The 72,089-nt window shown below is 44.7% G+C and overlaps 1 protein-coding gene and 1 pseudogene across 1 annotated transcript; one reads left to right on the top strand and one right to left on the bottom strand.

The window, feature by feature from the left end:
- Window positions 1–22,859: 22,859 nt before the first annotated feature.
- Window positions 22,860–36,521, bottom strand: LOC120975483 (acyl transferase 15-like). Its single transcript, XM_040402072.1, has 3 exons — window positions 36,431–36,521; window positions 35,688–36,076; window positions 22,860–23,117 (listed from the first exon to the last, which is right to left on the bottom strand). Exons 1-3 carry the CDS (start codon window positions 36,519–36,521, stop codon window positions 22,860–22,862), a joined length of 738 nt encoding a protein of 245 aa, XP_040258006.1.
- A 23,649-nt stretch (window positions 36,522–60,170) lies between these two features.
- LOC109771611 (uncharacterized) lies at window positions 60,171–69,695 on the top strand (annotated as a pseudogene).
- The last annotated feature ends 2,394 nt before the right edge of the window (window positions 69,696–72,089 follow it).

Raw genomic sequence — 72,089 nt, 5'->3', positions numbered from 1 at the left:
GCGTCCGCGCCTCGTGCCCCTACCCCTGCATCCGCTAGTCCCGCTCGCCGGCCGACCGCGCCACCCCCGCTTGACCTCGCTGGCCACCGCACCTGCCTCCTCTGCCTACCTGCAGCCCCTCTGCCGCCGTGGTCACCGCGCGCATCCCGCGCTCGTATCCGCCTGGGGATGTGCCCCCTGCTCCACGGTCTGCTCTGCTGCTGCTCGTCGGTGATGCCGCTCCCTCGCATCCGGCCTCCCCTGCCCGCGCTCCTCTCATTATCCTGCCGTCGCGTCCGTCGGGCCGCACCCGTGCCCCCACCGCTCGCTGTAGCCACCACCCGCCGTTGCTGCCCACCGCTGCTCCGGCTGCTGCCCCAGCCATGCTCCCGCGCGACCCTTGTCCGCCGGCGCTCGCGAGCCCCGTGGCTCTGCTCCGCTTCACCCCTGTTAACCCGCGCCCGTTAGCCCCTGGTGGCTCGGCTGAGCCACCGACAGATGGGGCCTGCTAAAAGAAACAACAACGACGACGAAACGAAGGAGGATTTATAAAAATATATATAATAAACTTAATTAATTAAGTTAATTAATCCTATTTAAATTAATCTAATTAACTATTTAGTTTAATTAAATAACAATTAGATTAGTTAACCCTAATTAGACTAAACAGTCATTGACGAACAGGACCCACACGTCAGTTGACCAGTCAACTCCCCTGTTGACTGCTGATGTCATGCTGACGTCAGCAAACACTATTCTGGATAATGTTGAATTAAAATAATTAAATTAATCCTAAAAATAATTTAAATCTTTTAAAATTAATATAAAATAAACCGTAGCTCAGATGAAAATACTTTGTACATGAAAGTTACTCAGAACGACGTGACGAATCCGCATACGCAGCCCGTTCGTCCGCCACGCATCCGTAGCATAGCAAACCTGTAACATTTCACCTCCGGTTCATCTGTCCGAAAACGTGAAACACCGGGGATACTTTCCCGGATGTTTCCCCCCTTCACCGGTATCACCTCATACCGCGTTAGAACACGTCTAGCTCTGCCTGTTGTCCTGTTATGCACTTGCTTGCTATGTATTTACTGTTTCTCCCCCCTCTTCTTTCCGGTAGACCCTGAGACTGCCGGCGACCCCCCAGTTCGACTACGGTGTTGACGACACGTCCTTCTTGCCAGAGCAATCAGGCAAGCCCCCCCCTTGATCACCAGATATCGCCTATTCATCTCTATACTGCTTGCATTAGAGTAGTGTAGCATGTTACCGCTTTCCGTTAATCCTATCCTGATGCATAGCCTGTCATTGTTGCTACAGTTGTTACCCTTACCTGCTATCCTACTGCTTAGTATAGGATGCTAGTGTTCCATCAGTGGCCCTACACTCTTGTCCGTCTGCCATGCTATACTACTGGGCCGTGATCACTTCGGGAGGTGATCACGGGTATATACTATATACCTTATATACATGACACATGTGGTGACTAAAGTCGGGTCGGCTCGTTGAGTACCCGCAAGTGATTCTGATGAGGGGGCTGAAAGGACAGGTGGCTCCACCCCGGTAGAGGTGGGCCTGGGTTCCTGACGGCCCCCGACTGTTACTTTGTGGCGGAGCGACAGGGCAGGTTGAGACCACCTAGGAGAGAGGTGGGCCTGGCCCTGGTCGGCGTTCGCAGATACATAACACGCTTAACGAGTTCTTGGTATTTGATCTGAGTCTGGCCATTTGGTCTATACGCACTAACCATCTACGCGGGAGTAGTTATGGGTATCCCGGCGTCGTGGTATCAGCCGAAGCCTTCGTGACGTCAGCGACTGAGTGGCGCGCGCCGGATTGGACTGGAACGCCACTAGGCTAGGTCTGCTTCCGGCCGCGTACGCAACGTGCAGGTGTGCATAGGGCGATGGGCCCAGACCCCTGCGCGCATAGGGTTAGACCGGCGTGCTGACCTCTCTGTTGTGCTTAGGTGGGGCTGCGACGTGTTGATCTTCCGAGGCCGGGCATGACCCAGAAAAGTGTGTCCGGCCAAATGGGATCGAGCGTGTTGGGTTATGTGGTGCACCCCTGCAGGGAAGTTTATCTATTCGAATAGTCGTGTCCCTCGGTAAAAGGACGACCCGGAGTTGTACCTTGACCTTATGACAACTAGAACTGGATACTTAATAAAACACACCCTTCCAAGTGCCAGATATAACCCGGTGATCGCTCTCTAACAGGGCGACGAGGAGGGGATCGCCGGGTAGGATTATGCTATACGATGCTACTTGGAGGACTTCAATCTACTCTCTTCTACATGCTGCAAGATGGAGGCTGCCAGAAGCGTAGTCTTCGACAGGACTAGCTATCCCCCTCTTATTCTGGCATTCTGCAGTTCAGTCCACTGATATGATCCTTTACACATATACCCATGCATATGTAGTGTAGCTCCTTGCTTGTGAGTACTTTGGATGAGTACTCACGGTTGCTTTTCTCCCTCTTTTCCCCTTTCTATACCGGATTGTCGCAACCAGATGCTGGAGCCAGGAGCTAGAGATCCCGAAGATGATTCTATGTGGAGTTCGGCTTCGAGGAGTAGTTAGGAGGTCCCAGGCAGGAGGCCTTGCCTTTTCGATCGTTGCTACTTTTGTGCTAGCCTTCTTAAGGCAAACTTGTTTAACTTATGTCTGTACTCAGATATTGTTACTTCTGCTGACTCGTCTATGATCGAGCAATTGTATTCGAGCCCTCGAGGCCCCTGGCTTGTATTATGATGCTTGTATGACTTATTTATGTTGTAGAGTTGTGTTGTGATATCTTCCCGTGAGTCCCTGATCTTGATCGTACACATTCGCGTGCATGATTAATGTACGGTCAAATCGGGGCGTCACAAGTTGGTATCAGAGCCAACTGCCTGTAGGAGTCCCCTTTCCAACTCCTTGGCCGAAGTTGAGTCTAGTCATTGCAAAACCTTTACTAACATGGCTGTGTGGCCTATGGGCCCACGTCGCCATTGGGTGGTATTAGGATCTTTTACTCCTTGTCTATACTCTGGGACTCTGATCTCTCTTCTATTCGGGTTAAGTGAATTTTGCTAAATCTAACATTAGGATCTCGTGATCACTTTCACCCAGAGAGCCCCTTATTACTGATGATCGTCTGCTGCACGTGAAGACCCTGAAGATACTCTCCGCCGATAATCCGAGAACTTGTGTTCATCGCTTTTGCAATTCCCTTCCATCGATAAACTCCTATGGATAACCACGTATACTCGCCATTCATACAATGTTTCCCCGTTGATCTTGTTATTACAAGATACCCCGAAATTGTCCCTGTTGTTCCGAGCATCCTTTGAGCTTACTGCCTTGCTGTTCCTTGTCACCTGAATACCCCTACGGATAATTCTCGCACTTACCGAGTATCCGCTCGTCCCCAGTTGATTCAAGTATTTCACAAAAGCCTTTGAAATACTATTTGAACTTCCGAAAATCCTGAGCAGCCTATTGCTTTTGAAATTCTTGCTTACTAGCATTATGATTAATCCCATAAGTCTCGAAATCTTATTGGCACCCTTTGTCATTATCTTTTTGAGTCCATTGATTCAATATGTTGCGAGTGCTCACAATCCTCAATCAGATCCTAGAATTCATCCTTCCGGCTCAGACATCTTTAACATGAGCTGGATCTCGACCAATCAAATCGTCATCGATTGTACCCCTAAGGCTATTCAACTTATCCATCCCTAATCAGAGCATTGCTTCTGATCCCTTGTCTTGGAATTCATAATTCCTTTGCATTTGAGCTTTTGAGTTAGTCAGTTGTTTCTATAATCAGATCTCCTTGCATTCTTCTTCCTCTGGTTGAGTACCGATGCTCACATCAAATCCCTTGTGGACCATCTGTTCCTTTGTTGGATTTTATCCGACAGTGTCCTCCATATTCAAATAACCTTGTGAGCCTTTCCACGGATATATAAAGCCTTTGGTAAATTGTATCCTCTGCTTTCTCAACCATGCTCTATTTTCGAGCTGGTGATATTTACTATTGAAGCTTGTGGTATATGTTTCCACTATACCCCGATGGGTTGAACATATGCCTTCCTTAATATGTGTGAACTCGAAAGTTTTCACGAGTCATACTCTTCTGGTATTTTGCCAGATAAAATTTCAACACTACAACTTCTTCGAAAATGAGAAGTGAATGAAAGGTTATGCATTGGAGAAGTGGGAGCCGACCTTGAACCTTTGTGTTCATGTCCATGGACACGATGTAGATCCTATCATGGAAGCTTATTATAATAATAACTATTTCCCTGGTATAATAGAACTAGTTAAACTAGTTTATTTTTAGTAAGAACTACTTTATTTTATATATTTATAGTAAGTGCTTAGTAGTTGAACTAGTTGATTAATTAATGAAACTACTTTATTAAATTTTACTATATATAGAAGTAGTTTATTTTTAGTAAGAACTACTTTATTTTATTTATTTATAGTAAGTGCTTAGTAGTTGAACTAGTTGATTAATTAATAAAACTACTTTATTTTATTTATAGTAAGTGCTTAATTAGTAGTTGAACTAGTTGATTTAACAAAACTAGTTTATTTTACTATAGAAGTAGTTTATTTTTAGCAAGAAAATTAATATAACTAGTTTGTTTTTTTAGTTAAAGCAATTATTCCCGCATCGACGTCGGCGATGCCTATCCCGCATCCTCGTCATCGACTCGGCGGAGGAGGCCGGCTTGATCAGAGGGGCCATGTCCGGGACTGGGCTCCGCCGGGCTGGTTTTGGGAGGTGCTACCTTCCGGTGGGCGTAGGTTGGTGAGGAGCCAGCCCGTCGTTGACCCGATCCTTGTTTGGTGGCGGTCGCGTGGGCCAGTGATGGTGCCGAGCCTTCCGGACACCGCGGAGGTGGTACGTCACCGTGTCAGCGAGGAGGACCAGCACGTCCGTCGCTACATGGTTGCGTTGGAGGGCAGGTTCGACAATACCTGGCAGGATCTTCAGGGATCTCACTGAAGCTATGATCCTGTGATGGTTTCGTCCCTTTGGGTATCCACCGCCCGCGCCGATATCCGTCGGGCGCTACAGTTCTAGCTGTACTAGCGATGCTATATGTATGATAGTATTCGAGGTGTATTAGTGATAATATTCGACGATGTACGGACGCATGGAGATGATGTAGTTTTGCTTATAATTGAATGCATCCTAATTTGAATACTACTTTATTTTGTGATTTGATTTTGCTTATTGAATGCTCAAAGTGGAAAACTACTCCTACTTTGAATGCTAAAATTGGAGAGCACTATGCAAGGCATATGCATATGATTAGTTGATAGCTTATAGGGTTTTTTTTCGCAGAAATCTAGGAGCCCCCGGCCCCTCCATCATCCCCGCCGTCGTCCCCGTCACCGCCCCCTCCGACATCGAGGTGAGACTAGCCAAATCCTCTTTTAGAAAGATAATTAAACGATATTTCGGGTTGACTATAAGTCTGTCAAGTCTCCACCATATATGAGAGGACGAAGAATCCCGACTGTTGTCGTGGGGGTAGCTTCTCCTTTGTTCCCGTGTGCTAGACAATTTGATGTAATGCACTCGAGAATGAAAGGAGGAGCTACCATCACCGACGGTCGCAAATGTCACAGAGGAATCAGTGAGGGAGAGTTCCACCATATATATATGAGAGGACGAAGAATCCCGACTGTTGTCGTGGGGGTCGCTTCTCCTTTGTTCCCGTGTGCTAGACATTTTGGTGTAATGCACTCGGGGACAAATGGAGGAGCGACCATCACCAACGGTCGAATGTATACACCACGTGAGCTGAGAGTTTTCAAGAAAAGACTCGACAAACCGATAGTCAACCCGTGATGAATAATAATGATCTAACTTAGGTTTTTTAGTACATATATTTAATTGTAGACGTTTAATATTTGAATTATGAACATAGGAAATGTCGTACTCGGACGACGAAAGTCTCCCGGGGGAGTGCGACTGGTGCCACGACGACCGAGGTCAGTGCGATAGGCCTCACCTGGACGAAGATCGGCGCTTCAGTATTAAGCTGGAAGAGACCTTCGATGTTGAAACGGTACGCAACGACGACAAGTGTTATTTTTTCGTAATTAAGCACGACTTCAACTATTTCAACGTGTACGTTTCATCTTTTACAATTCGGCTAGCTTATCCCATGCCATGCAAGACGCTACGTCTTGGAGAGGATGGGTTTTGAAGACCATGAAAGTATGGAAACAAAGAAAATTCACCTAAGGACCCATCATGATATAGATTTTGAAGTAAATCTGTATAATTCTGAGAGCGTAAACCCATTTTGGTTGCAAAAATTGGGAAGCATTTTGCAAGATGTATGGTTTTGATGAGGGTATGCTTGTCACCATGGATCTTGGTGATCCTGACATCGAGCAAGACAATATGGACATTTGGGTCCTTGTTGATACGCCTCCAATTCTACCGCTTTGTGAGTTTCTCAAACATCGTTATTAGCTAATTTATGTTGTTCATTTCAAAATAGTTGACAGCTTATTTTTATTGACAGCTTATTTTGATTGTTCAAACAATGTGCGGAATATGGTAGACAGAACCTACTATACCGATGGCTTTGAGTTAACTTATAAGGAGAAAACTCATCTGGTCGGATTTTGTACTGATCTTGAGAATTACAATATCTATTGTAAAACTCCTCCACATTATGGTCAATACGTGCCACTAGTGCACGTGTTGAACTACGGTAACTACTATGGAGATACCCTGGTAAGATTTCTTACTATTACGACATTCATGCATCTTTTGCATACTTCTAAACTAGTACATCATTGCTAACTATGAAGTTATTACTATGTTTTTCAACAGATAATCCCAGAGGATTGTGTGCCTCATTTGATGTATCAGAATGGTAGGCTTGATGTTTTGAACGTACAACCAGGTCATCCTACGAATCTCAACTGTCCATACCGGATTTCTAAAAGAAGTGGAGACATGCAAATCAAAGAATGGAAAAAATGTATGGACAGTCGCAAGGAGGTTCTTGGAAGCAAAAGGAAGTGAAGCGCAAGAATTGGAGACAGGATGATCTCCATTCTCCATAATGGAGAGTCGGGGTCTATATTGTTTTATGCTATTTTACCTTAAAGAGGGTATTTCGGTCCTACCTAATACTGATGATCATGTGCTAAGAACAATTAAGTAGGGTTGGTTCGATGACTATGAGGACGATGATCGTATGACTTGTTATTAATAAAGAGTAGAAGTTGTATGATGATGATTAGTAGGACTTGTTATTATATATGATGATGCATGATGCGCGCATGAAGAGTTATTATATATCAGCGGGTGAAATGAACATGGATTGGATCGAAGTGAAGGCAACATGCATGTGGTGCATGTCGAAAGTAGTACAATCCAAACTTGATCAAATTAGGATTAGTATTACTTTCGACATGCACCACATGTTGCCTTCACTTCAATCTAAGCCATGTTTAGGCATAGCAGTACGTAGCGTTGGTAAACCAAGCACGGAGATATAAGAGAGGACAATTCTCTCTAATAGCTACCTACCTAAATTAACCAGCAAAACCCCTAAATCAGCCCCTTTAAAAAAACAAAAACCTCAGCTCCAGCCAGATGCTGACGCATGGATGCCTATTGGTCCCGGTTGGTGTGACCAACCGGGACCAAAGGCCCCCCCCGGCCTGGGCTGGGCGCAGCGGCCACGTGGAGGCCCATCTGTCCCGGTTCGTGTAAGTACTGGGACTAAAGGGTTATGGCATTAGTAACGACCCTTTAGTCCCGGTTCAAAAACCGGGACAAAAGGCCCTCACGAACCGGGACAATAGACCCTTTTTTACTAGTGAAGGCCCTCCACGTGGCCGCTGCCTGGAGGTCCACCGGTACTAAAGAAAATTTTATGATTTTTTTAAACTTTTTTTGATTTTTTTAATTTTCAAATTTCTGAATTATTTTAACCTCTAATCTCTAATCACCCCTCATCACTGCTCAATTTAACCTCTAATCTCTAATCACCCCTCATCATTCTAAATCATCTAACTTCCCGGACGGTCACCCATCCTCACACTACTCCAGCCTGAGCACGCTTAACTTCCGGATTCTATTCTCCCTCGTTTCCAAGTCTGCACTTGTTGTTTTCCTGACAATAGTAAGATGTCAATCCTATTAACCTCAGGAATTTAGCTTGAGCATGAAGTCACACATTTCACTATTTGAGTTTGAAACTATTGTTCTAAAAAACAATAATTATTTAGTAACACTAATATTTCTTGAATAAGTAGTTTGACCACAGTTTGACCAGATTTGACCAAAATTCAAAAAACTAAAATAATTATTTAGTAACACTAATATTTCTTGAATAATTAGTTTGATCATTGTTTGACCACAGTTTGACCAGATTTGACCAAAATTCAAAAAAATTGAAATAATTATTTAGTAACACTAATATTCTTGAATAATTATTTAGTAACACTAATACTTCTTGAATAAGTAGTTTGACCATAGTTTGACCAGATTTAACAAAAAATCAAAAAAAAGAAATTTGAGCATAACTTTTTTTCCTTTTAGAATTTGAGAATTCTAAAAATTTGCAAACAGGCCGTAGGCGGTCAATATCGGATGCTGATTTTCGTGCTGAACATTTTGATATATTATACGTTTTTTCTGACATCGTATGCAAAAGTTATAGCCGTTTTACATTTTCCCTACACTTTTTGCAAAACATGTCCAAATTTAAGTTTTTAAATTTTCCTAACTAGTACATGTAGTAACATAACTACATCTGAAAGGATTTTAATTTTTAAAGTTTTTATAATTTTCTTTTGCTTTTTACAAAATTGAAAAGGTGAGGGGGGGGGGAGGGGGCTAGAGTTTGAAAATGGGACCTTTAGTACCGGTTCGTGCCATGAACCGGTACTAATGCCTCAAACCCCATTAGTACCGGTTGGTGCCACGAACCGGTACTAATGGGCATCGCACCCTTTAGTCCCGGTTCGTGGCACTAACCGGGATTAATGCTCTTTTCTGGCCGAACCAAAACCCTGTTTTTTACTAGTGAGCTCACCACACCACCAACTGCGTGTTACACGAGTAGTCCTTCCAAAGTAAATAATAGGGCACATTAGTTAGTGCCGGCACTACTAAGGACACTGCAAGATGTACATCCACCCATCCACTCGGAGAAAAAGCGTAGAAAATTGTCACCTTCGTGTTAGTATGTCACTATATATTCATTTTACCTTTTAATCCCTGATTGGGGGCTCACGTCATGAAGCTGATGTATGGTGCCACGGAAATCACGGACTAACTTAAGCTGGTGGACACTCTCCATTACCCGGCCCTATAAAACCGAGACCCACAACAACAGTCGTCTTAGTTAATTTAGACGGTGGTCATCGTCCACTTTCTTATGGATCGCACTCGTGATAGTGTGGTAATCCACGAAGCAACTAAACAATGTACAAGTTGGTTGTTTGGTAGGATAAAAACGATTCTCAAGTTGGGCACTTGGTTTGCGGGAATCCCACACTCTTCCTTCTGGCTATATCTCATCATGGGTGATGTGGAAAGACTAGAAAAATCTGGCGGATGATTCCCAGCTAGCCTGGCACTTGTGAAAACGAAATGGCCTTCTCGCGATTTCCTTTTTTTAGGGGGTGATTTCCGTTTTTGCCTAGCCGTCGACGGCCTTTATTGATCGAATAAAGTCATCACTCATCACAACATAAAAGAAGAAACCAGGCAAACGCTGGCGAAATGATCTTTTAATAATACCAAGAGTTACATCGAGATCATCTCTTAAACTGTAAATGGTTCACCAAACAACCAAAAGTAAAATCTGTTCACCAAATGATGCATTAGATAAATTGTATACTTTATACCTTGGAATTCATAGGGCACGCAACTCTAAAGCCCTTCCTGGCCACCCGATTGCCTCGCGATCAGCAAAATAGTTGGATCCCGCACGAGGGAACAGTATGTTTTAAGTTTTAATCTATGAAGCTTATGATTTTGCAACTAAAACTTTCGATTTTCTTGGTCGCTCGTACCAAATTTCAAAATTGAAACTTTAAGTGATCTGACTTCGTCGGTCGCTTGTACTAAGTTTCAAAGGTTGAAACTTAATGATTTTTTTAAAACTCCTCAAAATGTATTCAAAATGGATCTTATTTCAAAGCTCTCGTCAAGAGAAACACGAATATGAAACATAATTTGATCTAGACTTTTACTTAAAGATAGGAAAGATTGAAAATCGGAAGCCAAAAGAAAGGAGCACATGTGAAGGACTCGGTGCCCCTGCACCTGCGTGCCACAAATCCTTTCCCCTTCATACCCATGCTTTTACCTTTCACGATGATTTTCTAGGGGATATCTTCCATGAATGATTTTTTTTGAGGGGATATCTCTTCACGATGATGGACCTGCTTACATGATTATTATCATTTTGATTTTTATGTTTTGTTGGAATGGCAATATGTTTCAATAAAGCTTCCTTGTATATATTTTCGTAAAGCACCAACATGCAAATTGTTAGAAAACTAGATTGCTTAAAGGCGTAAACCGGCAAAAGGTTAGGCACACTAGATTGGTTAAAATCAATGTCGTTAGTTCTTTCAGTGAACATTATAGTTTGGTAAGTGTCGAAATCATGCTCTCTTTTTACACGACTTGACGACTACATGTCCTGTTCCTGGTGCATGCATGTTAAATCACGTTTCTACACATTTTGTCGATGCTTTGTTGACTTTGTTTGTACATATATTCCATATGTTTCGTGTCAAGAAAAAGAATTTAAAAAATATGCTCGACGATTGCATTGACATGGATTATGATCCCATCCATCCTTGAATGACTCCCCTCCCTGCCATCTTCACTCAGTGGTAGCTTGCAGGGAGGGAGTGGCAATTTAGGAGGTGAGGCGTTTCAGAGCTTACGATGCGACATGTAATATAAGCTCCTAAGTTTGTGGCAAAGGGTTTCAACTGTTGGTCGATCCATGTTATGCCAAATGAATGTTAGGAAATTTACAACAGAGACAAAACATGCTGCTAGGCAAGGGCGATAGAGGGGACACAGAAGCCTCGCCAAATTTGACGGGTCAGATTGAGATGGTGTATTTTATGTACAAATATGCTCTGCTTTTTCAAACTTGTTGTGCGCATATTCCATACACCCGGTTTCAAGAAATTAGCCGACTTTTGTTACTACGTCAAAACGTTGATGAGCCGGTTATGGCCCCACACATTCTTGGATGGCCCACACAAAGTTACACTCTCCCCTCGGTCTATCTCTTTCTCTGTGCTCGCTTGGAAGGATGGTGTCGAAAGAGAGTAAGAGGTGAGGCGTGCGAGATCATTCAAAGTTTCACGATTATGCCGATTCCATATAGATGGTTGGATCAATGTCATAGCCAATTGAAGGTGGGGAGAGTTGCTACAAGGACACATCATATGCCGATTCCATGTAGATGGTTGGATCAATGTCATAGCCAAGTGAAGGTGGTGTGAGTTGCTATGAGAACACATCACGCCACCGACCAAGGATGATTAAAGAAGAAAAGAGTTGGGCCGATTAATGAGCAACACCTGACCCGATAGCCATACATGGCACAATTGATTAAGGAAAAGTGGCGAAAACTACACACGCATCTATCTATCAAGGCACGTCGACCAAGCCGGATACAAGGGCGCCAAATCCCATGACCGTCGAAAGCACCTTGTATCCATGCAAGTCGACCTCCGCAACGCTCTTGCAACAACAGGAGGTGCACTGTCGATAACAAAACATTCTTCACTACCTTATTTTATTCTTTTTTTGTGTGAAACTATATTGTTTTATTCCATCGTGTAACTTTTTTTTTATAAAGCGAGGTGAAAGCATATTTCAAAAGAAGAGTTGCACCGGAGCCTCACGTTCTGAATATATGAGATGATGAAGGGCGGTTCAGAGGAAGACAGGCTTGTGGAGGTCTGAGTGAGACCTAGAGCAAGGACCAGCCCACACAAGTCGAATAGGAGAACGGGTCAGACGTTCAAAAATCAAGAGCCAGGCTCGCCATGTATGACATCACGCGCTCTTCCATACGGTGATGTCAGCCCGCTTTCGTGCCCCAAAGTCATCGCTGGCATCACTGGAATGGTGGGCCCACGGCTGGCGCATGAACATGTGACCTTGACTCGTTAGCCAGGTCAAGAAGGTCGGTCTCCTTCCCCGCAAAAAAAAAAAAAGAAGGTCGGTCTCCTTTAACAGCTAAAAAAATGGGTTCTTTTAACAGCCATGGGTCCGTGGCTTAACTAACGACACAGCATTAGCAATCGATCGATTTGGAGCATTATTCAGACAGAGTACAGAGCATTATTAGCACTGGCAGCATCTTTCTTTCTGCAGCATCCGGCATGACGGTACCAATTTGATTGGTGGCACTGTAGCTGTGCAGCGATTCGGGCATCTTAGCAGTGGACACGATGGTTATCTTGATGGGCCGTCCTGTACTGACCTCTATGTTTTGTTTGTTGGTTCTTGCCTTGCGCTGTCGACCGCTAAGTGGAAGACCATGTGTTAAGAGACAACCAACTTCTTACCTAAACATTAGCTACTATACATCACTTGCGAGAAATGTTTTGGTGTTTTCCTTTCTTGTTTACAAGGCTTGTGGTATTTATTCCATTTAGTTTATACTATGATCTTGTTGCTACGATGTTACCGGTGCGGACCCAACTAAGGCCACGTCTATTCCATACGCGATTGTGTACAAGCTTAAGGACTGAAAATTTGAAAATATTGCCTGGGTTTTGTGTAATAGCCTCGCTCTCTAACGCAGAGACGCTGTGGGGCGCTAAATCTCTCATTTGGAACCAGAAACTCGTCGACTAGACTGCTACTCCCTCCGTTCCTAAATATTTGTCTTTCTAAATATTTCAGCAAATGACTACATACGAAGCAAAATGAGTGAATCTACACTCTAAAATGTGTCTATATACATCCGTATGTGGTAGTCCATTTGAAATCTCTAAAAAGTCAAATATTTAGGAACGGAGGGAGTAAAAAATATCAAAGTCTCACTTACGTTTGATAATAAATGGATTATTTGTGCGTCTTAACTTTTTGACTCTTCTTTCTCCTTCTTGCATGAATACGACATGGCAAAGTTGACAGCTAACAAACGTCACATTATTGGAGATGTGTTTCGTGACGCAATAGCTAGTAATAATTGATCGACGACTCCATTCATCAGTAGGCGATGTATGACCGTGTGACGACACATGTGTACGTGTCTATGTGTTTTATTTTGAAAATAAACAAGAAACTGTGTTGCTGAGTTGCTCTATCAACAAGCATAGAAAAGGAGCAGAATTTACGAAAATCCTTTTCTGAGCCCGGGCTCATCTGCACCTATGTTGAATAAAAAAAACAAAACAAATACTAGAAAAATAATAAAAAAAAATTCCCATGGCAGACAATTTGATGCGTGAGGTGCGCCCCAATTTTTAAATCATTTGGATAACTGAGTAACTCTTGGCAAAAAAGACAAATTCAAGGTCTGTAAAACAAACTGTTCATGTACTGTTTTGACCCGATTTATCTTTTTTGCTGAAAGCTACTCAGATGCCGAAATGAGCTAATACTTGGAGCAAACCTCACGCAATAAATTGTCTACCATGGGAATAGAATTTGGAATTTTCTAGTATTTATTTTAAAAAAATTCTGATCGGGTGCAGATGAGCCGAATCGCTGCACTCCAGAATTTATAGCTTTGGATCAATCAGCAAAGGTCTGCTGACGTGGGACTCATAGTGATCCGTTGACATGGCATGACGAGCATCTTCGCCTCGTACAATGAGAAGAACAAAACTACTTTCCCTTTGTGCCAACTAAAGTCAGTCCGTGACAAATCCGAGGACACAAGTTGTACATGTAAAACAAGGGGTCATGTGTCCGTGTTTTTGTGTTTTTGCATGCTTCATGGTTTCCATGGTCGTAGTCACTTTTGCTCGCCTCAGGCTGAGCAATGCAATGCAATATAATTATGGCGCTAGCTCCCAACTCACGGATGGCTTAATGCATGAACAAAGTAGTGAGAGTTGCCATCAGCACAATGCAACGCATATTGGTGGTTCGGCAATTGTATCTTGAAGAGCCACTTGCAGTTCTCCACACCTTTTTTCCCCACAAGAAAAATCACACGCTACTTTCTCTAACCAGTTTTTTTCCTGGGGGAATCAGTTTTTAGTGGAGTATTTGTGACTCTAGATTATGAGCCCTTGTTGCAAGGAACATGATATTTACCCACCCAAAATCATTATAGTTCATGTTAGGGTAATAATTTGGTATTACATTTGAGTCGGGGCACAAGAAATCACTAACTCCGAACCTAACGAAAAACACATACTACTGATTGGCTGATAAGCTCAAGAAAACATCGGATCTGACTGGTTGGGTCCACTTGTCGGGCCGATGTGGCAAAGGCTGATCCAAGTCAATATTTGACCTGCTGAGATGGACGACGGACCTACCCGCCAGCCATTCATCTTCTTTCACCTTTTTATTCTTCCTCTTCGTCTCTTCCAGCGGCGGCTCATTCAGAGGCGAGCTTCCGTCGTCGACCTGCCGCACAATGGGAGTTGCGCCTCCAGCTCGTGGAGGCAGTGGCGGCCTCGGGCCCCGGGCCCCGGGCGCCACGGCGGAGTTCGTGCTAGAGCTGTTGTGCACGGCGGCGCTCATGGAGGTCATGCCCGCCCCGTTCTGACACGTGCGATGGAGGGCATGTCCAACCTAGTCCATCTACGGTAGGGAGGTCAAGGGCCCGTGGTGGGCATGCAACGTGTGTGAATGGCTCAAGGGCTCTCAAAGCACGCGACGGTGCAAGGTGACCCAGGAAGGCCGCGCAGATGACCGATGGCTAGTGAGGGAAGCGAGCGGCACGGCGGCGCGCGGTGCGTGGAGACCTAGGCTCATGAGGAAACGTAGCGGTACGGTGGTGCACTAGTCTTGGTGCCGGCCAACCTCGGTGGCACGCTGCCCACAGCTTGCTTGTTGCAATGCCTAGAAAAAATAGAGGAATAAGTAAAGCGAAAAAAAAAGAACCACTCTAGTCACTGAAAAATGGGTTCCTTGTCCACCTCAGCATTTTGTACACTTAGACACGCTACGCCAGCCTGACAGGTGGGACCAACTGGTCAGATCCGCTGTTTTCGCGAGCTTATCAGCCGATTAGTATGATGTGGTATTCGTTACTCGCAAAGTTGGTGGTTTCTTGTGCCTTGCCTCAAATGTGGTACCAAATTGTTACGCTAGCCCCAACCGTGGTGGTTTTGGGTAAATACTTCGCAGGGGACACATTTTTTGCGTTAACAATGAAATGTACCTGCCAGACTTGAGAAGAATAGTAAAAGAACAAAAGGAAAAAGAGTGCCGACAATTTGGTCCACCATGACGATATGTTGCTCGTGATGTCGTTCTTATTGTTTTGGTCTTGTTCGCCGCTGATGAATTCGGTTCGCAACGGCCTGGCTCCTCCCCAGGGTTTGAGTGGCGAGGCATAAGGCTTTGGGCAAAAGCCTTGTTCCTTGATGGGGGCCGTCTCCGGTGATGCTCCAAGGAGGCATAGTCGCTGAGTACTTCTTCTTACTAGGCGGTGACTGGTTAGAGGGGAAGCGACGTTGGAGGTTATTGGCTCGGCCGGACCTATCCCAAGTTCGGTGTGGCAGTTGTGTGTAGCTCTGGGCCCAAGCTTCTTGATCAACATGACTCCATGCCAGTGACGACAGCTTCCTGAGACGTTGTTTCCCTTCTTGAAGGCGTCTCCGAATATATTGCATATAATCGCAATGAGGACACGTTAGAGCATCTCCAACAGCTGCCTAGAAATTTGGTTCCCTAAAAATGGTTTAGGTGAGGAAAGGAAAGGATTTATGGTACGAGAAAAAGTTGTTTTTTGAGCAGCCCTAAAACTGGTGCCTTAAAATTGAAACATGAACTAAGAACATATATATTCATTGCCCATTTGGGAATTTAGTATGAAATGTTGCACATTAAACATGAAACTTCATAACTTTTGAACACTACTATGATAGACAAGCTCTTTGGTGGAGCATTACGCTGGAGGTACACGTTGAAGTCATCGTCGTCCTCATCGATATCCATCACCCCTCCTCCGGAGGGGCATGCCTCATGGTCATTGACAGTAAACCTACTCCGCGGCTTCACCTCCTTCCCCTCTTCCTCGTCGGAGAGCTCCATCTCGAGCTGGTCGAATAACTCATCCTCCTCATCCTCCTCCTACAAATTTCTTACGTAACAGTTTCCTCCTCTAAGAATGCAATGTTCTCGCTGAGGAGCTTCGGGCTGACCTAGCTTCGCCACATAGAGCTCATCGTTGGCCTCGGTCTTGCGTTGCGCCTTTTGCTTTTCAGAACATAGAATCTAAATGACAAGAGTAGTTAATCCGCGTACTCAGCATCCTCGGGCACTGGTACAGAATGGGGCTTTGGAGATAGTTTTGTTACATGGACCAGCAGCTGTTTCCAAATCCGCTTCAAAGACTACAACACAAATATTCCCCACGGCGGTGGCGGTTGTAGAAACCACCTCTAGTGTCGTAGACATCGTAGGTAGTTCGAACGCATAACAACTTCCAATGCTTTACATGCCACATGTGGTTTTGTACGAATAATCGTCTCCATTTGGTATGTCAGGGATCTAATTATTTCCTTCCTAAATAGTTTTAACATGCTCCTTCTTATCTTACCTCCGCTTTTCAAATGAGAGGCAAGAGTATATAATAGATCTGAGCCGTTGATCTCATCAAATAGTGGTCTGATTAACTCTTATCCTCTTACCTCACATGTAAAAAGAGGAGGTAATAGGGAGCATGTTAAAATTTACCTTCCTATTAAATACCTACCATGCTAATGATAGCCAGATGAAACACTATAATAAAAAAGTACAAAGACAACATATCTTTCATTGCGGTAGCCATAGTACAAAAGTTTTTCAAGTTCACATGATACTGTAACATTGAAATAGTACAAAAGTTATTGGAGGTTGAGAGTGGAGACCCTTTCATAAGGGATTCTCTTCTTCATGCTTTTGGAGTTTGAAAAAAGAAGTGATTTCGTGCACTCCTCCTTCGCTATCCGCCTCACGCGCACGTTGTGTTTCGTGAATAAGCCTCGCCGAACCGAGTCGAGCTCAGACCTACGTCATGCATACACTTAATTTTTGCCGGTCAAGAACGAATAATTGAGTCATTAACGGACGCACTAGACATCAGACCGTGGGCCGACTCGGTCATGGGTCCAGCCACACGTCTTCCTCCACGACGGCCTATATATTGAAGGCGTCGGCAAAACTGGCCCTCGCCCAGATCAGATCGCATCTACTCTACCTCCTTGCGCGCAACCCACTCCCGTCCCGCTCGCTGTTGTTGCTTCCGACAATTTCATCACGTCGACCGCTTGCACGGTTGTACCGGAGAGTAGGGCTCCGAAACCCCTTCCTTTGCGATCCTGCACTAGGAGAAGTGCGATTAAGTTTTCAAGGATCGTCTCCAACGTGACTGCTCGCTGCTATTTATCTTCATCCACTGCATTGACTACTTCCTTGACCTCTCAGACTTCGACATGGGTGAGAACTCCGAAGCCGCCAAAAAGAAGGCTATTGGAGATGCCGCTGTCGCCGCCGCGGCTGTGACCTGCCGACTGGAGGGTATAATCTGTTTATCCCTCTTCTAATGGTTTCTATGTTAGCCGTGGAGTCCTGTTCTATTTGTAGCACGTGCTCACATGCTTAAAAAAATATCAATATACGTTTAATACTGTTAATGTCATGTCCATGATGTATTTATGAATTAAATTAACCAGAAAATTGTTAATATATCCAACAAGAATGACCTGCAAAGGCCTACACCTCGCTTGCGGCGGCGTGCTACATGTCTCTTTGAATCGAGATCGGTCCTGTTCACAAAAAAAAATTGTTTCGAATCAAGATATTTGCAAGTATTGTCGGCGTATATATGGGCCCTTCTACAAAACATGCTTGATGTTTTTTTTTTTGCGGGTGAAAACATGCTTGATGTTGGCCCTGTCTCTCCCTGCCTCGACAGCTCATCTCCTCTGCGCGCGATGTTTCCGCGATGGTAACAGTGATTTCTCCGTGTGCCGTCGTCGTCGTCGTCTCAGAAGAAAATGACGCCGTTCCCGTCCTGGGATTTCACACTAAATGTCCATGTGCGGTGCACCGTCGGCCTACGCACACAGCATCCAGATCAGAATGTTCGTGGCCCCAGAAAAATCGAGCCAACGTGCTAGTAATTGTGGATTAATGGAGGGTTCGCTGTAGAAGAGATCTGGCATGAGACCGACGTGATTTAATGGATTGAAAACACACAACCGAAGGAAAACGATGGGGAGGAAGAGCACCAAAGATGTCATGGTCCGCTCACGGCTCCTGGCCATCGATGTGTCGGGAGAAGTTTTGTTTGGGTAGTACATATTCGATTTGGCTGTGTGCATCTCAGTTATGTAGAGGCCGGGTGTTACTCATAATGTTTTGTATCCCCTTGCTACATTCTGAGATAATAAAATCGCCCTTTATCGAAAAAACAACATTTTTTTATACTAGTGCAGTGTAAAAAACGCTCTTATATTATGAGACGAAGGGAGTACATATTTCTGATGGCCATTTTTCCGAGGCAAAGATTGAAGCCACTCAAGTTTATCTTTATTTTTCTTTCGGATCACTAAAGTTTACCTCGGAAGGGGCTATGTATCGCGGCGTTTCCTATTTGACGCTCGCGAGCGTCCAGGTGCTGTGCTTCCGCTGAAGAAGTGCTCGAGACAGCACCGCGAAACGGGCCGGCCCAATTCCTGCATCAAAGCAGGCAAACTGGTTTTTGGAACCTTCTAGAAGGTTCCCTCAACCGATTTTTTCTTTTTGTTTTTTCCTTTTGGCCGGTTTTCAGGTTTTCTCTGTTTCCTTTTTCTTTTTTGTTTGTGTTTTTTTTCTGTTTCTGCTTCTATTTCTTTCTTTTTTCCTTTCCTTTTTCGTTTTTATTTTATCCTCTGTTTTCAAAAACGTTTTTATTTTGTTCATGATTTCGAAAATTGTTCACAGTTTCAAATTTGGTTCACTTTTTTAAAAATTTGTTTGCAATTCAAAAAATTGTTCATCGTATATCACAAAATTATTCAACATGTATTTACATTTTGTTTAGCGTATATCACAAAAATGTTCAATGTGTAGTTAAAAATTGTTTAGCGTATATTACACAAAATGTCCAATGTATATTTAAAAGTTGTCCATCGTATATCACAAAAAGTTCAATGTGTTTTAATTATTGTGCAGTGTTTATCGCAAAAATGTTCAATGTGTAGTTAAAAGTTGTTCAGTGTATATTACAAAATTTCAATATATAACTAAAATTTGTTTATCCTACATAAAAGAATCAATAAATGTTTGGAATTTCATAATTGTACTCATGTTTTAATAATTGTTCACGTTTAAAAAAAATACGTTTTAAAGTTTTGTTCTAGTTTTGAAATTTGTTCAAGAAAACATTATTCATTTTTTTGAAGGAAGATTAAAAAAAGGGATGTGCGGTGCACATAGCACTTTAAGGGTGGCGCCGTAATTTAAGACATGCACAGTCGCCCCTAGATGCAGTGGTTGGCAACGTTGTTATCCAGAGTTTAGGTCGTGGGTTCGACTCCATCCTACGCTGGTAGTTTTCTGTTTTTATTACGTTCACTCGGCTCCTAGGAATGGGCCGGCCCGTTTGCACGAAACCTTCAGCGAAACCTCCTCTTTTTGACGCTAACGAGCGTCGAATAGGAGCTCTCATGTATCGCATGCTGCGTGTGTGCGTGGCCTACGTTAGCCCATTGTTCAGTTGTGCATGAAGACGCCGGCCCAACATAGGTTCCTGGGAGAGTGGTTTTAGGAAGCTTGTATGATCGATTATGACCGGTTTTAGAAGCTTTCGAGCGTTGTCTCGAAAAAAAGAAGAAGCTTTCGAGCGTTTTGACTTTTCTGGGTTTTATGTTGTTTTTTTTGCAATACATGTTTACTTTCTTCAATACACAGCATACTTTTTGGATCATTTTTATACACATTTAATATTTTTTATATACATGATGAACATTTTTTTTAAACATCTTGTGAACATTTTTTTTACATTGTCTAAATATTTTATAATAATTTGATAAATATATTTTCGTAAAGGCATAAAGTCAATTTTAGTTTCACACATATGTATTATTAGTGGAAAACATTTTTCTGATTATGTGAAAAATTGTACATTGTATAAGCATTTTAGAAGATATTATGATTTGTTTAGTGATTCTTTTTAAATGTCACAACCATTTGTTTGAATGCTGTTAACATTTTATAAAAGTTGTGTAAACATTTTCTTAACACCACATGATATATTTTAAGACATTTACGAATATATTTTTGAAACACGGGAACATTTTTTGAAGTTTCATGAAACATTGAAAAAATGTTATCATCATTTTAGAATAGTTGTACAAACTTATTTTTGCTCTACATTAATAATTTAAATGTAAAATAAATTAGGTTTTGTAACCTATATACTTAAAATATTTCAAATCATAAATAAAAGGAAAAAGGATTTTTTAACGAAACTAACTAAATAATGCTACTGGGCTGGCCCATTCTGCCTGGTCCCTAAGGCGAGGGGAAGCTTGGTCTCTCGCTAAGAGAGACAAAGCCGTGCCTAGAAGACATACCCTAATGCACTGATCTTGGACCAACCTGATGCACAAAATTCTTTTAGTTGTACTAGGACAATGCCCATGTATTGCAACGGGATATAAATATTCTACTATCTTTGCTTGTGATTTAGCTGCCCATATTAATGCGATTATCTCTACTCTTATAAAAATGCGAGTTGGTGACGATGGTGTGCCTGCCTTCGGGCTATATGTACCGTCCGATCTGAAATCTAAGGTTGAGACTGAGACTGAGATGTATTGTGCCCAACCAACCGCCAAAACACGAATAGTCTAGAGGTTTCTCCTTCTCTAGGGAAACAGATTATTCTAGAACCCCTCCAAACCTCTAGACTATTCATGATATATGCAATTATATACTGATTCATTGCAAGCGTGAGATTATTGACATTAACAATTTAACATGTATATATGGACGTATTAAAAGGTGGAAATTCTAGCCACGAGCAGGAGTCGTCCTGCCACTTCTCAGGAAGATGACAGTTTTAAGTCACCGCCTTATTATGCCACAGTGGCTCAACTCATCGACATCCATGACCGACACAAGAGGAGGGGGCTCGAAGACCGGTGTTTGCTCCGTAGTTAAGTATCAGTGACTAGATTATGCATACCCCGTTGCAACGTACGGGCTCTTTTGCTAGTATAAGTAAATGTTTATCAAATCTTGCCTTGATTTATATTATATGTTTATGAGAAGTTTGGCTGGTAATTTAAAGTGAAATTCGTTCAGGAAGAAAGTAAATTAAGATGATTGATTATCATATAGGGAAGTTTGGACAAAGTGGTGGTGGGAAGAAAAATGAAACATGGAGTAGGGCATTTTTGGAGACCGAGCTCCATAGAGGCCTTAATTTTGAAAAAAATAAATCAAAATTCAAACTTTCCAATTTCAAAAACTCTAAAAAATAATATACACATGTATACAAGGATGTAATGTGTATGTGTGTGAAAATTTAGGATGAAATGCCTTGTAATGCTAGCTGAACAAAAAAAAATCATGGACTTTGAGGATGAATGTATGCTAAAAAGCCATAGATTTGTCTTTTTTGTGAAGCCCTCATTTTTAATGTATTTCGACCTGAAAATTTACACACATGTACATTATGTCTCTAGGTATATGTGTATTTGTTTAAAAAAAATGAAACTGAAAAGTTTTCAAATTAAGGTCTTCATGGAGCTCGGCCTTCATTTGGCGTTTTCAAAACATGAAACTTTACATTCTTTTTAAGTAGTAGAGATAGAGAAGATGTAGTACTAATTCTTTTTTCCGGTATTCTTGTGCATCAAAGTCGGCCTAATAACACAACATAAAGTTTTAGTCAAGAGGTCAAGGATGTATGCAGCAAAATTATTGAACATGACATGATTCCGCACCCAGCATATATCTTCAAACTCAAACATCTCTCACCTACAAACATATGCATAATTAAACCAAACAAGTAGTACAAAAAAAGTGAACCAACTTCACATTTTTCTCGACAAAAGATGATATATTAACAAAAAAAAGGTTATATATTAGTCCACCAAAATAAGATACACCTAGACTCTACAACAACGTGACTAGTCCCGAGGTTTAGGATCTATGCCAAAAACAAATATTAGCCGAAACATGAATCTGTACTCAACAACAATCTTCGAACACAAACATGTTTGGCCTACAAACATAGGCATAATCAAACCAAACAAGTAGTATGAAAAATTCAACCAATTTCCACAATATATTTAGACAATATATTAATGCACAAAATAAGGTACATTTGATCCCCACAGCACCACGACTTACAAATCTAGTGCGGAGGTCAAGGATCTAGGCAACAAAATTATTAAGACAAAGATGAATCCACAACAATCACCAAAAACAACAAAACGATCAACTTAAAACAACGAAACGAGCAGAAGAATGGCAATCGAACCAGGGCTTGGTTCAGTGGAGCGTCGCCAATGCAGCGTGGAAACCGTCGACGTGCTCCTCCCTCACGCAGAACGCCAGCACATTCACGACGTCGCCGTCCTTCCTCGAGCACGGTAGGCACGGGACGCAGCCTGGCGTCCTCGTCATCTCCTTGTTGGCCATCACCCTGGCCAGCCTCCCGCCGCCGAAGTCGACGCCCTCCAGCCCTATGCCGCCCAGCTCGTCATGAACAGCGGCGTGTACCCGTTGAGCGCGCCAACGAGCTCCTCGCTGAACACCACGGGCTCGTAGTTCCCGAGGATGTTCCGTATCCGCCCCTTGCCGTGCTTGATCAGCTTCACCACCTCAGCGGTGTCGCCGTTCGCCACCGCGCCACACGTTGTCACCACCATCTGCAACGCCACGCAGTTGCCGTAGAAGCCGTCCTGGGCGCCCGCGTGCGGAAACACTAGTAGAAAACTGGGCTTTGGTCACAGGGCAATATTCACATTAGTCCCGGTTCAGTCACGAACTGGGACTAATGTGAGCATTGGTTCCGGTTCGTGCGGCCAGGGGCCTGCCGGGTCTCGTGGGGGCATTGGTTCCGGTTCGTTCGGACCCTTTGGTCCCGGTTGGTGGGACAAATTGGGACCAATGGGCCACGCTCCTGGCCCACCACCCTTTAGTCCCGGTTCATACCACAAACCGGGACTAAAGAGCTGGTCCTAGTTGCGGCCAGTGTTTAGTCCCACCTCGCCAACCGAAGGGCGCTCACACCAGTTTATAAGCCCGTCTCTCTCTGCCTTGTTGAGCTCCTCTTAAAGTGAAAATAGATGCCCTTATACAGGGAATTTGACCTAAATTCACAGTAAATTTCATAGAAATTTATTATGAATTTATGTTGAATTTCCTCTATAAGCGCATCTATGTTCATTTTTTATAGTAAATAAAATAAATAAACCTTAATAAAATAAATAAAAATAAATAAACCTTAATAAAATAAAATAAAATAAAATAAACTATAGTAACTAAAATAAATAAACATTAATAAATTAAATAAAAATAGCAGCAGTAAAATAAATAAAAATAAAATAATTAAAGTAAAATACATAAGTAATTAGAAATAAAATAAATAAGTTTTTTGTTGTAATTAGAAACAAAACAAAACAAATAAAGCAAAAGAGAAAACAAAAAACAGAGAAAAAAATTATGCCACCTACTGGGCCATCACGGCCTGAATACGACTTGAAACCCATCCGTGGGCCAGGATTCAGGCCCGCAGAAGGCCCAGTAGGCCCCACAGGCAAAGAGAACGGTTAGGCCCGAAAGCCTGCAGTTGAGAGGAGCTCGAGAGGGTGGGCGCAGCAGCGCTTATAAACCACTCTCGAGCCCTCTCAACTAGCGAGGTGGGACTAAACTTTTGACGCGGGGCAGCACAAAGCCTTTGGTCCGGTTGGTGCCACCAACCGGGACTAAAGGCCTTTGGTCTTGGTCCCGGTTCGTGGCACCAACCGGGACCAAAGGCCTTTAGTCCCGGTTGGTGCCACGAACCAGGACCAAAGAGTTCCCTATATATACCCCATCGCCACAGCAGAGCACTCCACAGTGCTCTGTTTTTTCTGGCCGGCGAGGGGAGGGCATTTGGGTGCTCTAGCTCACCTCCTATGCACATGAGGTGTTCGATGAAATGTCCGAGCCACACTAGTTAATCTTTCTCCTCTCGAAACTCGACCTCCGAGCTCCATTTTCCCCGAGATTTGTCTAGGTTTAGCGGTCCGTCACGTCCCGTCCCCGTCTTCACCGCCGTCGATCGCCCGCGCCGATCTCGTCGCCAGCACCACCGTGGTGAGCCTCTTGTTCTTATCTTCTTTCTGAAAGGAAAAAATTCTTACTTTAGATAGTTACTTGTCTAATTTTGTTACTTTTATTATTCCTTCTTATTACATAGTGCGATGGTTTTGGTATCCGCCCCCGTCGGCCCTCGTCCTGTCTATGATTCGGATGTGGTATATATTATCTTTTTATAACTATTTGGTTCATTTACTGTTTATGACAAATATACCGACCAACGTGACATAGATTTTATTTATCTAGGAGGTGGTTGAACCGGAAATTCTAACCGACCCTATTGACGAGAGGTTAAATTTAGTTGAAGAAGAAAACAATTACTTGAAGGAAGAAATAAAAAAAATTGAGGAGGAGAAGATGATATTGGAGTTGCATGTTGCGGATGTCGTTGATGATCACAAGATCAAGATGGATGCAATGCGCTTGAAGATTAGAAAGATTAGAAAATATGCCATTCATACCGAGGCTTGGTATCATTATGCTATTGGATCAATTGTTACCTTGTTTGCGATTATGATCGCATTTGTTTTCGCATTGAAATGTTTTACATAGTTTCAATGTATGGTTTAATTAATTAGATGCTCTAGAGAGCTATATATATGTTGTTAGATGAGAACTATGTATGTACTTTGGTTTTAATGTGATGATGAACTTCTATTAATTTGGTCACTTAATTATCTATTCATGATGTTCTGTAATGGTTTTTGACACACTTAATTATATATAATGCACGCAGATGAACTGGCAATGGATGTACGGTGACAGACAAACCTCCGAGTACATTAAGGGCGTGCATGATTTTCTCGAAGTGGCTGAGGCAAACAAGCAGAATGGTTTTATGTGTTGTCCATGCCCTATATGTGGGAATACGAAGTCTTACTCTGACCGGAAAATCCTTCACACCCACCTGCTTTACAAGGGTTTCATGCCACACTATAATGTTTGGACGAGGCACGAAGAAATAGGGGTTATGATGGAAGACGACGAAGAAGAAGAGGACGATGACAACTATGTGCCCCCTGAATACGGTGATGCTGCAACGGGGGAAGCTGCTGAAGATCAAGAGGAACCAGACGATGTGCCCAATGATGCTGCAAGGGGGGAAGCTGCTGAAGATCAAGAGGAACCAGTGCCCGATGATGATGATCTCCGCCGGGTGATTGTCGATGCAAGGACGCAATGCGAAAGTCAAAAGGAGAAGCTGAAGTTCGATCGCATGTTAGAGGATCACAAAAAAGGGTTGTACCCCAATTGCGAAGATGGCAACACAAAGCTCGGTACCGTACTGGAATTGCTGCAGTGGAAGGCAGAGAATGCTGTGCCTGACAAAGGATTTGAGAAGCTATTGAAAATATTGAAGAAGAAGCTTCCAAAGGATAACGAATTGCCCGACAGTACATACGCAGCAAAGAAGGTCGTATGCCCTCTAGGATTGGAGGTGCAGAAGATACATGCATGCCCTAATGACTGCATCCTCTACCGCGGTGCGTACAAGGATCTGAACGCATGCCCGGTATGCGGTGCATTGCGGTATAAGATCAGACGAGATGACCCTGGTGATGTTGACGGCGAGCCCCCCAGGAAGAGGGTTCCTGTGAAGGTGATGTGGTATGCTCCTATAATACCACGGTTGAAACGTCTGTTCAGAAACGAATAGCATGCCAAGTTGATGCGATGGCACAGTGAGGACCGTAAGAAAGACGGGAAGTTGAGAGCACCCGCTGACGGGTCGCAGTGGAGAAAAATCGAGAGAAAGTAATGGGCTGAGTTTGCAGCTGACCCAAGGAACGTATGGTTTGGTTTAAGCGCGGATGGCATTAATCCTTTCGGGGAGCAGAGCAGCAATCACAGCACCTGGCCCGTGACTCTATGTATGTATAACCTTCCTCCTTGGATGTGCATGAAGCGGAAGTTCATTATGATGCCAGTTCTCATCCAAGGCCCTAAGCAACCCGGCAACGACATTGATGTGTACCTAAGGCCATTAGTTGAAGAACTTTTACAGCTGTGGAATGCAAACGGTGTACGTATGTGGGATGAGCACAAACAGGAGGAATTTAACCTGCACGCGTTGCTGTTTGTAACCATCAACGATTGGCCCGCTCTCAGTAACCTTTCAGGACAGACAAACAAGGGATACCACGCATGCAGGCACTGTTTAGATGACACTGAAAGTATATACCTGGACAAATGCAGGAAGAATGTGTACCTGGGCCATCGTCAATTTCTTCCGACCAACAATCAATGTCGAAAGAAAGGCAAGCATTTCAAAGGCGAGGTAGATCACCGGAAGAAGCCCGCCATGCGTACCGGTGATAACGTACTTGGTATGGTCAATGATTTACACGTAATCTTTGGAAAGGGTCCCGGCGGACTAGCTATTCTGAATGACGCTGAGGGACACGCACCCATGTGGAAGAAGAAATCTATATTTTGGGACCTAGCCTATTGGAAAGACCTAGAGGTCCGCTCTTCAATCGACGTGATGCACGTGACGAAGAACCTTTGCGTGAACCTGCTAGGCTTCTTGGGCGTGTATGGAAAGACAAAAGATACACCTGAGGCACGGGAGGACCTGCAACGTTTGCACGAAAAGGACGGCTTGCCTCCGAAGCAGTGTGAAGGTCCTGCCAGCTACGCTCTTACGAAAGAAGAGAAAGAAATCTTCTTTGAATGCCTGCTCAGTATGAAGGTCCCGACTGGCTTCTCGTCGAATATAAAGGGAATAATAAATATGCCAGAGAAAAAGTTCCAGAACCTAAAGTCTCATGACTGCCACGTGATTATGACGCAACTGCTTCCGGTTGCATTGAGGGGGCTTCTACCGGAAAACGTCCGATTAGCCATTGTGAAGCTATGTGCATTCCTCAATGCAATCTCTCAGAAGGTGATCGATCCAGAAATCATACCAAGGCTAAGGAGTGATGTGGCGCAATGTCTTGTCAGTTTCGAGCTGGTGTTCCCACCATCCTTCTTCAATATCATGACGCACGTCCTAGTTCATCTAGTCGACGAGATTGTCATTCTGGGGCCCGTATTTTTACACAATGATGTGGCACAGGTTATCTATGTGAAGGACATGTCTACCAGACCGAGGAAAAGAAAAGATAAGGAAGCGAATACATCATACGATGAGCCAAAGCGCCACATAGTTCTTTCAGGAAAAAGGGACATTGTGGGAGTGGAGGGCAAGACAGACATGTCTGAAGATTATGAAAAGTTTCATGAAATTCCTCCCTTCAAAGTCAAGGCTGACCCAAGCATCCTGATAAACGATGAAGATTATCCATGGTTACGGCGCAATAAGCAAATGACACAAGCGAAGAAAAAGTGAAGACTTTCTCCCGCAACTATTATGATGATACCATGCCAACTTTGTAATAGACGAGTATGATACCATTGTCCGTTTTGTACAAGAAGTGCATCTAGTTTTTGCCGTAACCCTCTCAACTTTCTTGCACATGCTATGTGGATGAAATGATGATACCATGCCAACTTTCAACCTTCTGAGAGTTCATTTGAAATGCTTTTCAATTTTAGGGTCTTATAGCTCAAAGTAATTAGTAAATGCATGAAAAATAACAGGCCAAAAATTAAAATTATGCCACCTACTGGGCCACCACGGCCTGAATACGATTAGAAACCCATCCATGGGCCAGGATTCAGGCCCGCAGAAGGCCCAGTAGGCCCACAGGCATGTACAGAGAGGTTAGGCCCGTAAGCCTGCTTTAGAGAGGAGCTCGACAGCTCAGGCGCACCGCACCTTATAAACAGGTGCGGCTCTCTCTCAGCTAGCGAGGTGGGACGAAACTCACCACCACGCCGCTGTGCAAGGCCATTGGTCCCGGTTGGTGGCACGAACCGGGACCAATTCCACCCTTTGGTCCCTGTTGGTGCCACGAACCGGTACTAATGAGGCTGTGGCCCCACGAGCACCTTTAGTACCGGTTCGTGGCACGAACCGGTACTAGAGTTTCTTACTAAGCAGTTTTTTAGTCCCACCTCGCTAGCTGAGAGGCACTACGAGCGGTTTATAAGCCCTGAGTGCAGAGACTATGAAGAAGAGGCGCAATGCTCACGTTGCTTAGCTTCAAGCCTTGAGGAATAAGGTAGACTGCATGGAGCTATATGCAGTGCAGTCTACACTATTCCGAAAGGCTTGAAGCAAATCAACGAGCATTGCGCCTCTTTTTTATTTTTAATAACTTATTACAACTCCGGACTTCTTGTGTTCCGACAAAATAAAATAAACTTTAATAAAATTTATGAAACTAAAATTAACAAAGTATTTTCTGTTCAAAACATTATAAGAAACCTCTATTATTATTGAAACTAAAATCATATAAAATTGATGCAACTAAAATTATCGAAGTATTTTCTGTTCAAAATCATTAAAAGCAAAAAGAATTTTCATAAAGAACTTTTTTTGATAGAAACTTTAATAGCAAAAAGAATTATCATAAATTAAATAAATAACTAATTAGAAACAAAATAAAATAAAATAAATAAGTTTTTTGTTGTAAGTAGAAACAAAACAAAATAAATAAAGCAAAAAAGAAAACAAAAAAAATAAATACAACAAAAAGAATTTTCATAAAGAACTTTTTTTGATAGAAACTTTAATACCAAAAAGAATTATCATAAAGTAAAATAAATAAGTAATTAGAAACAAAATAAAATAAAATAAATAAGTTTTTTGTTGTAAGTAGAAACAAAACAAAATAAATAAAGCAAAAAAGAAAACAAAAAAACTAAATACAGCAAAAAAAAATGTTGGGGCGCTGTCCGCTGGGCCCTCCAACCCTTGGGTTTGCAAATACAGGCCCAGAAGGGCTAGAGGGCTCAACGGGCAGCGCGCCAAAGTTAGGCCCAGAAGCCTGCTATAGAGAGGAGTTCGAGACAGCCGCCGCAACGGGGCTTATAAACCACTCCGAGCCCTTCTCAACTAGCGAGGTGGGACTAAACTTTTGGCCGCGACGCAGGCAGCAAGAGGCCTTTGGTCCCGGTTGGTGCCACCAACCGGGACTAAAGGTGTGCATTGGTACCGGTTCGTGGCACCAACCGGGACCAATGCCCCCCCTTTAGTCCCGGTTGGTGCCACCAACCGGGACCAAAGGCCGCCGCTTCCCGCCCTTTGCGCTGCTGAAAAGAGGGCTTTGGTCCCGGTTGGTGGCACCAACCGGGACTAATGCCTACCTTTAGTCCCGGTTGGTGCCACGAACCGGAACTAAAGGCTTTGCTATATAAGTTCACACTTAGGAAATTTTCAGAGTTACCTAGCAGTTGCCGCCCCGACGCCGCCGACGCCGCCAGGCTGCCCGACGCCGCCCGCCGCCCCGACGCCGCCAGGCTGCCCCGACGCCGCCCGCCGCCCTGCCGTCGCCGTCGCCGTCGCCCGTGCCCGTCGTCGCCGTCACCGTTGCCCGCGCCCTCGCCGTCAGCCGCGCCCCTGCCCCGACGCGCGCCGCCCCAGTCCGTCCCCGTCGTCGCCGTCGCCCTGCCCCGCCCTTCGCCGCCGACGCCTCTGCCCCTGCCCCGACCACACCGCCGTCGCCTCTGCCCCTGCCCCGACGCGCCGCCGTCGCCTTGGTCAGGGCCGGCACTGCCCCCTAATTCCTCCCTGTTTTTTCTGCACATTTATATGCTTATATGTATATGTATGAGTATATGTATGTGTGTATATCTGTTTATATGTCCTTTTTTAGATCTTTTTTTTGCATTTTCTTTGTGTATATGTATGTACATATGTTCTCTGTGTATATATATGTTCATGTATATATGCAAAAGATAGATTTTTAGAAAAGTTAGGATTTTTTTTCTGTTCATAGATTTTTTTGGTGATATTAATTATTGTAGAATATGCAAATGTTTGTATATTCATATGAACAATGCATTAGGCAAAACCTTTACTTTTTTTTCGAATTTTCTATTTGAACATTTTTTTATGAATGAGAGGAAAAAGGAAAATAAGAAGAGGAAGAAAGGAGAAGAAGAGGAGAGGAAGAAGAGGAGAAATAAATAAGAAGAGGAAAAAAGAAGAAAAAGAAGAGGAGAAGAAGAAAGGAATAGAAGAGAAGAAGAAAAAATAGAAAAAATTCTATTTTTTCTTCTCCTCTCCTCTATTCCTTTCTTCTTCTCCTCTTTTTTTTTTCTTCTTTTTTTTCTTCGATCTTCTCCTCTATTCCTTTTCTTCTTCTCCTCTTTTTGTTTCTTCTTCGTTTTCTTATGTTTTATCGGGTCTGTCGTTGTCGATATACCCCTCTCCCGATAACTTCAACACGAGGGGGGGTCGATATACCCCCTCCCCGATAATATTATTTTCCCATGTACGTTCATTGTCGTTGTCGATATAACCCCCTCCCGATAACTTCAACACGTGGGGGGGGGGTCGATATACCCCCTCCCCGATAACATTATTTTCCCATGTATGTATGTCGTCGTTGTCGATATATATAACTCCCTCCCAGATAACTTCGACATGATGGACGGTCGATATTTATACCCCCTCTCGACCGTGATAACTTATACCACGGGAGCACCCCCCGTCCCTCTCGCTCGACCAAAACTCTCGATCACACCCAAACCATAGAAAAAAACGATGTCGGTCTCCTACCCCCTCCCGCCGCGCCCCTACCGTTGAAGCGTTGCTGAGGCCACCCCAAACCCGGAATAAGCTAGGTCTACGTTTGCACTAACCACCTGCTGTCATGTTTGTGTAATAATTGCCATGTTGTAATATTTGCAGAAACAATGGAGCACGGACGAGACGAGCAAGCAGAAGAGGTGTTGGGGGACATAATCTTAGCCGGAGGTGATATCTTGTCGTATCTTAACGACAATGATGGTCTGGAAGAACAGGGTGAAGAAGCAGGCTACGGTGATCGAAGAGTGGAGGAGGAAAGACATGATTATGATGGCTCCGGTGACCCAATGCTGGTGCAAGAAGGAGCCCGTGGTGACGGCTCCGGTGACCGAGCAGAGTCCGGCCAGGTAAATATATTAGTTAAGCCTGTGCTGACTAGCTAATTGATGCATTCATTGTTTTGGTATGTACACATATTAATTAACACTCGGCTTTCTTCTTTTTTCTAGCCCTCCGGATCGAGCACAACTGCGGTAAAGAGACGAGGCCCGAAGAGAAAGTTGCGCTCGGATGAAAGGTTTGAGATCACAGCAATCGCGCGCGACGGCCAACCGATTGAACCCATCCGGACAAAGGATGCATTTGCTGCTCAGTGCGGGGTTCTAGTTAGGGACAAGATCCCGATCAGCATCCACCAATGGTATAAGCCTAAGAAGGAAGACCCTGAGGTGTCTTATGTCAATGATATGCAGAAAGATGATCTTTGGACTGAGCTGAAGGCAAATTTCACCCTACCGCCAGAGGAGGATCCGGAGAAGCCAGTTAAAGAGCAATTAATCAAGTCTCATGCTCTTAAGAAGATGGCAGACCTATTCAGGAGGTGGAAGAATGAGCTGAAAACATTTGTCGACAAAGAAGAGACACCAGAATTCATCGGCCGGTATAAGAAGATCAGAGATCACTGGCCCGCACTTGTGGCCCACAAGACATCGGAAAAGACTAAGAAGATGTCAGCGACAAACAAGAAGAATGCTGCGAAGAAGAAGCTTCACCATCGCACGGGGTCAGGTGGCTACCTCAAAGCCCGGCCTAAGTGGGCCAAGGCTGAGAATGATCTGCTTGAAAAAGGGATCGAACCACAGACAATGAACTGGACAGACCGTTGCCGGACTTGGTTCTTCGGGGCTGGCGGAACCTTGGACCCTGTATCAGGGAGGTGCGTTTGGACGAACGAGCTTTTGAGAATACCAGTCAAGAAGATTCAGCAATATATCGATGCAGCGCAGGAAGGGACGTTCGTTCCAGACAGAGAGAACGACGAGCTCACAATGGCCCTCGGGAATCCTGAGCACCCTGGACGGACACGAGGCACGCCAGGCTCCGTTCCGTGGAAGGCTGGTTTTCCGGACGCAGGCGGTTACAAAAGCCAGGAGTGGAGGAAAAAATGGAGCAGACCCAAATTCAGAAGCTGCACGAAAGGGTTCAAGCGCGAGAGGAACGAGACAGCAATCAACATGCCGAAACTACCCCCGAAGCTACCCCGCCATCTCAGCGGAGAAGCAGCGTGGCTTCCACCGAGCTGCTTCAGCTGGAGCATGTCTTGACGGCTCCTGCTAGCTACCCCGTGGATGCTATCACGGAGTCTCAACATTGCCACCTTATGGCGCAATGGCAGAACTTCAAAGTCAAGGCGGCTGTTGGCTCTGTTTTACCTCCTGAACCCGGCGCAACCTACCATTGCCGGCCGATTCCAGAAAGATATGCTAGGGTGATGGTGGATGAAATAACGGAGGGATTTGAGGACCTCCAGCTTGACCACCCTACCGGTAAAGGGGAGACTCGGCTGGGTTTAGCTCTGAAGACTCCGTGCCTATGGCGGAAGGAGCTCATCAACCTTCCGAACTGGACGGCTCCGGCGAGTAAGGGCAGTCCGCCTCCTCCTCCGCCTCCTCCTCCGGCGAGTGATCAGGGCACTCAGCCTCCTTCTCCGGCGCGTGGCGGCACTCCGCCTCCTTCTCCGCCTGCACCGGCGCGCCAGAGCAGCCAGCCTCCTCCTTCTTCGCCTCGTCAGCAAGGGCGGAAGAGACCCGCCGCCGCTGCGGCTGCTCCGGTGCGTCGTAGTCCTTCTCCTCCGCCTCACAATCAAGGAAAGAAGACAGCCACAGCCACTCCATCTGCTCTGCCGGCGTCTAGCAGTATAGCTGCCAGAGGCGGGAGGCAATACAGATTCGGTCCTTCTCTGAAGACTCCAGAGAAGTTACCATACGAGAGGACCGAGGAGGAAACCAGGAAGATCGTGCGAGCCGAAGTGACTAACTTCTTTGAAGGGGTGAAAGCAAAGAAACATCCACCTCCGGAGGAGAAGGTAGATCCGGTGAAAGCAAAGCGCACTCTGGCTGCCCTGACAAAACCACCAAAGTCTCCGCCGAGAGGCAACTATGAGCGCATTCTTGCAAAGACATATGCCGAAGCGGAGCGGTCGGGAAGTACTGTCAGTGATCAAAGGTTAAAAGAACGACGAGCTAGGAAAAAAATTGCCCAGCTCGGCGAACAAGCGAACCAATCGTGCCCCCCGCTCAAGGTGTCAAAAGACATCGTCGCTAATGATCCGAGGATGGTGCCCGGTTATAGCAATCTTGGAGATTACCTGCCCGGCGATGTACATTATGAAATCATGGAGGTGGACGAACACAAATACCATTACGGGAAGCCTCTCGTCAAAGATGAAAAATCTCTAACAACGATGATACGAAGATTACATGATTGGTACATGAAAACCTGCAGAGAGTCTGATGGGATGAGTACTTTGACGCTGAGAGTTAAACCGGAGCATGACCTCGTTGGAATTGAACTGCTGAATGTTCCATTTGAGGATTTCTTCCAGTTTTACAATCAAAAGGCCCTCGATAAAACAACGATCACTTGCTACTGTCTGTAAGTAGTACCACTTCTGTCATTAAGTCTCTCTATATAGGTCAGCTCTTTCATTGCATGTATTTATAATTATCCTCACTATATTATGCAGATTGAAGATCGCCGAATTGAAGAAAAGACAAATCGGTGATATTGGGTTCATTAACACAAATCTCATAGATGCATATACGGTTGAAAAACATCCCAAAGAAGCCGAGACCAACTTGCTACAATCGTTGGTATTAAATCAAAACAAAGATATAATACTCTTTCCTTACAACTTCAAGTGAGTGTTACTGTCTTGTGCATATTCGGTTTCCCTTATTAGTCCAGGTTATGGTAATGTAATTGATGACTTATGCATGCATGCGCAGCTTCCACTATATTCTCCTAGAGATTAAGCTTGAGCAGGGAGTAGTAACCGTCTTAGACTCGAGACGAAAAGATCCCCAGGACTATGCGAACATGACTCAAATGCTCGAGAAGTAAGTTAAATCGATCATTATCCACCATATCAGCAACTTTGTTCATTTCCTGATATCAAGTAATTGTTTTCTTTGTCTGGCAGGGTTTGGAGAAAATTCACCACAAAAGCTCCGGGACTGCCGAAGAAGCTGCAATTTAAACACCCGAAAGTAAGTACTATAGTAGCATGTTCCGCGCATCTCCTCGTGATTCAAGCGCTAGTTTCATCAATACCATTTAGCATGCTTGCTTATCAGTTTGATTGACCTCTATTTCTTGTAAAGTGGTTGTGGCAGGAACCCGGGAATAATTACTGTGGATACTACGTTTGCGAGTCCATCCGTTACACGACCTGTGAGCGGGGCTACTCTGAAGAACAATATGAAGTGCGTAAGCAATAATATTAACAATTTTATTTTATTACCATCATTTGTGTTGAGTTTCATTTATTCATATATATATATATGTATTGACCCCCTTCTTCAAATTAGATGTTTCGGAAGCGGGATGAACTCCTAGCACCAGATCGTATGCGAGGAATTCAAGAGGAATTGGCGGCATTCTTCCTTGACCACGTGATCGCCGAAAACGGAGAATACTATGTGGACCCTGTGTTCTTACAATTTAATTAGGAGATTGTATTGTAAGAGATAATTATTGTATATATGTAGCCGGTAGTGTCGGATAGATATACGAGAACTTGTTGTTCGACCAATCTCTCGGAGAAGGAGAGGTGGTCGATATCACTTCTCTCTGTATGCATATGTTCATGACGATCTTCTGTTTCCTTCATTTGATTACTAGCTAGCGTGTCTAGTCCTCTTCATACGTATATAGTACGTAGCGTCGACCAAGCACGGAGATAAGAGAGGACACTTCTCTCTATTAATTAGCTAGCTAACACAATATATGAAACACCTAAATTAACCCCCCAACCCCCCCCCTTTCAAAAAAAAAACAAAAACCCCAGCCCCTGAAATGCTGACGCGTGGATGCCTATTGGTCCCGGTTGGTGACACCAACCGGGACAAAAGGCCCTGCCTATTGGTCCCGGTTGGTGGCACCAACCGGGACCAAAGGCCCCCCTGCCTGGGCTGGTAGCAGCGGCCACATGGAGGACCTTCTGTCCCGGTTCGTGTAAGAACCGGGACTAAAGGGTTAGGGCTTTAGTAACGACCCTTTAGTCCCGGTTTGAAAACCAGGACAAAAGGCCCTTACAAACCGGGGTAAAAGCCCCTTTTCCTACTAGTGTCCGCATGTTGGCCGTGAAAATCAGCGGCGCGGGGGAGCCTGGGTCGGCGTCGATCGCGCGGGTCCGGCACTGCCATATCGCGGCGGCGACAACCTCGAACGTCGAGCACCACTGTTCGACGCCCCGGAACTCGGCCTTGATGCGGTTGACGAAGCTCCAAGGGATGGTCACGTCGGTGTAGGCGAACTCGACAGGCTTCAAGTCCAGGGACGGCCCGAGGGCGGCGAGCAGCTGCGGTATCTCCGGGAGCGACGGGTCGTGCCTCACTGGAACGACGGACGGCGTGGACAGCCCGCGCGCGAGCTCGCCCACGGCTCCTAGGAACAAGTGGCCCGGCTGGTGGGCGTGGGCTCCGACGGGCCGACGAGCACCGGCGGCGAGGACTGGGTGACAAGGAAGTTCATCCTGCTCGTGAACTTGGTTTTCGATCTATGGGCTCTAATGGTCAGTTTCGATCGAGATTAGATCCGACACGATACTTAACTATGTCAAACCTTTGCGTAGGGCACTGACAATGGCCTGGTGGTGAAGTTTATTAACTGGGAAGAAACTCAAGAATCAAGATGCCAATGTCAGGCTTGACCTTAAAGAAAAGAAAGTGTGAACAGGCTTGGTAAGTGGACGGGATGTGAAAATATTATAAATAATGAGACCGCCTAGTCCTCAGTCTTCACATCCTCACAGGTCTGGAAAAAAACCCAGCATCTATCGATTTTCCAACCGTTGGATTTCCTCGCCATTTTCTTCATCTTCTTCCTCCTCCTGCCAATCCATGCACCACCAGCCGGACCGCTTGTTGTCGCCACCCATGGCCGGTGGTGCTACCATGTACGTCTAGCCTCCCCTCCACCCGCGACAGAGGGGAGTCTTGACGGTTCAGGTGATGGTGGTCCCGGGGTGGTGGTAGTACGATAGTGAAATATTCAGTCGCCTAACGTATAGTGAAACCTTTTTTTAGTATTTTTGAATTTGAAGCTGCCTACCATTATCGACATTGAGTGTGACATACCTGGATCTCTTATACCATGAATTATAATGCTTAGTCGTTGCTTGAACTTCATAGGTGCTCTGCATTTATGTTTTGCGGTCTCAGAAAGGGCTAGCGAGATACTATGTTATCATATTATATCATGATTGTTTTGACAAATTGTTGGCATCCGAGATATCTTATTATTGCTCGCTAGTTGGTTATGCCATTGGTATGAGTAAATGTGAGACCTAAATGTTATCATGAATAAGGTTAGTTTATAATCTTTGCTGAAAACTTGAACATTAGTTAAGCATATTCACAACAACAAGAACAAAAGGAGTTTGTAAAACTTTTTCTTTATCACTTTCAGTTAGTCAACTAAATTTCTTGAGGAGAAGCAATGTGTTAAACTTGGCGGAGATGATACATCCCAAATGTATATACTTTTTGCAAACACTTTTGCTTTTGTTTTGGACTCTAATTTGCATGATTTGAATGGAACTAACACGGACTGAAGATGTTTTCAGCGGAATTGCCATGGTGTTGTTTTTGTGCAGAAATAAAAGCTCTCGGATTGAACTGACAATTTACGAAGAATTATTTCAGAATATATAAAAAATATTGGCAAAGAGAAAGACCACAGGGGGCCACCAGGGCGCCAAAAGCCAGCCCCCCAGGGCGCGCCTGGCAGGCTTGTGGGCCCTTGGCAGCTCCTGCAACTCCATAAGTACCTATTTGTTCGAAAAAATCATCGCGTTTTACAATATGGAGCCGCCGCCAGCTCCCGTTCTTCATCGGGAGGGCCGATCTGGAGTCCGTTCGGGGCTCCAGAGAGGTGGATTCGACGTCGTCGTAATCATCAACCATCCTCCGTCACCAATTTCATGATGCTCACCACCAGGAGTGAGTAATTCCTTCGTAGGCTTGCTGGACGGTGACGGGTTGGATGCGATTTATCATGTAATCGAGTTAGTTTTGTTAGGGCTTGATCCCTAGTATCCACTATGTTCTGAGATTGATGTTGCTATGACTTTACTGTGCTTAATGCTTGTCACTAGGGCCCGAGTGCCATGATTTCAGATCCGAACCATTTATGTTTTCATGAATATATTTGTGTTCTTGAGCCTATCTTGCAAGTTATATGCATCTATTACGTGTTATGATCCGCATACCCCAAAGTGACAGAAATTGGGATTCATTCCGGTGATTACCGTAGTTTGAGGAGTTCATGTATTCACTGTGTTAATGCTTTGTTCCGGTTCTCTATTAAAAGGAGGCCTTAGTATCCCTTAGTTTCCTTATGGACGTTGCCGCGGGAGGGCAGGACAAAAGATGTCATGCAAGTTCTTATCATAAGCACATATGACTATATACGGAATACATGCCTACATTACATTGATGAATTGGAGCTAGTTCTGTGTCGCCCTAGGGTATGACTATTATATGATGAATGTCATCCAACATAATTATCCATCATTGATCCAATGCCTATGCTTTTCGCATATTGATCTTGCTAAGTTACTACTGCTGTTGCTGCTGCTGTCACAATTACTATACAACTGCTACTATTACTGTTACCGTTACCGCTGCTACTGTTACCACTGCTATCAAACTATCATATTACTGTGCTATTGATCACTCTTCTGCAGATATTTAGTTCTCCATGTGTGGTTGAATTGACAGCTCAACTGCTAATACTTGCAAATATTCTTTGGCTATCCTTGTGTAGAATTAATAAATTTGGGTTGAATACTCTACCCTCGAAAACTGTTGCGACCCTCTATACTTGTGGGTTATCATGCATGTGCTCGTGTGCATATGCATATGGGTGGGTGCATGTGCACGATATGTATCGTGGATGTGTGCCCCCCAACTATGTGTGTGTGCATGTGTTCGAGGGTATGAGTGCGCGTATGTAAGAGATTGAAAATGCGACACTACTAATATACGTAGTTCACATATTGCATGCTCAAAGAATGAATTAGTGGCATTAGTATAACCCTTCTTGAAAAGAAAATGAGAAGCGCTAAAAAACAATAATAAAATTTGCATACAATTTACACATAAACTATGCTTTTTTTATGCTATGCAAGAAGAAGCATAATAGTAGACTTTTTTCAGTAAAGTATGTTTCCTCACAAGGAATGGACGAGTGTCATTGGTAATAACCTTAAAGGAGAAAGATAATGAAATACAAAACTAAAACAAAATCAAAATAACAAATATTTTAAGAAAAAATGAATTAGTGACTTTGGTATTACACTTCAACAAGAAAATAAATACAAAAAAACTAAAACAAATAATGACAAATTTCCACATGATTTAGATAAAAATTAAGATTTTTCACAATATGCAAGAATAAGTATGTAATAGTGAAATTTTCGCAAAAAGAAGTTTCCTAATAAGAAATGAATTAGTAGTGTTGGCATTACCCTTAAAGAAGAAATAAAATAAAGACTTTACACAAATGTTGACAAAACAAACACACAATTTGTATTGAAACTGAATTTTTCTTTATAAATGCAAAAATTGGCATATAATTGTGCAACTTCCGCACTCTAGTATGATTTACATACATATTGTATAACACTTATGTATATAGTTACACGCACCTAATATTCACACATATACATAAAGAAAAGAAAACAGACTAAGAACACTTGGTAAACAATAATGAAGACTAAAACCCCCTCCTCATGACCGCCCCGACCTCCGGCCCATCCCCAACGCCGACATCCTCATGGCTGCCCCCGACCTCCTCAAGGCCAAAGGGGGTGGGTTGAGGACGCCATCGTGGCGGCATCAACAAGTCGGCCGGAGGTGGTCGTTCCTCTCTCTTCTCCCCATTGCTTCTCCGTATGTCCTCCCTACCATTGGTAGCAGCGTTGATCGCCGTTGGGTGCTACACTGTAATTTGTCCTCATAGAAGGTACGCATTCTGCTGGGCCCCAATTAAATAGTATTTCGGCCAAGCATTCTGCTAGTCCCCAATTAATGATTACAGTGTAGATGCTCTCAAATTAAATAGTACAAGGAGTAGATGCTTTCAAATTACTTCTGATTAATGATTTACTATTTGTATCTTATTCTGGTTAACAGATTCATCTGAAAGTAACATTTATGAAAGAATATAAATTACTTCTATAGCTTTCATACTTTTATAGCTTTCTTAAAAGGTATTGTGCATAGAACCAAAATAATATCAATTTTTGAACCGTTATGAAATAACCTAGTTTACTGATTTCCCTGACTGCCTAGGCATAGCTGAAAACATTGGATTTGTTTGAGTTTTATTTATCAATGTAGTATTGTGAAGAATAAATTCAAATGATTGCTTTGATATTTCGAGAGCAGCTATAGGGCGGGCGAGCTCGCATGCTCCTGGTTTGTGGACCAATGGTACAAGGTCACGTGGAGGAGGCAATTATGGACGGAAGGAAATACTGCTTCGTATACGGATGTGGGCCAGGAGGGCCGTCGCGACGGAGCAGCACGCAACGGGCAAAGTGAGTAGCTTTTGTCTCGTGTATATCTAATTTGTTTGCATGCAAACTAATTAAATGTTGTTTCTTGAATATGGTTCATATTGAGTGATTGATAGCGAGTGAGGAGCAGTACGCAGATCCATCCCTGCGGAAAAGAGGCTCACAATTTGTTAGGCACAAATATGACATGCCCAGTCGCTTGCCTTGGGTGAGCCAAGAATACCATTTTTCTGTTATTAGGGCAACTTCATCGCGGATCATCAAATCTCTTGCAAATGTTCTGATCAAACGGTTTGAACATTTTTTTATTATATCACATAGGTTTTTGAAAATGGTTCTTGCCATGGGAACTTTCATCACAATACATATCTTTTGATAATGAGTTTTGCCATGACAACTATATGTTAGAACATGTTCAAGTCTTGAAGCGAATTTTCCATGGCAACTTTTTTAGAGGCATATGTTTCAAAAAAATCCGTGTCAACTGTTTATTACTTTGGATATGTTTTCAAAATGAAATGTTTCCATGGAAACTTCACATATGTTTTATAAATGAATTTTTACCAAGATGTGGATTTTGTGAACATAGTTCCATGCGTATACCCATACCTAGTAAATTAAAAATACTAGGAAAAACAATTTTTTTGTGATATACATAGTCAACCGGTATACTCGCATATGAAGTTTCACGAAGAAATCACAACCGTGGTAATCTCGGCAAAAACGACAAAATCGAAGCTATATTAAAAACATTGTTAATGAAAGTATGGTCCCAGTTATATTTTCTTCACTAAGAATACCATGGGATTCAATACTTTACCAAACTTCACACATGAGTAGAATATTCGACTAGGTTTGATACATCACAATTTCAGAATTTTTATATTTTCTATATTTTTTGTCAAAATTACTATTCACGTGGGTGCGTGTGTAACCATGTTCACCTTTGTCTGGGTTTTTATTGTAGCATGATAATTTTTCGTGTGTAGTTATTTTTTTGTATTTGATCATAACAAATTTATTGCATACACCATGGCAAACTTAAAATTTGATGCATCCTACTGCAATAATTCTCGCTAAGAAGAATGCCCGTGGCCGCTTACATTATGTCGTCACTGCAAAATAATACAAATGTTTTTTTGTGTGTACCCATACATACGAAGTTCCTATACATGTGATACATTTTAAATTTAGAACCATGTCCACTTTTATATGTTATCCCATAAATTTTGCAATCATGTATGCGTGGTAGGTTTATTATTTATGGTATGGTGAATTCATCAATTAAAGCATGACAATTTTGTTATTTAGAGCATGCCAACTTACATGTGTTAACTACGTACGTGAAACCATAGATATGTGGTACCTGTATTTTTTTGTAACATGGGAGCTATTTGGTGTTAGACATATATAACTATATGAATTTACATGTTTTGTTGCAATATTAATCATCTAGACATGGCAATTTATTTTAGAGCATGGCTATTTTTTTGTGTTAGAGAGATATAAATATTTGAAAAAAATATGTTTGTGGCAAACTTTATTATATAGACATGTCTATTTCTATATTTTCGCTATACATATGTATTTTAAAATCCTGACTATGTGGTAGTTTTATTTTCAAAATGGTGACCATTTTTTAGCTAATTAAGTCAAATGCAAAATATCAGCTTGTGAAGACCTGGTATTTATGATGCTAGAGTTAGGCCTTTTTTGTACCATTTTATTTGTTATGTATTGTTGATTTAGGGAGAGGATTGGATTTGGGGTCGGGAGATGTTCGAGCTTGAACGAAAGCGATCCCTCTTTCACACATCATGGGGGCGTGATTATTTCCACCAAGGACCTCCAACATTCCATATGTATTCGCGTCCAATGATAATTATTTACTGCTAACTTTGCCCGGGTTTATTAGCGCCCCTCGTATTTTGGGTCAAAATATGATTACAGATTTAACTATCAAAATATAGTTTAAATGTAATAAAAATAATTTCACTGGAAACTTATTTTAAATACGAATCTATCAATATAAGTTTTATGGTATAAAATGTATGTTTTCGCTGCTAAAATTTAATGTCAATGTTTAGTAGTTCATGTTGTAGTGTGTGACAGATCGGTGGGGTCACTGTGATTGTAACTATGTATCTCAGCCCAGCACGCGGAGTTGAGTATTAAAATATTGGATAGAACTTTATTAACCAGGTGTTGCTAATTAGTAGGTGTCATGAGTGGTGGATCCCACATAGGCCTATTGTACAGATCCACACATGACCATGGATCCGTCATGTGCCAAACGGACATTTGTTGTTGCGGTGGGTCCGCCTAACACAATATAAGGCCCAAAATACGTCCTTCCTACCTTCTGTACACCCGACTCTAATCCCACTACGACCCTATGGTGGCTGATAACAAGACCCGGCGAGCTCGTCTGCTCCTCTTAATTTTCGTTGGTATTTCACTTCAACATCTTACTCGCTCATTTTATGTTGTAAAGAGTCTTGAAATGGATACAAATGGATGTTTCAGTGGTTTGTTATGGATGCCTCAAAGCCAGCACGAGATATCCAAAACTTGGGAAAGTGTGAGAATCCGTTAAATTAGCGTGTCGTCTGTTAGACTTACTGGTTAACTAAAGACTAATTGTTGTGTGTATTGATGCAGCCTAACATTTGTTTGAATGTAAATGTACGGTGTCACCGTGTTGGCATCCCATTTGATCCTCTATGTACATCAGCTTCAGAGAACCTTGGTTTTTATCATTACCAAGATGAAGAAAATCATTGTCGACAAATATTTGATATTAGCATTGGTGGAGCGTTGGCAGAAAGATAGGTTGCTCGCAAATTGTCACACCATAATATGTCAGTTGTTTGTGAGGGTTGCCTATCCATGGTAAACCACTTGTTGACAAAGCATTTGTGACATTACCACAGTAGAAGATGGAGCATGTGCTCTGTCGAAATCAGGACCATGTGTATTACAATTTGAAAAGGCATTGACAGATGTTTGATGCAATGATGAATGTATTGCACTTCCATACATAGTTGTCACCTTTCAATTATTGGTATGTTGCTTCCAGCACTGACTTGGCTCAACATGTCTTGATTTGGCGTGAAATTAACATATAACTGTTGGGGAACGTAGTAATTCAAAAAATTTCCTACGATCACGCAAGATCTATCTAGGAGAAGTATAGTAACGAGCGGGGAGAGTGTGTCCACATACCCTCATAGACCGAAAGCGGAAGCGTTTAGTAACACGGTTGATGTAGTCGAACGTCTTCGCGATCCAACCGATCCAAGCACCGAAAGTACGGCACCTCCGCGTTCAGCACACGTTCAGCTCGATGACGTCCCTCGAGCTCTTGATCCAGTTGAGGCCGAGGGAGAGTTCCGTCAGCACGACGGAGTGGCGACGGTGATGATGATGTTACCGGTGCAGGGCTTCGCCTAAGCACTACGACGATATGACCGAGGTGTGTAACTATGGAGAGGGGCACCGCACACGGCTAAGAGAAACTTTTGTGTGTCTTTGGGGTGCCCCCTCCCACTAAAGGGGGGGGGAGAGAGGTGGCCGACCCAAGGGGGCGCGCGCGCCATGGGGAGTCCAACTAGGATTCCCAATCCTAGTTGGAGTCCCCCTCCTTTCCAAGAGAAGGAGAGAGGGAAGGAGGAAGAGGGGGAGAAGGAAAGAGGGGGCGCCGCCCCCTCCCTAGTCCAATTCGGACTGGCCATGGGGGGGGCCTTCCTTGTGGCCCTCCTCTCCTTTCCACTAAGGCCCATGAAGGCCCATGAACTTCCCGGGGGGGGGGGGGGGTCCGGTAACCCCCGGTACTCCGAAACTCATCCGAAACAACCCGAACCATTCCGGTGTCCGAATGTAACCTTCCAATATATGAATCTTTACCTCTCGAACATTTTGAGACTCCTCGTCATGTCCGTGATCTCATCCGGGACTCCGAACAATCTTCGGTCATCAAATCACATAACTCATAATACAAATCGTCATCGAACGTTAAGCGTGCGGACCCTACGGGTTCGAGAACTATGTAGACATGACCGAGACACATCTCGGGTCAATAACCAATAGCGGAACCTGGATGCTCATATTGGTTCCTACATATTCTACGAAGATCTTTATCGGTCAAACCGCATAACAACATACGCTGTTCCCTTTGTCATCGGTATGTTACTTGCCCGAGATTCGATCGTCGGTATCATCATACCTAGTTCAATCTCGTTACCGGCAAGTCTCTTTACTCGTTTCATAATGCATCATCCCGTAACTAACTCGTTAGTCACATTGCTTGCAAGGCTTATAGTGATGAGCATTACCGAGAGGGCCCAGAGATACCTCTCCGATACACGGAGTGACAAATCCTAATCTTGATCTATGCCAACCCAACAAACACCTTCGGAGACACCTGTAGAGCATCTTTATAATCACCCAGTTATGTTGTGACGTTTGATAGCACACAAGGTGTTCCTCCGGTATTCGGGAGTTGCATAATCTCATAGTCAGAGGAACATGTATAAGTCATGAAGAAAGCAATAACAATAAAACTAAACGATCATTATGCTAAGCTAACGGATGGGTCTTGTCCATCACATCATTCTCTAATGATGTGATCCCGTTCATCAAATGACAACACATGTCTATGGCTAGGAAACTTAACCATCTTTGATTAACGAGCTAGTCAAGTAGAGGCATACTAGGGACACTCTTGTTTGTCTATGTATTCACACATGTACTAAGTTTCCGGTTAATACAATTCTAGCAGAATAATAAACATTTATCATGAGCCTCTAGGGCATATTTCCTTCAGTCTCCCACTTGCACTAGAGTCAATAATCTAGATTACATAGTAGTGATTCTAACACCCATGGAGTCTTGGTGCTGATCATGTTTTGCTCGTGGAAGAGGCTTAGTCAACGGGTCTGCCACATTCAGATCTGTATGTATTTTGCTAACTTCTATGTCTCCCTCCTTGACTAGATCGCGGATGGAATTGAAGCGTCTCTTGATGTGCTTGGTTCTCTTGTGAAATCTGGATTCTTTTGCCAAGGCAATAGCTCCAGTATTGTCACAAAAGATTTTCATTGGATCCGATGCACTAGGTATTACACCTAGATCGGATATGAACTCCTTCATCCAGACTCCTTCATTTGCTGCTTCCGAAGCAGCTATGTACTCCGCTTCACACGTAGATCCCACCACGACGCTCTGCTTGGAACTGCACCAACTGATAGCTCCACCATTCAATATAAATACGTATCCGGTTTTCGACTTAGAGTCATCCGGATCAGAGTCAAAGCTTGCATCGGCGTAACCATTTACGACGAGCTCTTTATCTCCTCCATAAACGAGAAACATATCCTTAGTCCTTTTTAGGTATTTCAGGATGTTCTTGACCGCTGTCCAGTGATCCACTCCTGGATTACTTTGGTACCTCCCTACTATACTTATAGCAAGGCACACATTAGGTCTGGTACACAGCATTGCATACATGATATAACCTATGGCTGAGGCATAGGTAATGACTTTCATTTTCTCTCTATCTTCTGCTGTGGTCGGGCATTGAGTCTCACTCAACTTCACACCTTGTAACACAGGCAAGAACCCTTTCTTTGACTGATCCATTTTGAACTTCTTCAAAATCTTATCAAGGTATGTGCTTTGTGAAAGTCCAATTAAGCGTCTTGATCTATCTCTATAGATCTTGATGCCCAATATGTAAGCAGCTTCACCGAGGTCTTTCATTGAAAAATTCTTATTCAAGTATCCTTTTATGCTATTCAAAAATTCTGTATCATTTCCAATCAACAATATGTCATCCACATATAATATTAGAAATGCTACAGAGCTCCCACTCACTTTCTTGTAAATACAGGCTTCTCCAAAAGTGTGTATAAAACCATATGCTTTGGTCACACTATGAAAGCGTATATTCCAACTCCGAGAGGCTTGCACCAGTCCATAAATGGATCGCTGAAACTTGCACACTTTGTTAGCACCTTTAGGATCGACAAAACCTTCTGGTTGCATCATATACAACTCTTCTTTAAGAAATCCATTAAGGAATGCTGTTTTGACATCCATTTGCCAAATTTCATAATCATAAAATGCGGCAATTGCTAACATGATTCAGACAGACTTAAGCATCGCTACGGGTGAGAAGGTCTCATCGTAGTCAACTCCTTGAACTTATCGAAAACCTTTCACAACAAGTCGAGCTTTGTAGACATTAACATTATCGTCAGCGTCAGTCTTCTTCTTGAAGATCCATTTATTCTCTATGGCTTGCCGATCATCGGGCTAGTCAACCAAAGTCCACACTTCGTTCTCATACATGGATCCCATCTCTGATTTCATGGCCTCAAGCCATTTTGCGGAATCTGGGCTCATCATCGCTTCCTCATAGTTCGTAGGTTCGTCATGGTCTAGTAACATGACGTCCAGAATAGGATTACCGTACCACTATGGAGCGGAACGTACTTTGGTTGACCTACGAGGTTTGGTAGTAACTTGATCTGAAGTTTCATGATCATCATCATTAATTTCCTCTCTAATTGGTGTCGGAATCACTGGAACTGATTTCTGTGATGAACTACTTTCCAGTTCGGGAGAAGGTACAATTACCTCATCAAGTTCTACTTTCCTCCCACTCACTTCTTCTGAGAGAAACTCCTTCTCTAGAAAGGATCCATTCTTAGCAACGAATATCTTGCCTTCGGATCTGTGATAGAAGGTGTACCCAACAGTCTCCTTTGGGTATCCTATGAAGACACATTTCTTCGATTTGGGTTCGAGCTTATCAGGTTGAAGCTTTTTCACATAAGCATCGCAGCCCCAAACTTTAAGAAACGACAACTTGGATTTCTTGCCAAACCACAGTTCATCTGGTGTCGTCTCAACGGATTTAGATGGTGCCCTATTTAACGTGAATGCAGCCGTCTCTAAAGCATAACCCCAAAACGATAGCGGTAAATCAGTAAGACACATCATAGATTGCACCATATCTAATAAAGTATGATTACGACGTTCGGACACACCATTACGCTGTGGTGTTCCAGGTGGCGTGAGTTGCGAAACTATTCCGCATTGTTTCAAATGAAGACCAAAATCATAACTCAAATATTCTCCTCCATGATCAGATCGTAGAAACTTTGTTTTCTTGTTACGATGATTTTCCACTTCACTCTGAAATTCTTTGAACTTTTCAAACGTTTCAGACTTATGTTTCATCAAGTAGATATACCCATATCTGCTTAAATCATCTATGACGGTTAGAAAATAACGATACCCGCCGCGAGCCTCAACACTCATCGGACCGCATACATCAGTATGTATTATTTCCAATAAGTCAGTTACTCGCTCCATTGTTCCGGAGAACGGAGTCTTAGTCATCTTGCCCACGAGGCATGGTTCGCAAGCATCAAGTGATTCATAATCAAGTGATTCCAAAAGCCCATCAGCGTGGAGTTTCTTCATGAGCTTTACACCAATATGACCTAAACGGCAGTGCCACAAATAAGTTGCACTATCATTATTAACTTTGCATCTTTTGGCTTCAATATTATGAATATGTGTATCACTACTATCAAGATTCAACAGAAATAGACCACTCATCAAGGGTGCATGACCATAAAAGATATTACTCATATAAATAGAACAACCATTATTCTCTGATTTAAATGAATAACCGTCTCGCATCAAACAAGATCCAGATATAATGTTCATGCTCAACGCTGGCACCAAATAACAATTATTCAAGTCTAAAACTAATCCCGACGGTAGGTGTAGAGGTAGCGTGCCGACCGCGATCACATCGACTTTGGAACCATTTCCCACGTGCATCGTCACCTCGTCATTAGCCAATCTTCGTTTAATCCGTCGCCCCTGTTTTGAGTTGCAAATATGAGCAACAGAACCAGTATCAAATACACAGGCGCTACTACGAGCATTAGTAAGGTACACATCAATAACATGTATATCAAATATACCTTTCACTTTGCCATCCTTCTTATCCGCCAAATACTTGGGGCAGTTCCGCTTCGAGTGACCAGTCCCTTTGCAGTAGAAGCACTCAGTCTTAGGCTTAGGTCTAGACTTGGGCTTCTTCACTTGAGCAGCAACTTGCTTGCCTTTCTTCTTGAAGTTCCCCTTCTTCCCTTTGCCCTTTTTCTTGAAACTAGTGGTCTTGTTAACCATCAACACTTGATGCTCCTTCTTGATTTCTACCTCCGCAGCCTTTAGCATTGCGAAGAGCTCGGGAATAGTCTTTTCCATCCCTTGCATATTATAGTTCATCACGAAGCTTTTGTAGCTTGGTGGCAGTGATTGAAGAACTCTGTCAATGACACTATCATCAGGAAGATTAACTGCCAGTTGAGTCAAGTGGTTGCAGTACCCAAACATTCTGAGTATATGTTCACTGACAGAACTATTCTCCTCCATCTTGCAGCTATAGAACTTATTGGAGACTTCATATCTCTCAATCCGGGAATTTGCTTGAAATATTAACTCCAACTCCTAGAACATCTCATATAGTCCATGGCGTTAAAAACGTCGTTGAGGTCCCGGTTCAAGCCGTAAAGCATGGCACACTGAACTATCGAGTAGTCATCAGCTTTGCTCTGCCAGGCGTTCATAACGTCCGGAGTTGCTCCTGCAGCAGGTCTTGCACCTATCGGTGCTTCCAGGACATAATTCTTCTGTGCAGCAATGAGGATAATCCTCAAGTTACGGACCCAGTCCGTGTAGTTGCTAGCATCATCTTTCAACTTAGCTTTCTCTAGGAACGCATTAAAATTCAAGGGATCGGTAGCACGGGCCATTGATCTACAACAACATAGACATGCAAAAACTATCAGGTACTAAGTTCATGATAAATTAAAGTTCAATTAATCATATTACTTAAGAACTCCCACTTAGATTGACATCCCTCTAGTCATCTGAATGATCACGTGATCCATATCAACTAAACCATGTCCGATCATCACGTGAGATGGAGTAGTTTTCAATGGTGAACAGCACTATGTTGATCATATCTACTATATGATTCACGCTCGACCTTTCGGTCTCAGTGTTCCGAGGCCATATCTGCATATGCTAGGCTCGTCAAGTTTAACCTGAGTATTCTGCGTGTGCAAAACTGTCTTGCACCCGTTGTATGTGAACGTAGAGCTTATCACACCTGATCATCACGTGGTGTCTCGGCATGATGAACTGTAGATACGGTGCATACTCAGGGAGAACACTTATTCCTTGAAATTTAGTGAGGGATCATCTTATAATGCTACCGCCGAACTAAGCAAAATAAGATGCATAAAAGATAAACATCACATGCAATCAAAATAAGTGATATGATATGGCCATCATCATCTTGTGCCTTTTATCTCCATCTCCAAAGCACCGTCATGATCACCATTGTCACCGGCTTGACACCTTGATCTCCATCGTAGCATCGTTGTTGTCTTGCCAACTATTGCTTCTACGACTATCGCTACCGCTTATTGATAAAGTAAAGCAATTACATGGCGATTGCATTTCATACAATAAAGCGACAACCATAAGGCTCCTGCCAGTTGCCGATAACTTTTACAAAACATGATCATCTCATACAACAATTTATATCTCATCACGTCTTGACCATATCACATCACAACATGCCCTGCAAAAACAAGTTAGACGTTCTCTACTTTGTTGTTGCAAGTTTTACGTGGCTGCTATGGGCTTCTAGCAAGAACCGTTCTTACCTACGCATCAAAACCACAACGATTTTTCGTCAAGTGTGCTGTTTTAACCTTCAACAAGGACCGGGCGTAGTCAAACTCGATTCAACTAAAGTTGGAGAAACAGACACCCGCTAGCCACCTGTGTGCGAAGCACGTCGGTAGAACCAGTCTCATGAACGCGGTCATGTAATGTCGGTCCGGGCCGGTTCATCCAACAATACCGCCGAATCAAAGTAAGACGTTGCTGGTAAGCAGTATGACTATTATCGCCCACAACTCTTTGTGTTCTACTCGTGCATATAACATCTACGCATAGACCTGGCTCGGATGCCACTGTTGGGGAACGTAGTAATTCAAAAAAATTCCTACGATCACGCAAGATCTATCTAGGAGAAGCATAGCAACAAGCGGGGAGAGTGTGTCCACGTACCCTCGTAGACCGAAAGCGGAAGCATTTAGTAACGCAGTTGATGTAGTCGAACGTCTTCGCGATCTAACCGATCCAAGCACCGAACGTACGGCACCTCCGCGTTCAGCACATGTTCAGCTCGATGACGTCCCTCGAGCTCTTGATCCAGTTGAGGCCGAGGGAGAGTTCCGTCAGCACGACGGCGTGGCGACGGTGATGATGATGTTACCGGTGCAGGGCTTCGCCTAAGCACTACGATGATATGACCGAGGTGTGTAACTGTGGAGGGGGGCACCGCACACGGCTAAGAGAAACTTTTGTGTGTCTTTGGGGTGCCCCCCTCCCACGTATATAATGGGGGAGAAGAGGTGGCCGGACCAAGGGGGGCGCGCGCCATGGGGAGTCCAACTAGGATTCCCAATCCTAGTTGGAGTCCCCTTCCTTTACAAGAGAGGGAGAGAGGGAAGGAGGAAGAGGGGGAGAAGGAAAGAGGGGGCGCCGCCCCCTCCCTGGTCCAATTCGGACTGGCCATGAAGGGGGGGGGGGCTCCCTTGTGGCCCTCCTCTCCTTTCCACTAAGGCCCATGAAGGCCCATGAACTTCGGGGGGGGGGGGGTCCGGTAACCCCCCGGTACTCCGAAACTCATCCGAAACAACCCGAACCATTCCGGTGTCCGAATGTAACCTTCTAATATATGAATCTTTACCTCTCGAACATTTTGAGACTCCTCGTCATGTCCGTGATCTTATCCGGGACACCGAAAAATCTTCGGTCATCAAATCACATAACTCATAATACAAATCGTCATCGAATGTTAAGCGTGCGGACCCTACGGGTTCGAGAACTATGTAGACATGACCGAGACACATCTCGGGTCAATAAACAATAGCGGAACCTGGATGCTCATATTGGTTCCTACATATTCTACGAAGATCTTTATCGGTCAAACCGCATAACAACATACGTTGTTCCCTTTGTCATCGGTATGTTACTTGCCCGAGATTCGATCGTCGGTATCATCATACCTAGTTCAATCTCGTTACCGGCAAGTCTCTTTACTCGTTTCATAATGCATCATCCCGTAACTAACTCATTATTCACATTGCTTGCAAGGCCTATAGTGATGAGCATTACCGAGAGGGCCCAGAGATACCTCTCCGATACACAGAGTGACAAATCCTAATCTTGATCTATGCCAATCCAACAAACACCTTCGGAGACACCTGTAGAGCATCTTTATAATCACCCAGTTACGTTGTGACGTTTGATAGCACACAAGGTGTTCCTCCGGTATTCGGGAGTTGCATAATCTCATAGTCAGAGGAACATGTATAAGTCATGAAGAAAGCAATAACAATAAAACTAAACGATCATTATGCTAAGCTAACGGATGGGTCTTGTCCATCACATCATTCTCTAATGATGTGATCCCGTTCATCAAATGACAACACATGTCTATGGCTAGGAAACTTAACCATCTTTGATTAACGAGCTAGTCAAGTAGAGGCATACTAGGGACACTCTTGTTTGTCTATGTATTCACACATGTACTAAGTTTCCGGTTAATACAGTTCTAGCATGAATAATAAACATTTATCATGAGCCGCTAGGGCATATTTCCTTCAGTCTCCCACTTGCACTAGAGTCAATAATCTAGATTACATAGTAGTGATCCTAACACCCATGGAATCTTGGTGCTGATCATGTTTTGCTCGTGGAAGAGGCTTAGTCAACGGGTCTGCCACATTCAGATCTGTATGTATTTTGCAAACTTCTATGTCTCCCTCCTTGACTAGATCGCGGATGGAATTGAAGCGTCTCTTGATGTGCTTGGTTCTCTTGTGAAATCTGGATTCTTTTGCCAAGGCAATAGCTCCAGTATTGTCACAAAAGATTTTCATTGGATCCGATGCACTAGGTATTACACCTAGATCGGATATGAACTCCTTCATCCAGACTCCTTCATTTGCTGCTTCCGAAGCAGCTATGTACTCTACTTCACACGTAGATCCCGCCACGACGCTCTGCTTGGAACTGCACCAACTGATAGCTCCACCATTCAATATAAATACGTATCCGGTTTTCGACTTAGAGTCATCCGGATCAGAGTCAAAGCTTGCATCGACGTAACCATTTACGACGAGCTCTTTATCTCCTCCATAAATGAGAAACATATCCTTAGTCCTTTTTAGGTATTCCAGGATGTTCTTGACCGCTGTCCAGTGATCCACTCCTGGATTACTTTGGTACCTCCCTACTATACTTATAGCAAGGCACACATTAGGTCTGGTACACAACATTTCATACATGATAGAACCTATGGCTGAGGCATAGGTAATGACTTTCATTTTCTCTCTATCTTCTGCTGTGGTCGGGCATTGAGTCTCACTCAACTTCACACCTTGTAACACAGGCAAGAACCCTTTCTTTGACTGATCCATTTTGAACTTCTTCAAAATCTTATCAAGGTATGTGCTTTGTGAAAGTCCAATTAAGCGTCTTGATCTATCTCTATAGATCTTGATGCCCAATATGTAAGCAGCTTCACCGAGGTCTTTCATTGAAAAATTCTTATTCAAGTATCCTTTTATGCTATTCAGAAATTCTGTATCATTTCCAATCAACAATATGTCATCCACATATAATATTAGAAATGCTACAGAGCTCCCACTCACTTTCTTGTAAATACAGGCTTCTCCAAAAGTGTGTATAAACCATAGGCTTTGGTCACACTATGAAAGCGTATATTCCAACTCCGAGAGGCTTGCACCAGTCCATAAATGGATCGCTGAACTTGCACACTTTGTTAGCACCTTTAGGATCGACAAAACCTTCTGGTTGCATCATATACAACTCTTCTTTAAGAAATCCATTAAGGAATGCTGTTTTGACATCCATTTGCCAAATTTCATAATCATAAAATGCGGCAATTGCTAACATGATTCGGACAGACATAAGCATTGCTACGGGTGAGAAGGTCTCATCGTAGTCAACTCCTTGAACTTATCGAAAACCTTTCGCAACAAGTCGAGCTTTGTAGACAGTAACATTATTGTCAGCGTCAGTCTTCTTCTTGAAGATCCATTTATTCTCTATGGCTTGCCGATCATCGGGCTAGTCAACCAAAGTCCACACTTCGTTCTCATACATGGATTCCATCTCAGATTTCATGGCCTCAAGCCATTTTGCGGAATCTGGGCTCATCATCGCTTCCTCATAGTTCGTAGGTTCGTCATGGTCTAGTAACATGACGTCCAGAATAGGATTACCGTACCACTATGGAGCGGAACGTACTCTGGTTGACCTACGAGGTTTGGTAGTAACTTGATCTGAAGTTTCATGATCATCATCATTAATTTCCTCTCTAATTGGTGTCGGAATCACTGGAACTGATTTCTGTGATGAACTACTTTCCAGTTCGGGAGAAGGTACAATTACCTCATCAAGTTCTACTTTCCTCCCACTCACTTCTTCAGAGAGAAACTCCTTCTCTAGAAAGGATCCATTCTTAGCAACAAATATCTTGCCTTCGGATCTGTGATAGAAGGTGTACCCAACAGTCTCCTTTGGGTATCCTATGAAGACACATTTCTCCGATTTGGGTTCGAGCTTATCAGGTTGAAGCTTTTTCACATAAGCATCGCAGCCCCAAACTTTAAGAAACGACAACTTGGATTTCTTGCCAAACCACAGTTCATCTGGTGTCGTCTCAACGGATTTAGATGGTGCCCTATTTAACGTGAATGCAGCCGTCTCTAAAGCATAACCCCAAAACGATAGCGGTAAATCAGTAAGACACATCATAGATTGCACCATATCTAATTAAGTATGATTACGACGTTCAGACACACCATTACGCTGTGGTGTTCCAGGTGGCGTGAGTTGCGAAACTATTCCGCATTGTTTCAAATGAAGACCAAAATCATAACTCAAATATTCTCCTCCATGATCAGATCGTAGAAACTTTATTTTCTTGTTACGATGATTTTCCACTTCACTCTGAAATTCTTTGAACTTTTCAAACGTTTCAGACTTATGTTTCATCAAGTAGATATACCCATATCTGCTTAAATCATCTATGATAACGATACCCACCGCGAACCTCAACACTCATCAGACCGCATACATCAGTATGTATTATTTCCAATAAGTCAGTTACTCGCTCCATTGTTCCGGAGAACGGAGTCTTAGTCATCTTGCCCACGAGGCATGGTTCGAAAGCATCAAGTGATTCATAATCAAGTGATTCCAAAAGCCCATCAACGTGGAGTTTCTTCATGCGCTTTACACCAATATGACCTAAACGGCAGTGCCACAAATAAGTTGCACTATCATTATTAACTTTGCATCTTTTGGCTTCAATATTATGAATATGTGTATCACTACTATCAAGATTCAACAAAAATAGACCACTCATCAAGGGTGCATGACCATAAAAGATATTACTCATATAAATAGAACAACCATTATTCTCTGATTTAAATGAATAACCGTCTCGTATCAAACAAGATCCAGATATAATGTTCATGCTCAATGCTGGCACCAAATAACAATTATTCAAGTCTAAAACTAATCCCGACGGTAGGTGTAGAGGTAGCGTGCCGACCGCGATCACATCGACTTTGGAACCATTTCCCACGTGCATCGTCACCTCGTCATTAGCCAATCTTCGTTTAATCCGTCGCCCCTGTTTTGAGTTGCAAATATGAGCAACAGAACCAGTATCAAATACACAGGCGCTACTACGAGCATTAGTAAGGTACACATCAATAACATGTATATCAAATATACCTTTCACTTTGCCATCCTTCTTATCCGCCAAATACTTGGGGCAGTTCCGCTTCGAGTGACCAGTCCCTTTGCAGTAGAAGCACTCAGTCTCAGGCTTAGGTCTAAACTTGGGCTTCTTCACTTGAGCAGCAACTTGCTTGCCGTTCTTTTTTGAAGTTCCCCTTCTTCCCTTTGCCCTTTTTCTTGAAACTAGTGGTCTTGTTAACCATCAACACTTGATGCTCCTTCTTGATTTCTACCTCCGCAGCCTTTAGCATTGCGAAGAGCTCGGGAATAGTCTTTTCCATCCCTTGCATATTATAGTTCATCACGAAGCTTTTGTAGCTTGGTGGCAATGATTGAAGAACTCTGTCAATGACACTATCATCAGGAAGATTAACTGCCAGTTGAGTCAAGTGGTTGTGGTACCCAGACATTCTGAGTATATGTTCACTGACAGAACTATTCTCCTCCATCTTGCAGCTATAGAACTTATTGGAGACTTCATATCTCTCAATCCGGGAATTTGCTTGAAATATTAACTTCAACTCCTAGAACATCTCATATGCTCCATGACATTAAAAACGTCGTTGAGGTCTCGGTTCTAAGCCGTAAAGCATGACACACTGAACTATCGATTAGTCATCAGCTTTGCTCTGCCAGGCGTTCATAACGTCCGGAGTTGCTCCTGCAGCAGGTCTTGCACCTAGCGGTGCTTCCAGGACATAATTCTTCTGTGCAGCAATGAGGATAATCCTCAAGTTACGGACCCAGTCCGTGTAGTTGCTACCATCATCTTTCAACTTAGCTTTCTCTAGGAACGCATTAAAATTCAAGGGAACGGTAGCACGGGCCATTGATCTACAACAACATAGACATGCAAAAACTATCAGGTACTAAGTTCATGATAAATTAAAGTTCAATTAATCATATTACTTAAGAACACCCACTTAGATTGACATCCCTCTAGTCATCTAAATGATCACGTGATCCATATAAACTAAACCATGTCCAATCATCACGTGAGATGGAGTAGTTTTCAATGGTGAACATCACTATGTTGATCCTATCTACTATATGATTCACGCTCGAACTTTCGGTCTCAGTGTTCCGAGGCCATATCTGCATATGCTAGGCTCGTCAAGTTTAACCCGAGTATTCTGCGTATGCAAAACTGGCTTGCACCCGTTGTATGTGAACGTAGAGCTTATCACACCCGATCATCACGTGGTGTCTCGACACGACGAACTGTAGCAACGGTGCATACTTAGGGAGAACACTTATACCTTGAAATTTAGTGAGGGATCATCTTATAATGCTACCGCCGAACTAAGCAAAATAAGATGCATAAAAGATAAACATCACATGCAATCAAAATAAGTGATATGATATGGCCATCATCATCTTGTGCCTTTTATCTCCATCTCCAAAGCACCGTCATGATCACCATTGTCACCGGCTTGACACCTTGATCTCCATCGCAGCATCGTTGTCGTCTCGCCAACTATTGCTTCTACGACTATCGCTACCGCTTATTGATAAAGTAAAGCAATTACATGGCGATTGCATTTCATACAATAAAGCGACAACCATAAGGCTCCTGCCAGTTGCCGATAACTTTTACAAAACATGATCATCTCATACAACAATTTATATCTCATCACGTCTTGACCATATCACATCACAACATGCCCTGCAAAAACAAGTTAGACGTCCTCTACTTTGTTGTTGCAAATTTTATGTGGCTGCTATGGGCTTCTAGCAAGAACCGTTCTTACCTACGCATCAAAACCACAACGATTTTTCGTCAAGTGTGTTGTTTTAACCTTCAACAAGGACTGGGCGTAGTCAAACTCAATTCAACTAAAGTTGGAGAAACAGACACCCGCTAGCCACCTGTGTGCGAAGCACGTCGGTAGAACCAGTCTCATGAACGCGGTCATGTAATGCCGGTCCGGGCCGCTTGATCCAACAATACCGCCGAATCAAAGTAAGACGTTGCTGGTAAGCAGTATGACTATTATCGCCCACAACTCTTTGTGTTCTACTCGTGCATATAACATCTACGCATAGACCTGGCTCGGATGCCACTGTTGGGGAGCATTCTAATTCAAAAAAATTCCTACGATCACGCAAGATCTATCTAGGAGAAGCATAGCAACGAGCGGGGAGTGTGTGTCCATGTACCCTCGTAGACCGAAAGTGGAAGTGTTTAGTAACGCGGTTGATGTAGTCGAACGTCTTCGCGATCCAACCGATCCAAGCACCGAACGTACGGCACCTCCGCGTTCAGCACACGTTCAGCTCGATGACGTCCCTCGAGCTCTTGATCCAGTTGAGGCCGAGGGAGAGTTCCGTCAGCACGACGGCGTGTCGACGGTGATGATGATGTTACCGGTGCAGGGCTTCGCCTAAGCACTACGACGATATGACCGAGGTGTGTAACTGTGGAGGGGGGCACCGCACATGGCTAAGAGAAACTTTTGTGTGTCTTTGGGGTGCCCCCCTCCCACGTATGTAAAGGGGGGAGGAGAGGTGGCCGGCCCAAGGGGGGCGCGCGCCATGGGGACTCCAACTAGGATTCCAAATCCTAGTTGGACTCCCCTTCCTTTACAAGAGAGGGAGAGAGGGAAGGAGGAAGAGGGGGAGAAGGAAAGAGGGGGCGTCGCCCCCCTCCCTAGTCCAATTCGGACTGGCCATGATGGGGGGCCCCTCCCTTGTGGCCCTCCTCTCCTTTCCACTAAGGCCCATGAAGGCCCATGAACTTCGGGGGGGGGGGGGGGGGGGGGTCCGGTAACCCCCCGGTACTCCGAAACTCATCCGAAACAACCCGAACCATTCCGGTGTCCGAATGTAACCTTCCAATATATGAATCTTTACCTCTCGAACATTTCGAGACTCCTCGTCATGTCCGTGATCTCATCCGGGACACCAAACAATCTTCAGTCATCAAATCACATAACTCATAATACAAATCGTCATCGAACGTTAAGCGTGCGGACCCTACGGGTTCAAGAACTATGTAGACATGACCGAGACACATCTCCGGTCAATAACCAATAGCGGAACCTGGATGCTCATATTGGTTCCTACATATTCTACGAAGATCCTTATCGGTCAAACCGCATAACAACATACGCTGTTCCCTTTGTCATCGGTATGTTACTTGCCCGAGATTCGATCGTCGGTATCATCATACCTAGTTCAATCTCGTTACCGGCAAGTCTCTTTACTCGTTCCGTAATACATAATCCGTAACTAACTCATTAGTCACATTGCTTGCAAGGCTTATAGTGATGAGCATTACCGAGAGGGCCCAGAGATACCTCTCCGATACACGGAGTGACAAATCCTAATCTTGATCTATGCCAACCCAACAAACACCTTCGGAGACACCTGTAGAGCATCTTTATAATCACCCAGTTACGTTGTGACGTTTGATAGCACACAAGGTGTTCCTCCGGTATTCGGGAGTTGCATAATCTCATAGTCAGAGGAACATGTATAAGTCATGAAGAAAGCAATAGCAATAAAACTTAATGATCATTATGCAAAGCTAACGGATGGGTCTTGTCCATCACATCATTCTCTAATGATGTGATCCCGTTCATCAAATGACAACACATGTCTATGGCTAGGAAACTTAACCATCTTTGATTAACGAAGCTAGTCAAGTAGAGGCATACTAGGGACACTCTTGTTTGTCTATGTATTCACACATGTACTAAGTTTCCGGTTAATACAATTCTAGCATGAGTAATAAACATTTATCATGATATAAGGAAATATAAATAACAACTTTATTATTGCCTCTAGGGCATATTTCTTTCAAGAACTCTATCACTTGCCACGCTGTCTGGGACTTGGTCTTCTGAAAAATCATGTTCCATCTTCTCTCCTCACATAATGAAATTAATTGAAAATAATGTGGTCCGGGAGATCCAATATCATAGTGAGCTTGGATATTTAGGTTGTTTTGAGCACGAACATTAACATGTCCAAGTCATCGACATGTCTCACTCTTGATTTCTTCAGAAATGGACTCATGTTGCACTTCACCATCCATGTAAACCAGAACGATTAACAAGTTCTTATACTCACCTACAAACATGAACGTGCATGAAGTGAATATCCCAATTTTAAATTGATCTACTATAGACTAACGATAGAAAATCTGGTTCCTCATAGACTAGTCAATTAGGAACCATAACCCAGGAATAAGAATCCAATCATTTATAAAGTAACCACATGTAAATCACTGAATCAAATGTATAGAAGATTCAAACAAAGGATATGTAATAGGATCGTATAACAACTAACATGAACCAACCACAAGATCGATTGGAGGATCCTAATGGAGGGCGGTCGGTGAGACGATGCCGCTCCTCTGCGTTGTCGGCTGCTGGAGGTTTCTTTCCGTACGGCGAGGTCAAGGAGCGATGACTGCACACGTACTAGGGTTTATATCTCACCGAAGTTCCATTTGTCACTAGAAGCGGCCCTGTTTAGTCAGATACGATGGCTGGGCAAACCTCAAAACTGGACATTGTTTGCAATAGCGTCCAGACCTGGACGCTGTCTACAATGGCATCCGACCCTGTATGCTGGCCTCAATGGCGTCCTTCATATTTTTCAAATTCTCACCCAGCCTTGACCAGTTTCAGAATTACTGGTTTATTAATTATTGTAAATAAAAATTTCGGTATTTTATTTTCTAAGGTAGACTGAATTAGGAGCTATCTTGCCCTAAAAAAGAAAGAAAATTAAAGACCCTTGAAACAAATAATGAGAAAAAATTGTTCACAATTTACATAGGAATCACTGTCAAAGTATGATTTTGTATAGCTAACCACGCGTGTTCCGTTTGTATACGGTTGTACATATACGCGTATAGGATTCTTTCTTGGTCTCCAAGACTTGTAATCTTGCTATATATATATGAGCCGATCGCCCCTTGAGAAGCGTCTTCCCTCAAACTGATTCTCGTTTATATGGTATCAGCCTTTCTTTCCTAAAAACCCTAGCTTCCGCCGCCCCACCCCCAGCCGCCGCCGCCCCAAACCCTAGGCGCCGCCGCGATTCCTCCCTCCTTTCCAGATCGCCGCCATGTCCACCTCCGCATCGTCGTCGTCCATGCTCGGGGCGCAGACCTCCAGGACCCTCACCAACTCCACCTCTGCCGCCACCGCCGCTACCATCGCGCCCGCCCTCACGTCGCCGGCCTCCCAGGCCGTCCACGTCGCCAGCGTCAAGACGCACGTCCCTGTCGTCCTCGACCTGCAGCAGTCCAACTACGCCAAGTGGCGCATGCTCATCACCGTCCTCCTCGGAAAGTACGAGCTCATGGATCACATCTCCACCGTCACGCCGCCGGAGGCTCGCACGGCCGAGTGGCAGCGCCAGGACTACGTCGTCCGTTCATGGCTATATGGCTCCATCAGCGACGACATCCTGGACACCATCATGGCCCAGGATCAGACCGCGTACGACGCCTACACGCTGATCCGGAACCTCTTCCTCGACAATCAACTCACCCGGGCCGTCTACCTCGAGGCGCAGTTCTGGTCCATCGTTCAAGGCGACCTCACCATCACCGCCTACTGCCACCGCCTGAAGGCCCACTCCGACGCGCTGGCGGACGTGGGGTAGCCTGTTGGAAATATGCCCTAGAGGCAATAATAAATGGTTATTATTATATTTCTTTGTTCATGGTAATTGTCTATTGTTCATGCTATAATTGTATTGTCCGGAAATCGTAATACATGTGTGAATACATAGACTACAACGTGTCCCTAGTAAGCCTCTAGGTGACTAGCTCGTTGATCAATAGATAGTCATGGTTTCCTGACTATGGACATTGGATGTCATTGATAACGGGATCACATCATTAGGAGAATGATGTGATGGACAAGACCCAATCCTAAGCATAGCATAAAAGATCATGTAGTTTCATTTGCTAGAGCTTTTCCAATGTCAAGTATCTTTTCCTTAGACCATGAGATCGTGCAACTCCCGGATACCGTAGGAGTGCTTTGGGTGTGCCAAACGTCACAACGTAACTGGGTGACTATAAAGGTGCACTACGGGTATCTCTGAAAGTGTCTGTTGGGTTGGCACGGATCGAGACTGGGATTTGTCACTCCGTGTGACGGAGAGGTATCTCTGGGCCCACTCGGCAATGCATCATCATAATGAGCTCAATGTGACTAAGGCGTTAGTCACGGGATCATGCATTGCGGTACGAGTAAAGAGACTTGCCGGTAACGAGATTGAACAAGGTATTGGGATACCGACGATCGAATCTCGGGCAAGTAACATACCGATTGACAAAGGGAATTGCATACGGGATTGATTGAATCCTCGACACCGTGGTTCATCCGATGAGATCATCGTGGAACATGTGGGAGCCAACATGGGTATCCAGATCCCCCTGTTGGTTATTGACCGGAGAGGCGTCTCAGTCATGTCTGCATGTCTCCCGAACCCGTAGGGTCTACACACTTAAGGTTCGGTGACGCTAGGGTTGTAGAGATATGTGTATGCGGAAACCCGAAAGTTGTTCGGAGGCCCGGATGAAATCCCGGACGTCACGAGAGGTTCCGGAATGGTCCGGAGGTGAAGAATTATATATAGGAAGTCAAGTTTCGGCCACCGGGAAAGTTTCGGGGTTACCGGTATTGTACCGGGACCACCGGAAGGGTCCCGGGGGTCAACCGGGTGGGTCCACCTATCTCGGAGGGCCCCGTGGGCTGAAAGTGGAAGGGAACCAGCCCTTAGTGGGCTGGGGCGCCCCCCTTGGGCCTCCCCCCATGCGCCTAGGGTTGGGAACCCTAGGGTAGGGGGTTTCCCCCTTGCCTTGGGGGGCAAGGCACCCCCTTCCCCCCTTTGGCCGCCGCCCCCCACCCTAGATGGGATCTGGCCGGCGCCCCCCCTCCCAGGGGGCCTATATAAAGGGGGGGAGGGAGGGCAGCAACCTGCAGCCTTGGGCGCCTCCCTCTTCCCCTGCAACACCTCTCTCTCTCTCTCTCGCAGAAGCTCGGCGAAGCCCTGCCGGAGACCCGCTACATCCACCACCACGCCGTCGTGCTGTTGGATCTCCATCAACCTCTCCTTCCCCCTTGCTGGATCAAGAAGGAGGAGACGTCGCTGCACCGTACGTGTGTTGAACGCGGAGGTGCCGTCCGTTCGGCACTCGGTCATCGGTGATTTGGATCACGGCGAGTACGACTCCGTCATCCACGTTCATTGGAATGCTTCCGCTCGTGATCTACAAGGGTATGTAGATGCACTCCCTTCCCCTCGTTGCTAGTATACTCCATAGATGCATCTTGGTGAGCGTAGGAAAATTTTAAAATTATGCTACGATTACCAACAGTGGCATCATGAGCCAGGCCTATGCGTAGTTACTATGCACGAGTAGAACACAAAGCAGTTGTGGGCGTTGAGTTTGCCAATTCTTCTTGCCGCTACTAGTCGTTTCTTGTTTCGGCGGCATTGTAGGATGAAGCGGCCCGGACCGACCTTACACGTACGCTTACGTGAGACAGGTTCCACCGACTGACATGCACTAGTTGCATAAGGTGGCTAGCGGGTGTTTGTCTCTCCTACTTTAGTCGGAACGGATTCGATGAAAAGGGTCCTTATGAAGGGTAAATAGAAATTGGCAAATCACGTTGTGGTCATACGTAGGTAAGAAACATTCTTGCTAGAAACCTACAAACCACGTAAAAACTTGCAACAACAATTAGAGGACGTCTAACTTGTTTTTGCAGCATGTGTTATGTGATGTGATATGGCCAGAAGATGTGATGAATGATATATGTGATGTATGAGATTGATCATATTCTTGTAATAGGAATCACGACTTGCATGTCGATGAGTATGACAACCGGCAGGAGCCATAGGAGTTGTCTTTGTTATTTTGTATGACCTGCGTGTCATTGAATAACGCCATGTAAATTACTTTACTTTGTTGCTAAACGCGTTAGCCATAGAAGTAGAAGTAATCGTTGGCGTGACGACTTCATGAAGACACAATGATGGAGATCATGATGATGGAGATCATGGTGTCATGCCGGTGACGAAGATGATCATGGTGCCCCGAAGATGGAGATCAAAGGAGCATGATGATATTGGCCATATCATGTCACTATTTGATTGCATGTGATGTTTATCATGTTTTTGCATCTTATTTGCTTAGAACGACGGTAGTAAGTAAGATGATCCCTTATAATAATTTCAAGAAAAGTGTTCACCCTAACTGTGCACCGTTGCGAAGGTTCGTTGTTTCGAAGCACCACGTGATGATCGGGTGTGATAGATTCTAACGTTCGAATACAACGGGTGTTGACGAGCCTAGCATGTACAGACATGGCCTCGGAACACACGCAATACACTTAGGTTGACTTGACGAGCCTAGCATGTACAGACATGGCCTCGGAACACGGAGGACCGAAAGGTCGAGCATGAGTCGTATAGAAGATACGATCAACATGGAGATGTTCACCGGTCTTGACTAGTCCGTCTCACGTGATGATCGGACACGGCCTAGTTAAACTCGGATCATGTTTCACTTAGATGACTAGAGGGATGTCTATCTGAGTGGGAGTTCATTAAATAATTTGATTAGATGAACTTAATTATCATGAACTTAGTCTAAAATCTTTAAACTATGTCCTGTAGATCAAATGGCCAACGTTGTCCTCAATTTCAACGCGTTCCTAGAGAAAACCAAGCTGAAAGATGATGGCAGCAACTATACGGACTGGGTCCGGAACCTGAGGATCATCCTCATAGTAGCCAAGAAAGATTATGTCTTAGAAGCACCGCTAGGTGATGCACCAATCCCAGAGAACCAAGACGTTATGAACGCTTGGCAGCAGCGTGCTGATGATTACTCCCTCGTTCAGTGCGGCATGCTTTACAGCTTAGAACCGGGTCTCCAAAAGCGTTTTGAGAAACATGGAGCATATGAGATGTTCGAGGAGCTGAAACTGGTTTTCCAAGTTCATGCCCGGGTCGAGAGATATGATGTCTCCGACAAGTTCTTCAGCTGTAAAATGGAGGAGAATAGTTCTGTTAGTGAGCACATACTCAGAATGTCTGGGTTGCACAACCGCTTGTCTCAGCTGGGAGTTAATCTCCCGGATGACACGGTCATTGACAGAATCCTCCAGTCGCTTCCACCAAGCTACAAGAGCTTTGTGATGAACTACAATATGCAGGGGATGGAAAAGACCATTCCCGAGGTATATTCAATGCTGAAATCAGCGGAAGGGGAGATCAGAAAAGAACATCAAGTGTTGATGGTGAATAAAACCACTAAGTTCAAGAAGGGCAAGGGTAAGAAGAACTTCAAGAAGGAAGGCAAGGGAGTTGCCGCGCCCGGTAAACCAGTTACTGGGAAGAAGTCAAAGAATGGACCCAAGCCTGAGACTGAGTGCTTTTATTGCAAGGGAAGTGGTCACTGGAAGCGGAACTGCCCCAAATACTTAGCGGACAAGAAGAAGGCCGGCAACGCCAAAGGTATATGTGATATACATGTAATTGATGTGTACCTTACCAGTACTCGTAGTAGCTCCTGGGTATTTGGTACCGGTGCGGTTGCTCATATTTGTAACTCAAAGCAGGAACTACGGAATAAACGGAGACTGGCGAAGGACGAGGTGACGATGCGCGTCGGGAATGGTTCCAAGGTCGATGTGATCGCCGTCGGCACGCTACCTCTGCATCTACCCACGGGATTAGTTTTAAACCTCAATAATTGTTATTTAGTGCCAGCTTTGAGCATGAACATTGTATCTGGATCTCGTTTAATTCGAGATGGCTACTCATTTAAATCCGAGAATAATGGTTGTTCTATTTATTTGAGAGAAATGTTTTATGGTCATGCCCCGCTGGTCAATGGTTTATTTTTGATGAATCTCGAACGTGATGTTACACATGTTCATAGTGTGAATAGCAAAAGATGTAAAGTTGATAACGATAGTCCCACATACCTGTGGCACTGCCGCCTTGGTCACATTGGTGTCAAGTGCATGAAGAAGCTCCATGCAGATGGACTTTTGGAGTCTCTTGATTACGAATCATTTGACACGTGCGAACCATGCCTCATGGGTAAGATGACCAAGACTCCGTTCTCCGGAACAATGGAGCGAGCAACCAACTTATTGGAAATCATACATACCGATGTGTGTGGTCCAATGAGTGTTGAGGCTCGCGGAGGATATCATTATGTTCTCACTCTCACTGATGATTTAAGTAGATATGGGTATGTCTACCTAATGAAACACAAGTCTGAAACCTTTGAAAAGTTCAAGGAATTTCAGAGTGAAGTTGAGAATCAACGTGACAGGAAAATAAAATTCTTACGATTAGATCGTGGTGGAGAATATTTAAGTCACGAATTTGGTACACACTTAAGGAAATGTGGAATAGTTTCACAACTCACGCCGCCTGGAACACCTCAGAGAAATGGTGTGTCCGAACGTCGTAATCGCACTCTATTGGATATGGTGCGATCTATGATGTCTCTTACCGATTTACCGCTCTCATTTTGGGGTTATGCTTTAGAGACTGCCGCATTCACTTTAAATAGGGCTCCGTTGAAATCCGTTGAGACGACACCGTATGAATTATGGTTTGGGAAGAAACCTAAGCTGTCGTTTCTAAAAGTTCGGGGATGCGATGCTTATGTCAAGAAACTTCAACCTGTAAAGCTCGAACCCAAGTCGGAAAAATGCGTCTTCATAGGATACCCTAAGGAAACTATTGGGTATACCTTCTACCTCAGATCCGAAGGCAAGATCTTCGTTGCCAAGAAGGGGTCCTTTCTAGAGAAGGAGTTTCTCTCGAAAGAATTGAGTGGGAGGAAAGTGGAACTTGATGAGGTGATAGTCACCCCTTCCGAACCGGAAAGTAGCGCAGTGCGGGAAAATGTTCCTGTGGTGCCTACACCGACTGGGGAGGAAGTTAATGATGATGATCATGAAGCTTCGGATCAAGTTACTGAACTTCGTAGGTCCACAAGGACACGTTCTGCACCAGAGTGGTACGGCAACCCTGTCCTGGAAATCATGTTGTTAGACAACGGTGAACCTTCGAACTATGAAGAAGCGATGGCGGGCCCAGATTCCGACAAATGGCTAGAAGCCATGAAATCCGAGATAGAATCCATGTATGAAAACAAAGTATGGACTTTGACTGACTTGCCCGATGAGCGGCGAGCCATAGAAAACAAATGGATCTTTAAGAAGAAGACGGACGCGGATGGTAATGTGACCATCTACAAAGCTCGACTTGTCGCTAAGGGTTATCGACAAGTTCAAGGGGTTGACTACGATGAGACTTTCTCACCCGTAGCGAAGCTGAAGTCCATCCGAATCATGTTAGCAATTGCCGCATACTATGATTATGAGATATGGCAGATGGACGTCAAAACGGCATTCCTTAATGGCTTCCTTAAGGAAGAGTTGTATATGATGCAGCCGGAAGGTTTTGTCGATCCTAAGAATGCTAACAAAGTATGCAAGCTCCAGCGCTCAATCTATGGGCTGGTGCAAGCATCTCGGAGTTGGAACATTCGCTTTGATGAGATGATCAAAGCGTTTGGGTTTACACAGACTTATGGAGAAGCCTGTGTTTACAAGAAAGTGAGTGGGAGCTCTGTAGCATTTCTCATATTATATGTGGATGACATACTATTGATGGGAAATGATATAGAATTCTTGGAAAGTATAAAGGCCTATTTGAATAAGTGTTTTTCAATGAAGGACCTTGGAGAAGCTGCTTATATATTAGGCATCAAGATCTATAGAGATAGATCAAGACGCCTCATTGGTCTTTCACAGAGTACATACCTTGATAAGATATTGAAGAAGTTCAGTATGGATCAGTCCAAGAAGGGGTTCTTGCCTGTATTGCAAGGTGTGCAGTTGAGCACGGCTCAATGTCCGACCACGGCAGAAGATAGAGAAAAGATGAGTGTCATCCCCTATGCCTCGGCCATAGGGTCTATTATGTATGCCATGCTGTGTACCAGACCTGATGTAAACCTTGCCGTAAGTTTGGTAGGAAGGTACCAAAGTAATCCCGGCATGGAACACTGGACAGCGGTCAAGAATATCCTGAAGTACCTGAAGAGGACTAAGGATATGTTTCTCGTTTATGGAGGTGACGAAGAGCTCGTCGTAAAGGGTTACGTCGACGCTAGCTTCGACACAGATCTGGATGACTCGAAGTCACAAACCGGATACGTGTATATTTTGAATGGAGGAGCAGTAAGCTGGTGCAGTTGCAAGCAAAGCGTCGTGGCGGGATCTACATGTGAAGCGGAGTACATGGCAGCCTCGGAGGCAGCACAGGAAGCAGTCTGGATGAAGGAGTTCATTACCGACCTAGGGGTGATTCCCAATGCGTCGGGCCCGATGACTCTCTTCTGTGACAACACTGGAGCTATTGCCCTTGCGAAGGAGCCCAGGTTTCACAGGAAGACCAGGCATATCAAGCGTCGCTTCAACTCCATTCGTGAAAGTGTTCAAAATGGAGACATAGATATTTGTAAAGTACATACGGACCTGAATGTAGCAGATCCGTTGACTAAACCTCTCCCTAGGGCAAAACATGATCAACACCAAGACGCAATGGGTGTTCGATTCATCACAATGTAACTAGATTATTGACTCTAGTGCAAGTGGGAAACTGTTGGAAATATGCCCTAGAGGCAATAATAAATGGTTATTATTATATTTCTTTGTTCATGGTAATTGTCTATTGTTCATGCTATAATTGTATTGTCCGGAAATCGTAATACATGTGTGAATACATAGACTACAACGTGTCCCTAGTAAGCCTCTAGTTGACTAGCTCGTTGATCAACAGATAGTCATGGTTTCCTGACTATGGACATTGGATGTCATTGATAACGGGATCACATCATTAGGAGAATGATGTGATGGACAAGACCCAATCCTAAGCATAGCATAAAAGATCGTGTAGTTTCGTTTGCTAGAGCTTTTCCAATGTCAAGTATCTTTTCCTTAAACCATGAGATCGTGCAACTCCCGGATACCGTAGGAGTGCTTTGGGTGTGCCAAACGTCACAACGTAACTGGGTGACTATAAAGGTGCACTACGGGTATCTCTGAAAGTGTCTGTTGGGTTGGCACGGATCGAGACTGGGATTTGTCACTCCGTGTGACGGAGAGGTATCTCTGGGCCCACTCGGTAATGCATCATCATAATGAGCTCAATGTGACTAAGGCGTTAGTCATGGGATCATGCATTGCGGTACGAGTAAAGAGACTTGCCGGTAACGAGATTGAACAAGGTATTGGGATACCGACGATCGAATCTCGGGCAAGTAACATACCGATTGACAAAGGGAATTGCACACGGGATTGATTGAATCCTCGGCACCGTGGTTCATCCGATGAGATCATCGTGGAACATGTGGGAGCCAACATGGGTATCCAGATCCCGCTGTTGGTTATTGACCGGAGAGGCGTCTCGGTCATGTCTGCATGTCTCCCGAACCCGTAGGGTCTACACACTTAAGGTTCGGTGACGCTAGGGTTGTAGAGATATGTGTATGCGGAAACCCGAAAGTTTTTTGGAGTCCCGGATGAAATCTCGGACGTCACGAGAGGTTCCGGAATGGTCCGGAGGTGAAGAATTATATATAGGAAGTCAAGTTTCGGCCACCGGGAAAGTTTCGGGGGTTACCGGTATTGTACCGGGACCACCGGAAGGGTCCCGGGGGTCCACCGGGTGGGCCCACCTATCCCGGAGGGCCCCATGGGCTGAAAGTGGAAGGGAACCAGCCCTTAGTGGGCTGGGGCGCCCCCCTTGGGCCTCCCCCCATGCGCCTAGGGTTGGGAACCCTAGGGTGGGGGGTTTCCCCCTTGCCTTGGGGGGCAAGGCACCCCCTTCCCCCCTTTGGCCGCCGCCCCCACCCTAGATGGGATCTGGCCGGCGCCCCCCCTCCCAGGGGGCCTATATAAAGGGGGGGGAGGGAGGGCAGCAACCTACAGCCTTGGGCGCCTCCCTCTTCCCCTGCAACACCTCTCTCTCTCGCAGAAGCTCGGCGAAGCCCTGCCGGAGACCCGCTACATCCACCACCACGCCGTCGTGCTGTTGGATCTCCATCAACCTCTCCTTCCCCCTTGCTGGATCAAGAAGGAGGAGACGTCGCTGCATCGTACGTGTGTTGAACGCGGAGGTGCCGTCCGTTCGGCACTCGGTCATCGGTGATTTGGATCACGGCGAGTACGACTCCGTCATCCACGTTCATTGGAACGCTTCCGTTCGCGATCTACAAGGGTATGTAGATGCACTCCCTTCCCCTCGTTGCTAGTATAATCCATAGATGCATCTTGGTGAACGTAGGAAAATTTTAAAATTATGCTACGATTACCAACACAGCCCGTGCAGGACCAGACCTTGGTCCTCACATGCCTTCGGGGCCTCAACCCGCGCTTCTCTGACATCACCACCCTCGTCACGATGCAAGCTCCGCCTCCAACCTTCCTGCAGACGCGCTCCATCCTTCTTATGCACGAGAACCAGCTCACCAACGCCGTTCCTGGTGGCACCGTGCCGTCTCAGGTCGCCCTCTACGGCAACACCGCCTGATCCTCCACCGGCGGCAGCCCAGGCGGCCACGGCAACTCACGCGGCCACAATAGCAACGGCGGCCGCTGGTCGAAGAAGAAGAAGAACGCCAGCGGGGGTGCGGCCAACTCCACCACCACTCACCCCCCGCGGCACCCGGCCCGTGGATCTGCTTCAATCCGTACACGGGCCAGAACCAGCAGATGCAGCCCGCCTAGCGCCCTTACGCCGCCCCGGCTCCTCCCGCCGGGGGCGCTGGCCTCCTTGGGCCGGCCCCGCGGTCCGCCGCACCAGCGCCGCCGCCTCGCCAGTCAACCTGGGTTCCCCCAGGACAGGTCGCTTACACGACCCAACTGGCACCGCTGCACGGTCAGGCCTGGGGCACTAACCCGCCTCCACCTGCGGCGCCGTACAACCCCGGCCCGGCATGGGACTGCTCCTCCCTTGTCGCCGCCCTGAACGCCACTGCCGGCTCTCCAGCCACCGGCCCTTCTACACCAGGCGCCTGGGTTATGGACTCTGGCGCAACCTCGCACATGGTCTCCGACCCTGGTATACTCTCCACCTCCTCATATCCTCCCCCTCCCCTCCGTGTAACCGTTGGCAATGGTGATCCTCTTCCCATCACCGCCACCGGCCACGTTACTCTCCGCACACCTAGCCACACTTTCCATCTTAACAATGTTCTAGTTGTTCCCGGTATCATCAAAAATCTTCTTTGTACTCGTTAGTTTACCATTGATAACTCCGTTTCTGTTGAATATGACCCGTGTGGTTTTTCTATTAAGGATCTTCACACTCGGCGCGAGATCATTCGATGCAGTAGCCCCGGTCCACTCTACGAGTTCTTCGCCAACACCAACACCACCACCTCGCCGTTTGGACTCGTCGCCACCACCACCGCATCGGAGCTATGGCATCGTCGCTTAGGACATCCGGGTCGTGACTCCATGTCACATTTATCTTCGGAATTTGCTATCCCATGTAATAAAAGTACTCAAGTGTGTCATGCATGTCAGCTTGGCAAGCACGTGCGTCTACCATTTTCTAGATCATCCACATTTTGTGTCGTTCCATTCCAATTACTTCATTGTGATTTGTGGACATCACCCGTTGCTAGTAACTCTGGCTTCAAATATTATTTGGTCATTGTCGATGATTTTTCTCATTTTATGTGGACCTACCCACTCCGCCGGAAGTCCGACACATGTGATATTCTCGTTAACTTTGTCACTTACGCACGCACACAATTTAACCTTCCGGTTGTGTCTTTCCAAACCGACAACGGCACTGAGTTTGTTAACTCCACCTTTGTCGAGTTCCTTGCCCGCAACGGCATTCGCCTACGCATGTCTTGCCCGTACACTTCTCCTCAAAACGGCAAGGCTGAGCGTGCTATCCGCACCCTCAATGACATAACCCGCACCCTCCTCTTCCAGGCTTACATGCCTCCTTCCTACTGGGCCGAGGCTCTCACCGTCGCCACCTTCTTACTTAACCGCCGTCCTAGCCAAGCCCTGCAGTTTCGCATCCCATATACCCTCCTCTACCAACAAAAACCCTCCTTCTCCGACCTTCGCGTCTTCGGGTGCTTGTGCTACCCAAACCAATCCGCCACGAGATCTCACAAACTGGCTCCGCGCTCCATTGCATGCGTGTTCCTCGGTTACCCTACCTCACATCGCGGCTATAGATGCCTCGACTTGTTATCCCGCCGCATCATTATCTCCCGTAACGTCGTCTTTGACGAAAACACCTTTCCCTTTGCCACAGATCGCCCCGATACATCCCCGGACGATCTAGACTTCCTGCTCGACCTAGCCGCCATGCACCCGGCTCCCGCGGTCATCACAACCCCACCGGGCCAGCCCAACATGGCGTCGGCCTCCCTGGCCCAGCCCGCTATGCATGGCCCGGCCTCCCCACCCCCACGCGCATCACTGACGCACCTGCCTCACCCGCGCCAACGCCACCCGCGTCCCCCGGCCGGTCCCTTTCACCACCACCACCGCCACCCCCTCCCCTCCCCGTCGCTCCCGTAGCAGCACCGCTCCTGCCATCAACACTCACACCATGCTCACGCGCGCCAAGCGTGGTATCATTCAGCCGATTGACAAACTCAATCTGTCGGCCGAGCACTCCCTCATCTCACCTATTCCTAAAACCTATCGCTCCGCTCTTCAGGACCCTCTTTGGCGTGCTACTATGTCCGAGGAGTACGATGCTATCATTCAGAACCGCACTTGGTCTCTGGTTCCTCGTCCGGTTGGTGCTAACGTTGTTTCAAGGAAGTGGATCTTCAAGCACAAGTTTGGCGCTGATGGTGGTGTTGCTCGGTACAAGGCCAGGTGGGTGGTCCATGGATTCTCTCAGCAGCCTGGTATTGACTACGACGAGACTTTTAGTCCTGTTGTC

The sequence above is a fragment of the Aegilops tauschii genome, chromosome 3 (assembly GCF_002575655.3).
Source record: "Aegilops tauschii subsp. strangulata cultivar AL8/78 chromosome 3, Aet v6.0, whole genome shotgun sequence".
Lineage (NCBI taxonomy): Eukaryota > Viridiplantae > Streptophyta > Magnoliopsida > Poales > Poaceae > Aegilops > Aegilops tauschii.
The sequence above is the reverse complement of the archived record's forward strand: the minus strand, read 5'-3'. Positions and strand labels throughout refer to the sequence as shown.

What these genes read in the sequence shown, in the direction of transcription:
- LOC120975483 (XM_040402072.1), bottom strand. Translation starts at nt 36,521, where the DNA reads ATGGTAGCACCACCGGCCATGGGTGGCGACAACAAGCGGTCCGGCTGG. An exon ending in GGAAGAAGATGAAGAAAATG is followed by an intron (nt 36,077 to 36,430) that starts GCGAGGAAATCC and finishes CTTGTCACCCAG; the next exon opens with TCCTCGCCGCCGGTGCTCGT. An exon ending in CGGCCAACATGCGGACACTA is followed by an intron (nt 23,118 to 35,687) that starts GTAGGAAAAGGG and finishes CTGTGACCAAAG; the next exon opens with CCCAGTTTTCTACTAGTGTT.